The sequence below is a fragment of the Candidozyma pseudohaemuli genome (assembly GCF_003013735.1).
Source record: "Candidozyma pseudohaemuli strain B12108 chromosome Unknown scaffold00020, whole genome shotgun sequence".
Taxonomy (NCBI): Eukaryota; Fungi; Ascomycota; class Pichiomycetes; order Serinales; family Metschnikowiaceae; genus Candidozyma; species Candidozyma pseudohaemuli.
This window is the reverse complement of record NW_020194454.1, coordinates 1-59,615: the sequence shown is the minus strand read 5'-3', so window position 1 is coordinate 59,615 and position 59,615 is coordinate 1. Positions and strand designations below refer to the sequence as shown.

Genomic DNA, 59,615 nt, shown 5'->3' with positions numbered 1-59,615 from the left:
TTCGCTCAACTCCGCTTGCAGTGCTGCTGCACGATGACCCGGGCCAAAAGAAATCTGTAGGAGGCTTTTCATTTCTGGGCTGATATAATGGATGATTAGGTCGTTGGAAGGTTTTGATTTATTGTAGTCGTTTTGTGGGTTCATCAGAAGGTATGGTGATTTGCAGCCATTATCGCTTCACTCTGGTACTTCTATACCACATACTCTTTCGTCTTCCACCAACATTTTAATTCGATATCAATGAAATATTGAAAAGTGAGACATGCTGAGGGCCCCGCAGCCTTTTATACTCTGCCTTGTCAATGCGGGATTTGGTCCAGTATTGCTTGGAGACCCTTGTATGCAAAAGTGACCCGGTGGACTTCCGTCAGGTGTCTCAGATGTATGTCTGTTATTTGCGACAGGGATGAGCTCGACAACAACCAAACACACGAAGGGTCTTCTTTAAAAATATTTACATCGCCGGAAGCCCCGTTTTCTCTTTCCCTTGGCTCCCAATTTTCGCTTTCTTACCTTCTCTGGTGTGTTCAAAATCCCATCTGAGACATCTTGCTCTATAAGCAGCTCTGCGCATTTGGCAAGTCTTCGAATTTAAATGCCGGTAGTGGCGATACTTTTGCCCTGAAAGACCGTCTTGCGTCTGGGCGGGCTTCCGTGATTTCCTCGACCAATCAGAGAGTAGGACGTTTGTAATGTGTATTGCACCTTTGTCATCGGAGAAAGCTAGGATTTCCCGATCCAGGGTACTCGTGGCATTGGTTTTGTGGGATCAATGTAATTGGTTGCTTGCTGCAAAGAGAAACTCTTCTTCCATTCTGTCTTCTTTTTTATGGGTAATTTGACTCCTGAATGTCTTTAGGGCTGAGTTGCAACCGCAGCACGGAATCCCGAAAGTCAATTTCAATCTTTTAGTGCCAGGATCAACTAGGTTCTGGAAACTCGAAGTATGGCTGCAAAGTGCCCTTGCCGTGCCTATTCACGCTTTTAGGCATACAACACGAGGTCATCACTGTGGGGCTTCCGTTCAGGGCAGGAAGAACTTCCAGAAGTATAGTTTTGAAACAAGTTTTTGAAAAGTCTACTGGTAAGAATGCTTTTGGTATAGTTAGGTAATTCCCCTTTGCATTCATTGGCTTCTGTGTGTTGAGGAAATGTTACGATCAGGCCCTACATTCGCTACTACACTTATGAACTAGAGGGTCCACAGTAATTTGAAGTGAATCTTGCTTTACTTTTAGCCCTTCTTATCGGTTTTTCTTACGCAGCTTACTCCAATACCTGACGATCACTTCGATGGTTAAAAGGGAGCTATTTCGGTGCATCCCTGATCCGGTCAGGTTTCAATTCACCTTGTTTGTCGTGGGATGTGCTTTTTAAATGTGGAACAAAATTACGTAAAGAAGAGATTATACTTCAAGCCGAATAAGTCAAAATGGTGCAATGGCAATGAGGCTGGAATTCTTCCTGGGATGAACAATATGAAGCTTCCATTCGCATATTATCTTGTAGAAATGGTCATACTCACAATGGATGTGTTAAAGTATCTTTTTAAGGTTGTTTATTGTCTATCATTCCATTCTAACCTCTACTTGGACCACTATTTTGAGCATTGTAATCGTAGGTTCCCAATCCAACTATGGCTGTGTTGAACTTGTAAAGGAGGATCGGTAGAAACAATGCCTGGCTTTCACTGTTTTACTCCGTCGTATTCAAGTTGGATTTACACTTATTTCAATTATCTATGGTACTTCATTTTGCTGCTTGTCTCACACAATTTATAGTCTCACCATACTACACTCAAGTTCGCAGTAATAACAGAAAAACCAACGGTTAAGCTTTTCGCAGCCATTTTGACACATTCCACCAACACTACAAACAATGGCTCGCTAAATCTACACTTCAAAAATGCCATAGAAGCCTTTCAAGCTTCATGTTTCTCTACCAAGAAAAAGCAATAAATCACCCTCCCCTACTATCACTGGTTGCGCCACTTTCCAAGATCACCCGGTTTCGGTTATCTGATCTAGACCGACCCTGGTCCCGCCGCACGGTGGGACATTTCCAACCAATCAGACAACGAAATACGGAGAAAATTTTTTCAGAGCAGAAATTCCCAAATACAACTTTTGTTCAACGGAATTATGACCCCTTTTATTCCACTCCAGAAGCCAAGGTGAGCTCCGCCTCGGGGTCGATTCGTATTTAAGTACGTGTCCTGCACACGCCACAGGCGCCCCACGTGATGCTCCCACCAATAAACACCAACAAAACAATACCGCCAGACGGGTCTACGGTTTGACGACCCTGGTAGTTCAAAAATCATCCAATTATTAAAAGTTGTACATTTTAATTTTTTTATACTTCTCCATCTCGTGGTCTTCTTCTCTCCAACTCTTATCGGTCATTCGCGGCGTCACTACAGCAACTATCGCTATCTAGCATTATCGCTTAGTGAGCAGTGCAGAAGATCCACCATAACTGGACACGCTCTTTGTCAAACAACGTGAAAAAACACATGTAGCTTCTTCATGACCTCAACTATAGGGCCAGCTGCTTCAAAATCCGAAAAACGGGCGGCTATCTCTTTTTTGCCTCCGCACGACCGTGTTGAGGAACCCCTGACTTTCGATGTTTCGACAACGTCGACAACCATTCTTGCCATAATTAACGACTCTGTGCTCAATCTGCCCACGACTGCTTAAATTTGTTCCCCGGAATTTCCCCAGACCGCTGCTTTTTCTTCAGATTCGCAGACCGATCCCGTCATCTTGCGCAATCGGCGATTTACTCCTCATCAATTTGTGCTCATAGCAGTATTCTTGCTTTCCAAAGAGCTGAGTGAATAGTGGAGATCAAAATAGCTATTGCATTTGCAGACGTTCTAATTGCTGGAGCGAGTTTTTGAATTTACAGTCTATTTCAGCCGCTGCAGACTTTAAAGTCCAGGTTCGGCCTCGGACTTGTGTTGATAACCAAAAAACACCACAGTTTCCCCCACCCAGGGCTCTCTTATCAGCCTAGAGAGACCAAACATAGTTACAGTGTGTGCGATGTCGTTGATATCCAACAGAAAGAGACCCAGAGGGTTTAGTGAGACGTTTGATTCGTCCCGAAAAGCTGCCGCTTCCGATGGAGTACCTAATGCTTCCACAGCTCAGCAAACAAAAGTTTTTGACAATATGTCTCCCCTGTCAGTGTCGACGTTCAACGAGTCGCCTAATTTGAATCTCAATATCACGTTGAACAATTCTGAGACCACCGACAACCACAGTTTTGATAAGCATCACAATGGCGAAGTGTTAGAGGAGGAGGATGAAGACGACTTGTACGGCGAAAATGATGATGCATTTGACTTGAATGACGAAGTTGTGTTCCTTGAAGAACGCAAGATTCAGCCATCATTCGCCCAACGTCGTCAACATAGAAACAACTCCGATTCCATGCTTCTTTTGGATCAAGATGTTCGAGATGCATACAACATGTTCAACGTGAATAACATGAACGTGAATGATACCCCGATGGATAACAAACAGTTTGAGATACCACACCATGCCAACCCAGGCGTCAAGAAGCAAAGAACAAACTCGTTGCCTCAACTACCCCAAGCTAAGTGTTTCTACCAAAAATTGCCAAGCAACTATATCCTTCAACATCCCAAGGTTGGAAACGTCAAGACGCATATCATCCCTCATAAGATGAACCTACCCCCGTGCGATGACGAAGATGGTCACTACATCGTGAGAGAGAACGATATATTTGCTAATCGTTTTGTCATTCAAAAGCTTGTTGGCCAAGGAACTTTCGGTAAGGTTGTGGCTTGCTACGATAAAGTCAACCGTGATACTGTGGCCATCAAGATTATCCGTAATATCCCAAAGTATAGAGATGCTGCCAAGATCGAGCTACGGATTCTCACAACGTTGAAAAAGTTTGACAACGACAACAAGAACCACTGCATTCACCTTCGGGAGTGCTTTGACTACAGAGGCCACATTTGCATTGTGACGGATTTGCTTAAGATATCGCTTTACGATTTCTTGGAGAACAACAAGTTTAAACCATACCCTGGCTCACACATACAAGCCATCTCCAAGCAGCTCATAAGGTCGGTGACTTTCTTCCACGACCTCAACCTAATTCACACTGACCTTAAACCTGAGAATATCTTGTTGCATGACGACACTTATCTGCGCAAGCAGCTTAAGAGCTCCACCATCATTTCCAGTTACTTCAATCTTAATTCAAGCAGCGAAAAGCGCAGGCTTGATAAACCACCGAAGTTTCTGAGAATATTAAACAACCCACTCATACAAATCATTGATTTTGGTTCGGCCATCTTCGATGATGAATACCATTCCTCGATTGTTTCCACGCGACACTATAGAGCACCAGAAATCGTCTTGGGCGTTGGGTGGTCGTTCCCCTGTGATGTGTGGTCGGTGGGATGTATTCTAGTGGAGTTGGTGATTGGTGAGCCGGTGTTCAGGACTCACGATAACCTCGAACACTTGGCAATGATAGAAAAGATATGCGGCACGAAAATCAGCAAAGAGATGGTGAGGTACCTGAAGCAGAAAGAGAATGAGTGTGGTTTGAAATACTTCACCAACGACTACCGTCGTCTGTACGGCGAGCACTTTAGTGATGACGAAGACGACGACGATGTGATAATAGATGACGAGTCCACGGAGGACAACTCGCTACTGTTGATTTTCCCCACGCCAAGCACACCAGAAAAGTTTATCAAAAACGTCAAGCAGCTTCTGCGCATTGATTTGTTCATCAGTGAGAGAATCGGGTTGAACATCAACTTTGACCAGTCGTTGAGCGAGAATTACCAGAGCAACTGGCACTTGATCAACTTTGGCAATTTTACGTTCTGGTGGTTTTTCATTGACTTGTTGCGCAAGATCTTTGTGATTGACCCGAACGAGCGAATCACAGCGCTCGAGGCGCTTGAACATCCGTGGTTCAACTTGGGAATTGAGGATGAGGGTACCATTTAGTTCTAGACAGGCCATTTAGGGGACAGGGCTTCCGATGGCCGCAGGCAGGCGATGAAACCTGTGTGCGAATTTCAGAGATAATGTTAGGGTTAGCATGGGTTGTTGGTGGTGATCGTGTGAAATTAAAGAATTTCTACGGGAAACCATAAGAGACGACACAGCAACCATATGGAAATTGTTTTAAGGAAACGGCCGATTTGGCCAATGATGTGAAAAGGAACACAAAAGTAAAATCGTCGGGCATCGAAGGGCAAAAAAATTTCTCGACGTCCGGCTCATGTAGACGCATGTGGATAATATGACTTCCCAAACGAGCCGCCTGCGGCGCGGCGCTGCCGATAATTATGGGTTTGCTGTGATTGGGTGGAATTAGGGGAATAGGGGAATTTCTACGATTTTCTGAAAATAGGGGATCTGTTGATCCAGGGTTGATTAATGGGGAATTAGTAAACAGTGCGGTGAGTAAGAGGCTTTGCGTAGCAAAAAACAGTGCGAAATAGCAAAAAACATTGGAACCAAAGAGGCATCTGCGAACCGAAAAAAAAAAAAAAAAAAAATCTCCCTATTCTGACTAAAGCACCTGTTAAACCACCGCCTGCCGGGCAACCTGGAATGTATGTGCTCGAGGTGGCAACGGAATGGTTTCAGGACTTCCTGCAGATTCAGGCTTATACGACGTTTATGGTGATTGGCTATTGAAGGAAAAAAGTTGCCATTCATGAAAAGTCTGACAAAGACGTAGGGTTTGGTGAGGGAAGTTAGGAGGGTTTTTTTTGAGTCTGGGGTGGCTTTGCGAGTGTTTGATTTACACCCTCGCGAATCGGCACCGTGAATCAGGCTTAGGTGAAAGTCGAGGGATCACTTTGTTACACGTTTTTACAGTTTATGGTTCAAGGGGTGAAGGGATGGATTTTGTAGAGTTGATTTTCTTTGGTGGGTTTGTGGCACCTTCGGAATTCTGGTATTGTTGAGCGGCATTCTTTGAGGCATTCTGTGTGGACCTAGGCATCTGGCGATCTTTTACATATTGTTTTTGTATTTTTTTTTTTTTTTTTACGTTTTTTTAAGGTTTGCAAATTTGGCCCAGACCAAGGCCAAGATAACGCATCGAAGTCGGAGGAAACGCCGCCTATAGCCCAGGACCACTCATGGCTCTTGCAAAAGAAACAAAAGTTGCATAAGCGACCCACAGAAGGTAGCCTTATGGTCTGGAGAAGATACGGGGAGAGCCGAATGAACAGAATTTGAGAATAAGGCGAAATGAAGCAAGGGAATTTGTAGTTACCGGTAAAAGCACGTTACTCGCCTCACGGACGATCTTGACGCTGTCGTCTAGACCTGGATCGACATAGTAGATAGGCGCCTTGGTGGTAGCACAATACCACAGTGTTGAGGCGAACCAGAGAAAAGAAAAGGGACTCCGAGAGGCGGCATGGTATGTTGAATTTTCTTGATTGCAAGCCGTGCCATTCTCTGCAATCTACCCTTTCTCAGATCTCCATTCATGGTATCCATAGTTCACCATTCCTGGATCTTCATCCACCAAATCTCTACCAATTTACGTTGACCCCTATCGTCATTTATCGGCCAAATAGTAGCTTCTACCGACGTTGGCGGAGCGTTGCATCGCCACTCAGCCCGAGATCAAACGGCTCTTCCAGCAGATAAAGGACGGCCTCCGAGTGGCTCTCTGCTGGAGACGACGTTTAACCGCCGAGCCAAGTCTGCCGTCTGCGACCCCTTTTTCCCAGTTGCTCCATAATCATAATTTCTAAAAAACAAACTTCTGACAGATTTCGACCGCCCCACCAGGAATCTCGTATTATCCCACCTTGGTCACTTAAGCCTAGCGTTGATGGCTGCGAAATTTGTCGTGAGAACGCCGATACGTAGCTCCTGCACACAGCGCATGTCCCGCGACAATTAAGCCTAGTTTGGCGTTAATTAGCCCGTCAAAGTCTAGACCCCTGGCTTTATGCGCCTTGGCTCAGTTGTTGTCATATACTGCACACAGGCCGCACAAAAAAAGGCAGCAAAAAAAGAAAAACACTCACCTGTGCCTTCTCGCTGCCCGCTGAGCCTATATATTTACACGCCATCCTCGCACCTTAAGCCTACTCCTTTTTTTTTGTTTAGATCCACGGTCCCAAACATTCTTGACGTAAAAGGCTCAGCACTCCTTTGAGTTTTTTAACTTCCAACTACTTTCTTTCTTTCCTGTCAATTCTGGACATCCACTCTTTGTGATCCAGATCCAACTACCGTCTTTCCTTAGATCCAAGTCCAAGAATGAGAACTTTCATCGTGTCCACTCTTTTGGCCTCCGCCATGGCCGCTCCATCCGGCTTCCACAAGCACCACCACCACCAGAACGAGGCTAGAGCCGTCGTGACTACTTTCAGAACCGTCACTGTTGGTGGTAACGGTGAGGTGAAGGGTGCTATCGAGACCTCCTCGGCCTCCTCTGACTCCGTCACCACCTCCGCTTCCACCGTCACCACTTCCTCCTCGTCGTCTTCCTCGTCTTCCCCATCTTCCTCGAGCGCTTCTTCTGCCTCGTCTTCCTCGTCGTCCTCGAAGACCAGCTCCACCGCTTCCTCCAGCCCATCTTCCGGTGGCTCTGGCGGTATCAACGGTGACCTTTCCCTCTTCTCCGACCCAACTGAGAAGTTCGAGGACGGTGTCCACGACTGTGACTCCTTGCCAACCGGTCAGGGTGTCATTGAGGTTGACTGGCTTTCCGAGCTCAAGGGTGGTTTCACCACCATCATGAACCTGAACGGTGACACCTCCTTCACCTGTAAGGACGGCTACTACTGTTCTTACGCTTGTCAGGCTGGTATGTCCAAGACCCAGTGGCCTTCTGAGCAGCCATCTAACGGTATCTCCGTTGGTGGTTTGTACTGTAAGAACGGCAAGTTGTACAGATCCAACAAGGACAAGGACTACTTGTGTGAATGGGGTTACAAGGGTACCAACTTTGTCTCCAAGATTGACAAGGACGTCGCCATCTGCAGAACTGACTACCCTGGTTCCGAGAACATGAACATCCCAACCTTGTTGGAGGCTGGTAAGTCTGCTCCTGTCTCCGTTGTCGACTCCGACAAGTACTACATGTGGAAGGGTGGCAGATCCTCTACTCAGTACTACGTCAACAACGCTGGTGTTTCTGTTGAGAAGGGTTGTATCTGGGGTACCGCCGGCTCTGGTGTCGGTAACTGGGCTCCTGTTGTCTTGGGTGCTGGTAACACTGGCGGCAAGACCTACTTGTCTTTGATTCCTAACCCTAACAACAAGGATGCTCCTAACTACAGCATCAAGATCCAGGGTGCCAACGGTGCCAGCACTGTCGGCTCTTGTTCCTACGAAGACGGCAACTACAAGGGCGGTCACGGCTCTGACGGTTGTACGCTCACCGTTGACGAAGGTGACGCCGAGTTTGTCTTCTACTAAGCAGTTTGCATTTCGATACCCTTCGCTATTGTCGCGGATGTGTCAAAAGTTTGAATTTCGTTCGCCATAGTATTGTTCTTGTATACCTGAGTCCTTGGGCTCAAATTTGTTAGATTGTAAATGAGTTATTTCCTATTTGACATGTAAGACTAGCCGAATGCTATGGTTTCACAGTACCCTAGTACCAACTCTCCTTTACTCAGGAAAAGCTTATGCAAATCTCCCAACTTCTCGTCCGGCGTTGGTTGGAATGTACTCAGCACATACAAATGGATATGCTTTAGTCGAAGCCTCTTCATTAGATAATTCAGTACAGTAGCCACCGTCTGAGACCCTGAAATCTTGAAAATGCTAGGATTGATGGCTGGTGCCGAGCCAATTGGATGAAAACGCAAGGTGACTTTTTCACTGCTGGTTTCCAATAGCTCCTTGAGAGGATCCTCTTCCATTTTCGGTAGCACCATCAGCGTGGACAATGGCACTTTCTGGTCTGCTGTCTCAGCCTCGAATTCTGCCAGCAGCACCAGGTCCAGCACATCCAGCGCATCCAGGTTCATTGTGGTGAGTTCGTTGATGTTTTATGGAAGAGTGCTTAATAGAAATTAGATGATGCAAAAGCGGCTGACTTATTTCTTTGCTTCCTCGAAATTCAAGTACTGAGTTTAATCCTCAATTTTGACAGCTCTTTGACAGCCTTTGATACACTATCTGCGTGGTATGTCGATTGGGGCTGTGGTGAGAATGCTCAAAAGGCAGCAAGCATTCAATACCACCAAATGCTGGAGAAACTCAAAAATAAAAGGATGAAACGAAAAGGGCTGTGAACGATTTGCCCAATTGATGGATTTTCAATTTCGTTTATGGCCTCGGGTTTATCAAGTAGGCTGTGTACCCTGGTTGTGCTTCAATCGGGTTGTGCTTCAATCCCAGTGTAGCCACGTTAGCAGAACGAAACAAGAGTCAAAGGAACAAACACTGTTCAATAAACTCTCTGACTGCTAAATTTCAGGTAGGCAATTGCAAGTTACCTGTTTGATACCTTTATCAGTGTATACCCCTGACTGGTCGTATAACGGACTTATCAACGGTCCAGCTTCACAATCAATGCCCTCAAAGTAAACAAACTCAAAAAATCTCTTTAAAAGACCTCTTCAATCAACCCTAGAGTACCTTCCCCTCCCGTTCAGCCGTTTACAACTGTATTGACGATGGAGACCCGTACATTGTCTAGTAGCGCGGCTAGAAACGAGAAAGAGACTCAAAGGAACAACTATGTCTGATACCGAACACGAGCTGGGGCTGGATGCCACCATTGAGGCTCAGGAATTGGAGAAGATTTTTGAAGTTTTCACCCAGGCCGCCGCCGAGGCCAAGGAGCTGGGCGATTTTTTGTCCTACTCCACCATCTTGGATATGTACTTGAGCGAGCCAGAGAGATATCGTGTGGAGGAGAGAGACCAGATCTTGAGCCATCTTTTGAAGATTTTGGATCTGGACCACGACTTGGTGTATGAGATTGGCTGGGATTTGCCTGCCTTGTTGCTTCCTTTTGTGGAATCCGACTACGCCTTCGATGGAGCCCTCCGCAATGCTCCATGTGTCTTCAACGTGTGCAAGATCTTTGAGCTTTTGGCCCACCATGGCAATTCGAAAGAGTTGTTTTTGAAGAGCACTGAGCTTTTGAGCTCCTTGCTGGAAAACGACGCCGTGACGGAGAATACCTACTTCAGACACAAGTTCTACGACGTCAAGCTCTACTGTATCTTTGAATTGATCGACAGCTGCTTGAGACGCATCCACACGCTTTACCCCTCGCGTTTCCTTGCCATGACAGTGGCCAGTTTCATCAATTCGCTTCATGGCAACCCTGTGGCTGATCTAGGCGAAGCCGATTTCCGCTGGAAGAGAGTCTACAGCTTCGCCAGAAACTACCAGAGACCACCGCTCCCAGAAAAAATTGAGGTTTCGCCCCAGGAACTTGAGAAGATCAACAGCGACGAGGACTACTTGCAGCGGAAGTTGTTGACTGGGTTTGTCACTGAGGCTGTGAACTTGGTCACCAAACGTACGGTGGTGGGTTTTGCCACAGACTTCCTCAATTACCTCCAATGCGTGGCAAAGAATAAGGAAAGTGAGCACAACGTCTACCTACCGGTCCTTGACCGTCTTGTGGAGCTCGCCCTCTCTTTCGATGTGGACTTGACAACCAACTTCAAGGACTTCATCGAAGAAAGCAATGATTTGGTCGACACGCAGGAGCTAGAGGGTGAAGATGACGACGAAAAGCATGGGCATTTGTTTGAGAAGTTGGTGGTAAGTTACCAAAAGACTATTGTCAGCTCCTTGATAAGCAGCGAGGCCAAGGCTGTTCATGACTCTGCAGCTGGTGTGTTGGTTCTCTTTACAAACTCCGTGGGCCCCAACAAGGACATGAAAAAAGTCACAGTCACTATCAATGACGCTGTATCGCTCACACTTCGATTGGTGATTCCAGGCATGATTCACACCACGTTTTTCAACAGAGGTTTCACAGACATAGCCGTGTTCTGGTCATGGTACGCCATTCATCAAGCAAACCTCGAGAAGCGCAACCTCTCGTTGGAGCTTTCCAAAACTCCATCCCTTCTTCTCCTGGCATACCTCCAAGCGTTGCTTTTCATGTTGATCTCCAACCGTGAATACCCCAACTTGAGATATGTCGTGCTCACACTCTTGACGAAGGTTCTTGCTCATGCCCCTGAAGATACAAGTTATGCATTTTTGATTGACTCATTGAACGACTGCCCCTATGAGAACCTCAAGACTGCTTTGGTGGGTGTCTTCAAGGAGTTGGTTACCAAAGAGAAGAGCGATCTTTGCGAGTTGACAAATACCCTACAAGATTCCAGCATCTCGGAGTCTAAGCCCGACAACTCACGCCCACCTCCACTCCCAAAGAGAAACAGCTCCCGCAGCACGAGGTTCATCACTTTGACAGACAGCAGAGTCAAGGAGCTACAGGGTGTCTTACAAAATGCTGTTGACCGCACTTTTGTCACTGAAGATGGCTCTACTACTATCGACAGGGACTCTTGTGGAACCTTGGTGGCGCTTTTGAGTCTCCAGCATGTGCTCCAAAAGCCTGGTCTTATCAAGGATGAAAGCAGCGAGGTTGTGTCTTCCTTGAAAGGCAAGCTCCAAAAGTTGGAGGAAGCTAAGAGTGAGGATCCTACAACTGCCAACATGGCCGGTATTTTGAACATCTCTCTTGAGCGTCTCTCTAGCTAGATACATAGACAATTTACTTCTTGCCCTTTGCAGCACCCTTCTTGGTGGTCGATGTAGTAGCTCTGTCCTCCACCAAGGGTCCCCAGTAAACGAAGAAACCTTCCTTGGTTGTTGTGATTTCTTCTTCCCACTGAAGCTCCTCATCATCAATGAAGGGATCTTCGTAATCGTACTTACCCACTTTCCTGTTCATACGAGTCTCATGCTGTCTGGCTCTTTGCTCCTCTGTTAACTCGTCATTGTTCTTCTTCTTGCTTGTAGCATTGCTCTTCTCATTCTGAGCGTTCTTTTCGTTCTGAGCTAGCGTATTGCCCTTTTCATCTACAACCTGTAGCTCGTCATCGTCATCTTCGTCGGCACCTTCGTCTTCGTCGTCAAGCATCTCATCCATGAGGTCAATTGCTGACTTTGCATTGGGGTGTATCGTGTTCCAGCCGTACTTCTCCTCTGCAAGTTTGAGCACATTAACAACTACCTCAGCTTGACCGGGCATGGGTGCCTTAGGATCAAGGAGAGGAATATTTAATGCAATGATAGGTGGAGGTGCCGCCAGCTTATCCTTCTTGTCTTCGTGGGGTGAGTTCTTCGAATCATCCAGCTGGTCCTCCTTCTTGAGCGACATGACAGCAGGCTTTTCTAGCTTGACAGGCTGACTTTTCGTCTTGGCTTTATCGGCTGTGGCCGTAGGATGTATGGATGGTTTATCAGCAGGTGCAATGGCAATTTCAGGAGTCTTCTTTTTGCTTTTGGGGCCTGGCTTCTTGGGCTCTGCCTTGACGTCACCTTTTGCTGTCTTCTTCTCTGTCTTGGCCTTTTTAGCAGCAGATTCCGTCTTTGCGGATGATGCTCTCTTCTTCTTCTCGGGAGCTGGCGCCAGCAGTGCGTTGCTTTCCTCGGAGTTGATGATGGAATTAATGCTTGTTTTGCTTGGGCCACCTGCCCTCCACTGAATGGTAGAACTGTCGATTGGCTCCGTGGAGCCCACTTTGAAGTTGCTTTGGAAATTCTTGATATAGTCCAGCACTGCACCAGGATTATCGCCCATCGTGTTGAGCTTATACGCCAACGGCGACGGCCTGCGATACGATGGTGCTAAAGGCACGGGCAGCCGCAGAGCTCTTTCGTTATCGTCCACCACAACAATCTCTGGTGGTGAAGAACGCTCGTCGTCTATCACTATGGGTTTCTGCGCCAGATTGGGCCTTAGTTCGCCCTGCGCTTGGAAGTCAGAAACAAGACTCAGGATTGGGTTCGGTCTGTATGGCGAAGCCGAGTTAAGCGGCTGTGGACTTTGGGATCCCATGTGTGGAGCTGGGGTCTGACTCTGGTTGGCATACTGATATTCCTGTTTGGCATTCTCCTCGCCACCGCCTAGAAGCAGCGATATAGGCACGTTTCTTTGACTCATGTGCTTGATCTATTGATGAAAATGCCCTGGGTGGACGTGTTGGTGTATCAGAAGAGTTGGAGAGGATGTAGATGTTGGATGTATTTGAGGTGCGCATTGTGTGTAGACTATGCTCTGTCCAACTGGATCACATTGGAGTGGAATCCGAGCTTACTCAATTCTAGGCAGGTGTCGCTGCCGTAGCCTTCAATTGAATTCATGCTGAGGTTTCCGTTCCAGTAGTCGGCATAAACCTTGCACATGGGCAACCCAAGCCCCAACTTGAACTTGTAGTGTCTGTTGATCAACCTGTCTAGGGTTGACTTTTTCGTCTCTGGCAGTGTTTCTGCCATGGAGGTTCCCAGAAGCTGGTCTTGCAGTTGAATAATGGAGGAACCAGCTGGAGTGACTTGGAGATTGGAGTACATTTGCAAGTCTGGGATGGAGTGGAAGTTGGCAAGACTCTGTCTGGCATGGTCAGGCAGTTTTCCGAAGGACCAGATCGACTTGAGCTTTTCGTGGCTCATGCCGCCGCCCTGGTCAGATATGCGGAAAGTCACCAGCTTTTTCGAGTCAATCAACGTGACCTTGATTGGTGGAAGTTTCTTGCCGCTGTCTCCGTGGGTGGTGATGGTGGCTTCCATGGAGTTTCTCAAGATCTCACCAAACAAGTAATGCAAATGGGGTACCATGAACGGGAAGCTCAAGGAGGTATCGCCGTCAATCTCTAAATCAGGCATGAGGTCTCTATTGGGGAATGCCTCCAATGAGGAGTCTTTCACCAACTCGTGAACCATCTTGAAGTGCTCTGCAGCGTTGCATCGATGGAAGATCTCGCCAATGTAATCTGGCGACTGCCTCTGGTATGGATGTTTTTTGTAGATCTCTGTAAGCGACAAATGCTCCTCTACAATGACTCTTCTACTGATTCTGGAGCGGAGCATTGAGCTCATGAAGTTGTCTAGAGCATCCTGTGGAAGACTCTCCAAAATGGACACCTCCAACGCACCCATCATGAGATGAGACAAGTTGAAGACGTGTTGATCCAAGAGATTGCTGATGTCCTCACAAAAGCGTTCGTTTTCAGATGCCGTGGTGATATTGGGGATCTTCCGGAACGCATTGAACAGATGGTAGTAGCTTTCGTAGATCTGAGCGAGATGGAAGTTGTTGACGACTCCAAAGGGAAGCGTTTGGAGGTCACGGATTCTCATGGCAAGTCGGATAGGCAATTCTAGTCTGACAAAGTTGGCAGAAGCTAGGATCTTCTGTTTGGTCAAGGCCTTGCCGTACCCTGCCAATTGTCTCAACGACACCGGATGGGGCAGTTTCTGGGAGTATTTCATCAACACCTCATTCTGGAAAAAGTGCTGGGGCGTCAAAATCAGCGAGTACAGCGGATACGGCCCGAGATCTTCCAAGTGGTTAGCGATCTTCTGCTTGCTCACCAAGGAAAGGATATCGTCATCAATGTAGGAGTGGGATGAAATTGGAGATGATGAAGCTGTCTCCTGAGGCTTTGAGTAGGCTCTGCTTAGTCTAAGTATGGAGGGCAGGCGGGTTTTGGTTTGTAGACGGAACATGGGGGAGGTGTTGCAGATGATCTTGAGAGTGAGATAAGAGTGAGCATCTGGGGTAGGAGAAAAGCAGGATGGAGAGAGATACGAGGTGTAGCGATTAGTGAGTTTTTGGTTTCTCCTTTTGATTAAATTGAATATTTTCGGGATCGGACTTTTTCTTTGTGGAACTTTTGTGGTTTTCCATCGGTGACTAATTCGCAGCCAAAGTGGAGGTCTTGTGAGAAGTTGAGGAAGAAGTGGAAAACCCAAGATGGACTTGGAATCAAAATTCAAATAAATAGATGATCTTTCAAGTGGCTTTCACCAGAAAACAACGTCCTCTTTTACAGATGAACTGAACAAGAAAAGACTATGTTTGCTAATTCACCCAATGGGTATAGCAGATGCACTTTGATGTGCTTCCACATTCTCTGCCATTGGTACCCTCCGATCACGACAGATCAATAGAAATACAAAAGTTGCAAGTCTGGGTCCCACAAAACTTCCCCACCCACATATTCGTCTCCGGTCATCATTTCGGAGTTTTTGTTATTGTTTGCTTTTCGTGGTGCTTATCAAGAAGGCACTGTCAAAATGGCTGCGAAACCACCACAACAAGCAACCCACATAACAACCACAAACCTACAAAAATTGGATTTCAAAAACCGCTCCACCTAACTGATCAGAAGGTATTTCCCAAAAAACGGAACCAACTGTTTGGCTGGATCAACGGGTGGTGGACCCTGCAGGACTGTTTACCTTCCCCAGATCAGCCAGCCACCCAGATCAGGCCTCTTCAGATCGTAGCTTTAGCCTTCACACTTCTTCACCACTTTCTTCATGAACGTTTCTCGAACTGGCTACTTCACCTCCGATTATCTAGACAGGCGAAGAAACCAGAGTCTGTCGACGCTTCCGTCCAGACTGATGTCACCGGTTTCTACGCCGTCAACTCCTAGACGAGACAATCCAGATGAACTAGACGAAGCAATTACACCCGCTCACTTGAACTATCTCTACAAAAAGCAGAGAACGGTCGATTACCTGGACTACTACAAGCCCAAACGGAAAATGGACGATTCTTCGTCGTTCCACACCCAGGACCTTGACCTGGTTCAAGACCAACCCAGGCTGATACCAGCCGGATACGAAGGTTACTACATCGACCAGAAAAAACGTTACGAGGATGCCGAGGAAGTCAAGCCAAGAATGTTTACGCATAAAACGTTTATGGACGTATTTGACAGAGACCAGGACGAGCGGTTCAACCCTATAGACGTTGTCTTTGACGATCCCGAGAAAACCAGAGAACAGGAGAAGAAACAGAAATTATCGAGAGCAATGAAGTCGGTTCAAAAGAAGGTGGGCATCAATGACTACAATTCGTACGACTACTACACCCAGAATGAGCTAGACGAGAAGAGGGCCCAGAAGGAAAGGGAGAAGGCCAAACAGAAGCTGGAGAAGAAGTTCAAACTTGCATGGAAGAAAAAGAAGCAAGAGAAGGATCCGGAGCTTTTCGTTCAGCATGTCAGTGATAATTCAGACGATGAGGAGATGGAGGGATACGAGAATGATCCACAGAACGAGAATATCAAGAAAGCATGGAAAAGAAAGTGGAAGAACGCCAAAAAGGCTTTGGGTGACGACTACTTCGATAACTACAACAGGGAGAAGGAAGCTCGTTTAAATCAGAAAGTGAAGAGCATCGAAGAGCCTGAACAAGAGATTGAAGCTAGACTGGGCAGCATAGGCCCAAACGACAACTTCCACCCACTCTGGAACTACATGCTTTCCTGGTTGGTGTACAATTCAGCTACCACGCAGGCTTCGGCCTCTACGACTCCTGCTGCTCCTGTCGGGAAAATAGTCGAGATCGATAGAGGAGAGTCAATCACACCTTCTAAGAAGAAACGAAACAAGCTCAAAGACTACAAGACCAAGATGAAGCGGTGGAACGAGCCTGCGCTGGCTTATTTTGGTAACAAGGCCGTGCCTGAGACTCGAGCAGTCCAGAAGTTTGACCAAGCATCTACCATTTACACGGAATCCGAATTTCCAGAAGAAATCGAGCTCAGTGACGATGGAAACTTGAGTGACGAAATAGCATTGGGCAACGAGGTTGATCTGTACCAGTACCCACCTACACTGGCGCAGGCTATGATGACTAGAGAGAGCAGGTTCAGTAAGCTTCACGAGGGCGGACCTGTCAAGATTGTGTCGAACATCAACCTGTTGATCAAGAGCATCAAGATCATGAAGATCATTTTTGCGCCAATCGACATTATCGCCGTGCACTTTCCATCACTTCAGACGGTGGTTATTCTTATTGAGTTGGTGATCTTCATGTGGATTCTCTACGAGCTTTCGCTACTCATTGATGCTCTTTGCATGGCTGTCAAGGCCATCTGTGCACCGATGATTGCCATTGGGAAGTTCATGAATCGTATCGTCTAGGCATTGGGAATGGGTATATAGAAATGGAATTGAGAACAGAAAGCTAGGAATGAGCGGTGGTCAGTATGTGCGATAGAGTGAAGTTGATGTGTGCTACTATAAACATCAAACTACAGTGACGCAATGTATTACGAGAAAGCCTCAAATCACAGACGGGGTCTAGCATTCCCTGAAACATTAATTCAATGATTGAAAAATATAAAGTTCCCTGGACCCACTTTGGTGATACTGCGCTCCATATAGTGGGTGCAAATCGTCGCATTTTTCTCTTCACCAACATGCTTCGCTTGAATACCGTGGCACCATTGACCCGCTGTGGGTTGCCATATACGGCCAGATGCTCCCTCCGTCTTCTCCTGACCGCTCCAGAACCAGAACAAAACTCAAAAAGCACCACCCCTCCAGCACGGAAACTTTCACCAGAGGAAGCCAAAGCCGAGGCTGCCAAAGTCCACGTTCAAACACTCAAAGACATGGGATCGCTCTTTTCCTCTGGCAGTGACGATGGAACTCAGCCTATAGACACTGCTCCAATCTTCAAAAACCCCCAAATTTTCGGCACATTGAGTCTTTTGCATCAAGGCCAGGTTCTTCAAGAGCTTCAAGAGAAGTACGACAAAAAGTGGCACAAGCTCACCGAAGCCGACAAGAAACTCGGCTATTACATTGCATACGGTGACTGGGGTGTCAGAGAGAAGTTTTCCAACTGGAAGTCCATGGAACCTCCGCTCGATCTTCCGTTTACTCTTCCTTCCAAAATACGAACTACACAACCAAAAAACAATGACAAGATTAATAAATTAGAGCCTGTTATACTTGCCGAGACGCCCGTCAGAAAGGAACAGTTTGACATTAAAAAAATGGACCCTGTGACCAAGACGTTCATCTATATTACCATCCTCGTGGTGATGTTGGCGATTGCTCGTGACAAAAAGATCGGCGAGGAGGGCAAGCCCAAGGAAGTCGTCATCGAAGACTCATTCCAAAAGAAGGAACCCGAGCCCGTGCCTGAACCTCCAAAGCCAAGCAAGAAATGGTACTACCTCTGGCTCAAGTAGCACTACGACAGCCCCCCAAAAGGCACCTGAATCCGCCCTGTATATACATAGTCTAAAGAAGCCACTATTCATCATCATCATCGTCATCCTCGTCGTCGTCGTCATCATCGTCTTCGTTCCAGCTTGTTTCCACAGTTTCTCTCACTCTCTTGATGTACTGCGACCGGTGGTCCTTGTATAAATTAGCTGCTTCCACGTTGGCTGGCGACAGAATGTTGGGGTCGTTAAGTAATGATTGGATTGACGTCAAAATGCTCGAAACGTCGTAGGTAGGAGACCACCTGTTCTGCAAAATATCTAGACACAATTCGCCACTGGCGTAAACGTTGGGATGGAACATTTCACTCATGAATTTAACGGAAGGAGGTTTGTTGGGGTATTGTTCATCAAACTGTAGCACAAGCTTGAAGGTTCCGTCTTCAAATGGTGTATCAGCTGGGCCTATGATTACGGCATTCCAGGACATGACGTTATCAGGGAGAGGAGAGGCAGAGACACCCGAGGGGGCGTCCAGCTGCATCCTCTTGAAATCACGCATAAGCCTTCTTTTTGCGGGAGTCGACATTCTATAAAAAAAAGGTGTAAGTTGGTGAAATTTACCATTGAGTATGGCGCTTCTAATCATGGTAGACCTCAAACACACCCGTACACCGCGCCACTACCACCGCTATACCTTCTCCAGACTTCCCTCGCGGTTAAATCGCGCCTACACTTGCTTAATAATATCGTATATCAATAACTAACGGAAGCTCTACTCTATAGAACCCTTACTGCTTCTGGTAGATGTCGTTGACCAAGGCCTTGACGTCGTCGATGATGTGGGAAGAGTCCTTCTCCACCTTGGCGAGCAACTCGTCAATCTTGGAGCCCAAAGTGGCCTGCTTCACATCGACAGCCTCGGACTCCTCGGTGGCCTCACCACCCCAGAAGCTAGTCAAGTTGTGTCCAGCACCGTTGAAAGCCAAGAGGTTTGGAGTACCGTCATCTGGAATGTCGGACAACTTGTTCTTGGTGGCGTAGTTAACCAAGTTCTTCTTCAACTGACCTGGGGAAACACCCTTCTCAGAGACAAAGAACTCAGAGTCAGCACCAGGCTGCAAGGACACAAAGTAGGCCAACAAACCGGCAATGTGAGGAGAGGCCATGGAAGTACCACTCAAAGTGGCGGTGGCGGTCTCGGAGCCAATGTAGGTACTCAAAATGTTGAGACCTGGGGCAAAGATGTCAACAACGTCACCGTAGTTAGAGAAGTATGCTCTGGCGTCGGAGATGGTGGAGGCACCGACAGTGACGGCCAACTCAGCGGAAGCTGGCGAGGTGTTGGAGGCGTCCTGGTTCTCGTTACCAGCAGCCACGGCAAAGTGGAGACCAGCCTTGACAGCGGCATTGACAGCCAAGTCCAAAGCTGGGGACTTGCCACCACCCAAAGACATGTTGGCGGTGGAACCCTTGAAGCCCTTCTTGCCCTCCTTGGCCTGCTCCTGGTGAGACTTGGCGGCGAACTCAACACCCTTGAGAACGTCGGACATGGAACCAGAACCGTTGGAGCCCAAGACCTTGACGGCAACAACATGGGCGTTCTTGGCAACACCAAAGTCCTTGGAGGCAATTGTACCGGCACAGTGGGTACCGTGACCGTTGGCGTCGTTGTCGGTGTCACCAGTAGGGATGGTCTTACCCCACTTGGCTCTACCCTCGAACTGGGAGTGGTCAACGAAAACACCAGTGTCAATGACGTAGGAGGTAACACCATGGCCACCCTCAGTGTCGTGGAGGTACTGGTTGAAAGAGCTCAAGGAGAGAGGAGCTCTGTGAGAGATTCTGGCCAAACCCCATGGAGCACCCTTCTGGACGTCAAACTCGTTGGCGTAAACCATTGAGTCCTTCTCAACGTGGGCGACAGCTGGGTCACGGCGAATCAACTCAACCATGGAGTCCAAGAAGTAACCGGTGTAACCAGTAAGGAGGCTGGCCACGTCGAACTGGTCGGTGATACCGCCCTCGGTCTGAGCAGCCTCAACGGCAGCAAAGTATGGGTCGGCCTTGTCGGCAGAGCCAACAGCCTGGGCGTGAGCCTCGGCGACCCACTGCGAGTGGAAGCTAGCGTAGTCCTTCGACACGCCCTCCTTGAACACCACAATGTACTTGTGGGGAATCACGTCACGGAGACCCTCCTTAGACAACAAAGGAGCAGCCTCGGAAGGAGCAACCAACACAGGGCGCTTGGCGTGCTTCAAGTCGGCAACAAGCTCACCAGCCTTGTGGGTGAGGTCTTCCTTCAAGGTAGCCAAGTCGGATGACTTGAAGACGTCGATAACGTCACCAATGTGGGGGATAACGAGACCGTTAACGCCCAAGGTGGCAAGGATGGAGAGGGCCACGGAGCGGGAGAACAACATGGCTAAAAAGTGGAGATTGTGTGTAGTTTGGGTTCTTTTTCTGGAATCAGATAAGAAGAGGGAGTAACAGTGGCGATAAGAGGGTCGGCTTTTATAGCGAGAGGGCGGTGTGTGTAGGAAAGGGGGCCAGCCACCACGGGAGGTACGGGTGCACAGATAATCCGGGCGGTCCAGGGCTTCAGGAAAGTGCAATTGCGAGGATGAGGTGTTTTTTGAAGAATTGGGGAAGTTTGAAACCTCCTGGTCGAGTTTGATTTTGGAGTTTCTCGTACATGTGGTGGCTGTGGCGGCCCTACTGCGGTTGCTCGCGTGCTGATAAGCCTTCCGAGATGCGGACTAGTGATAAGAGGCAGAAGGGAGGAAGAGGAGAAGCTGATTTTGTGGTATCTTTTAAAAAGCATTGAGTGGTTAGATTCATGAATAGATTCCGTTTTGTATCGGTTTTTGTGTAGGTGATGGTGGTGGGTTGCTGTGGACTGTGGAGCTGAGGCTTTCGCAGCCACTCATGACTCAGACCGGTCTGGTCCGGGGACGAGAAGAACCAAAGAGATGAATTATTTTGACATTTTCTTCATTAGTCGAATTGATCGATTTCGTGTTTTAGGCCACTTTTTGTTTCACGTGGGCTGGTGAAATAACGGTCGGCCCCGGAGACATCCACACTATCCCGCACCGCACAATGGCAGAATGTGAAAGTTGGTCGGGTCGTGGATTTGCATTATCGGTGGCAAGATAAGTAATTTTGCACCCTAGCGGTTGAAGACGGTTTTGGGGTTTCCGTTTTGTAATTGAAGGAAGTGACCGTTTTCGGTCGAAAGGATCTCGGAGTTGCTGATAAGGTCCCAATTCCGTGCCCTGGTGGTCCTCTAATAGTGGTTCTTTGGATGGAGCATTCAGTAGGATCCACTATACTGAATTCTCTGGGAGTGGATTTGGAATTTTCTGGTAGATCTTTATGTTTTTGATATTTCTTCAACCTTGGGATTCCTTCAACCTCGTGCTATCTCTTGTAGTTTGGCCATGGACTTGGCACCAAAATCACATTCATATCTACAATTTGAAGAGATCCGCTGACATCAAAAGCTCCCATTTTCTGTTTTATGTTAACTGCCTGACTATTAGCTCTATTTAGACCAGCCATTGCACGAAATGCATGTGTTACAGGACCACACTTGTCGGCTATCTTTGAGACACCCGAGGATAACGTTGCTATTGCTTAGTTTGGTCCTGGGTGATATCTGACAATAGGATGAACATCTACATTGGATTTGCGCTTTAATAGAATCGTTCTCCTGTAATAAAAAGGGCCAGCCGTTTGGCTCAAATGCTATTGGTCTATATGCTAATGGCTGCAACTCTAACTGACGGAGATTGCGTTTCGTGCAAGCCATTCCCTGGCACTATCCTCGTTACGCAGTTTGTGAACCGCCTTGAGTGCCATGTTTCTGGAGTAGTGGCCCTCCTCAGCTAGGTGCTCCACGAGTGCCTTCTTGTTATGTACACTTTCGGAAATGCAAAAGTACAACTCGTTACGAGAGCTCTTCGCGCCGTTTTTCTTCGTAATTGGAAGCTCGGGCTTGACTATAAGCGGCAAAAGCTCTTGTTGGATGAGATTGAGCAGGTCTTTGATGGGGAGTGGCTTGGAAGCTGTAGCACAATGCGAGTTTTGACACCAGCTGTTTCCACAGCCTTTGGTGAGCTGTAGCATGTAGCGACGCTCGATCCTGTTCTGCAACTTGATGTGCGTTGGATCAAGGACTGTTGCAAACAATGGTCCGTAACAGATATCACAGAGGCCGAGCTCGTTGGTGGCGTCTTCGACAATGTTCACACAATTAACATTTGCACATAAACCAACAGATTCCGTGTTGAGCTCGACCTTGTCCATGTAATGCATCCGCATGTGGCTCTTGAGATCCTTGCGCTTGAACACCCGATGGCACTCGAAGCATTCCGTTGTTTTGTTGCCACACTGGTTTTCATGGTGAGTGAGGTTGGTGAACCTATCTTCGTATGTCTCCTCCTCTTGTGGCAAAATTAAATGACAGAACATACATTCGTGGAGTTTTGCAGGGCAGCTTGTCAGCTTATGGTCTCTCACCAACAGCACAAAGTCAGAGTACTCTGGTGAGTTGTCACACTCTTCACACTTGTATGGACCGCTGTGCTGAAGACGGTCATGCTTGAATTTGAACAAGGTGCTGTTTCCAGCTACTGGAGGCACACAAACATCGCAATGCCAATGGTTGGCAGGCACTTCCTTATTGAACACCAGACCACAAGAGCACTTGACGTTGTTTCTGATGCAAAAAGCTTCGTGGAGAGGCAACTTTGCTTTTTCAATTCTTTTCCCACAGTGGCTGCATGGAGCTTCCATAGTTGAATTCTTCACCTCTTCAGCCTTTTGCACGATAGGCTTCTTCTCAAGCCTGACTTTGGCATTGTGGTCCCATGCAAACACCACGGCGTACAAGTAGCATGAATCCTCCTCCTTATACTTCTCCAAGTGGTTGACGATCATATCGCTCCTGACGTCGATCTCCACAGCCTTATCGGTATTGGCCACAACCGAATCCTGAGACATAGTTTCAAATGCAAAATTATCCAACTTGACAAACTTATCAAGTGCCACTAGAAGGTCCACGTTGTAGGCTTCATCTTCGTTTTCGGACCTGAGGACCAAGGAGAAGCTGCTTTGTGCTTTCCGTAGATCAATCTTAAAGATCTTTGGCACAGCACTTTGGTTGAAAGGAACAAGCTCGAGTACCTCAGAGTTTGAGAGCTCTGGAATGTTCTCCAAAGCTGACGTGGCATCATTTTGGCTGAGCTGCTGGGCAGCCATTATATCGTTCAACGGAAGCACATCCAAGATGGTATCTGTATCCACAACGATGACAGTAGGTGCATTGGCATCCTCGACGTTCACCTCCACCAAGGTCTTTGCAACTCTATCGTCTATAAAAAATGGCTTTCCCTTAGTGAGGGTTGTGTAGTTCTGGCTGAGCTGGGACTCTAGATAGTACTTCCAGTTGGTGATGTGGGGGTAGAACTGAGCAGGCTTAAGCTGAAGAAAGGTAGCCTTCGGTAGGTCAGCTAGTTCGATAGAAACTATTTCATTCTTGATGCTATCGAAGATGTATTGTGGAACTTCGATTGTGCCCTCCTCTGCTGTAAACTCTTTCACTCCCACAGCTGTGATCGATACACCATCAGATAGATTGAACACCAAAGGGTGCGGTAGATCGGTGACGTTATCTATGGTTGACTGTAGTAGGGAAGGTGGAAATAGGCATTTATCCGAATTCTTCGGAAGACCTTCCAGGAGCTGGACCGAGAGCTGGACGGACATTTGTGGTTTGTAAGCAATGAGTAGATATAGTTGCAAATGATGGCAAGTCCTCGAGACCGGCTGCACGTGACACCATAACAAACAAGGAATAATTAATAAGTGGTCGATTTAAGCAGAAGGGGAGATGTTGTAGTTATTGAAAATATCAGAGTCACCTTGGATGTATTTGGATATTAGTTTGGGGTGTGGTCCAGTTGGGATCTCAGTTCTCACCATATTGAGAGGGCCCATACACACATTTAGTTAGCCACAAAATAAATGAAAGGCAAGTTTTAATGAAAAGTAAAATATTGTCTTGAATTATAAGGAAATCCCATTTTTTCTAAAATGAAAGGTTGTATCAACTTGGTCCCATGAAAGCACATCCTCAGTCACCATTATCAACATAAGCGAATAATCACGACAATCGGAACCTCTCCACCACCGTCTCCACCGCCGAAACCCCCGTCCCATTCCAAAACAACGCCAAACCGTTCCAAAATGCAGAAACCTCTTCCTCCATCCCAACCCCCTATCCACATTCACGGCATGTCGGTCTCTGGTTCGCAGCCATAACGCACCTCTTCCTAAATTCACCCATCACAGCCTTCGTCTGCTTGTGTCACACGATCAATGTCCTTGCCGCTCCAAACAAAGGCTTTTGTTCCAATGTCGAATTGTCGCTGAAAATCCGACTTAGCTCCTACGCCTCTCTTCCTCCCCGACACCACCACCGTTTGCAGAAACCCACTTTCCAAACTAGTCCACCACAATCCTGGCTCGGCGTCACAAACACAAATTGCTACCATTTGGACGCACTTTTCCTTATTCTTTTGGGACGGTTCCCCTGAAAGATGCACAATGGCACGGCGTGGTGGCACACTCCTGGAGAATTCTCCTAAGCCAACCAAAGCGATAAGGGGCGGAGCACAAGCAAACAAACGAGTCCTTCTCTACATATTCGTCTTCTACAAAATGGTATTTTCCCGTTTCCTCGATGCACCGATCCGTCGCATTGCATTGGTCAAAGATAATACGCATTTTGAACCAGTGGAATCTCAGCGCCAAAACGCCAACGCCGTGCATGCTACGCTTATACGGATTCTCTCCTGAGGCACTTTGGTCAATAAGCTTCAAGGCGTTACATTTATGGTTTTCGAGCCGCAGCCATACGAGATCTGCACCTCTGGAAAATCACCGTGGCACACACCGCAAACGACGTAGTAGACACGCCTGACTATGTTTCAACGGCATTTTCCCTAGGACCCTGAAAACCCTTAGGGGGTGGGTTTTCTGGAAATGCTGGCAAAAGCCCTCATCTGATGCCCGTCACGTGACACCCACGAGGCGAAGGCGAAGTATGCGTGGTTACGTGCCCGCGATGTCTAATTAGCACGGCATATACTCCCACAGCCAACCTAGCAATAGCAGAAACGCAAATAACCTTCTATGCTTCTCAGGTACAAAGCTTTTCCCACGGTGCACTGGCCTTTTGCCACAACCCTCCCCCAACCTTAGAAAACCGGGCTTCACAATTTCAAAAACCACATTCACCCAAATCCTCCATACGCCGTCGGCTGCCACGTTTTGAGGCTTATATGACGGTGCAGCACGTCAAGGGTGTGCGGTTTCTGGGTGCAAAATCCACACTGTTTCTGCAAAAGCACCCAGGAATTCTGCGAAAAGGTCCACGTCTGGACAATAACAAAAAGATTATTTTTGCTACGGTGCGTGTGCGACACCGGCGGCTGGCTTTGTTGATCAAATTGTTCTTTTTTCTCTTTTGTTTTTCTTCTTTTTCTTCTTGATCCCTCTTTTCTTATCTTCGGAAGAACCCACTTTTAAGCTGCTTGCCAGCACTCCGTTCGCTATCTTATCTAAAGTTTTTTTCATCCATCCGCTGTATATCATCCAGCCGCCTCGCGCTCCTTAGACAGCCTTTTTTAACTTTCTTCCCAGGCTCCATCCCAAACCTTCGCTTTTTCCATGCTGTTAAGCAAATTCGCCGGTCTGAGAGCCGGCATCGTCACAATTCTTGCTGTGGTGCTTCTAATAAATGTCGCCGTCTTCAGCAGATCCGAACCTGACTACTACACTAACGCCTCGGATGGAGGTCTCGAGAAAAGCTTGGATGCCTTGACTTCCACAGAATACACCGAGCTGCTTCGTAAGGGCTTGCTAGAAGCCAACAAGGAGATGGTGCTAGATCTGATCAAGCAGGACTTGTACAGAGCACACCGGGAGCAGTTCATTGCGGACTTGCGTAAGGAGGTCAAGGGCCAGTATGAAGAGAACTTCATCGAGGAGCTCCAGAAGAAGCTCAACGACCAGTTCACAAACTCGTTTTATACCTTGAAAGAAAAGGACTACGGTCTTCTCCAGGGCATGGAGAGAAAGTTCTACGAGGAGCACAAGGAGAGTCTAAAGAACTTTGAGATCTTCTCGGCTGTCGACCAGGTCCTTGCCTCGGATGCTTCTCCCAATCTCAAGGAGAAGGTCCGTGAGCAGTTGGACAAGACCATGTCTCGGAAAGACTACTTCCGGTTTGTTTTGGAGGACTTGATTGTGCAGAACGGGCCCTCCATGGCTCCCTTGACCAGAGCTGAAAGAGGCAGCGACTTGAAGGGCTGTGCTTTCGTCGTCAACCCCGTCATCTACGACGAAAAGAAGTTGGACATTGTCCAGTTCAGCAAAGAGCGTTTCCTGGACTTCCAGAAGAACCACGACAATATCGTTCTGCAGCTCCGCTTGATGAATACTCCTCCCCACCAGATCTTCAGCGGCGACGGTATTGTTCTTAGTGCCGGTGGAGCATATTTCGCTGGTGCCATGGTCGCCATTGCCCAAATCAGAGAAACCGGATCCAAGCTCCCGATTGAGGTGATGATCAACACCGAGGACGAGTACGACGAGAACCTCTGCAACACCTTGCAATCCACCTTCAACGCACGCTGTGTAATTATAGAGAAGGAGATTGGAAAGGACTTGTTGACCAAGCTCAATCTCTCCAAATTCCAGCTCAAGATTCTTGGTCTTTTGGTTACTTCTTTTGAAAATGTCATTGCCTTGGACGCAGACAACATGCCTTTGATCAACCCCGACAAATTGATCCTGTCGCCAGAATACCTCAAAACGAAGTTTCTTCTTTGGCCTGATCTCTGGCAGCGTACTGTCTCACCAACATATTACGACATTGCCAGACTAGACCCTGGCATGCCTGTCAGAAGACATGGTATTCCAAATAGCGAGGACGCCAGGGACTACTTCGCTAGAGATCCTACCATTGTGCATCTCCACGATCGTGAAGGCATTCCTAATGCCGTTTCCACCGAAACGGGCCAGATGGTCTTCAACAAGAGAGAGCATTTCAGATCCCTTTACTTGTCTCTTTATTACAACGTCTATGGCGCTACCCACTACTGGAGAATGTTCTACCAGGGAAGCCCCGGTGACGGTGACAGAGACACATTTGTCCCTGCCCTCCACGTCTTTGACGAGCCCTACCATGTTGTGGAAAGAGCCACCTGGTTGGCTGGCTTCCATGAAAAAAGCGGTCGTTTCCAGGAAACCACTATCGTTCAATACGACCCCACCACATCTGCTGGCTTCGTCCGCCAATGGAAGAGATTCTTGGCCGGCCGTGGGATCGATACCAGACTTGCGTTTGATCAGAATAATGATCACACAAAGAATCTTCTTAAGCAGTTCCAAAAGGAACTAGGAGAAGCAATGCCCGCTTTGCCTGAAGTGATGTTCCTCCATGTCCACAGACCAAAGATCAACCCTATTTTGGAAACCGATCCAAAGGGTTATTTCAACTGTTTTGAGCAGAGAAATTTGGGCAAGCCCGGTGTCTACAGTGATCACTATGGAGCTACAGATTGGGAACTCCGGTTCAATCTTATTTCTCGCTGGGCCGCCTGCAAGGGTCTAGGAAGTCCAGATTGGTGGAAATCGGTCCACCGTGACCAGACTGAGGTTTGTCAAAAAGTGTCCGATTACGTGAAGTTCTTGGAGAAAGATTCCAAGGATCCCAAGGCTCACAAGTTCGAGCATATCGAGATTGATTTCTAGATCAATTGGTTGCATATTTTAGCATGGCTCTTATACCTATAAATATTTATATCTATTATGCCTGTGACCTATTCCTCCTCCGATTCAGATCCCAGAGATCCATCAGAATCTTCGGATCCGTCAGACTCTTCTCCTGATTGCTGTGCAGCTTCATCAGCTGTAGCATTGATCTCCTCTAAAGAGACTTCATATCCTTGTTTTTGCAAGAACTCCTGGAAGCCTGGTGCAGTTGTGGTTGGAAGACAGGAGAATAAAAGCGAATGCTTTGGCTCGAAGAGCGGAACAAAGTACTTCTTCAAAACCTCCAACAAGTCCTCTTTTGTAACAGAGCCAAGACTCTTCAAGAAGTCTCTGGCGTAATTTGGACCTCTCTTCTTGAAAATATTGTCCAACACCTTGTTCACGGCGGCATCGTGATTGTTGGATTCGGCCTTCACAAGTGAATTCACAATACCAGCCACAGCGTTGTCAATAGCAATTTGGTCAATCTCAGCTTCTCCAGAGGCATGTTCGTGCACGATCTTCTTGGTTGTTTCCCATGCCTGTTGAGCGTCAGCACCTCTATAAATGACAAACGTAAGGAATCCAGACTCCACCATTCTTCTGATTGCTGCGTCATAAGCAAGACCTGAACCTCTAACTCCTCTCCACAAAGGACCCTCCATGGCAGTCAAGATTTCACTGGCCAAGGCTATTCTGGCAATATCGATATCGGAATAGTCTGTAGGAATTGGTGTCATGGCAATCAAGTGAGTTGTTTCACTTGCTGGGGTGGTGACCAAAAATGCCTGGCCTGAACAACGCTGGCCAATTTCAGATTTAAACTGGAACGATCTGGGCACCTTTTGGAGATCCAAGTTAGCCTCAGACTTGGCACCATTGAACTCCTTAACAAACTTAGACCACGAAGAGATGGGTTTCTCGAGGCTGGAGCAGCCACCAGTCAAGAAAAGCTTCATGTTGTTGACATTGAAGAGTTTCTCCTTGATTGCATCGATATCGGCAACAATCTCGGCAAATTTACCGTCCTCAATTTTTTGCATCAACTCTCTGTAGAATCCCTCAGTGTGGATGGAATCCTGGGCCTTTCTCAAAGAGGTTTCCTTGTAAACTGTTCTATATTGCGACGAGTACATCATCAACTCGTCGTTTCTCTTTTTGTCTGGAAGAGAATTTATGAGCTTCTCGATAATCACCCTCACTCTGGATTCCTCAAAGACAGAGTACTTGAGGACGTTTATCAACCAGTCGATAGCCTTCTCATACTTTCCAACTTCGAATTTGATAGTCACCGTAATGAGCTCAACAAACTGGCTGTCAAATCCATTGTCCAAGTCAAAATCAAGCAAGTCGTTATTGAGCTCAGTGATGACCTCTTCGTAAGGCAAATATGTGCCATCAGGCTTTTTGATGGAAACAGAAAAGATATCCTCGACGAGTGAAAAGTATCTCAAGAGCTCAGGAGGAACAACAGCTGACGAAAAGACCAACTGAGCGGTGACAAATTGAGATTTGTAGTCTTCCAAGTGGACATACAATGGGAAGTCTTCGGGTGTATCCTTTTGAATGCGCTCGTGCAATGGACCATCATTCTTGTAAAATGTAAGCTTGGAGTCGTTCTGACCTGCTTTATATGAGTCGGTCTCAATGAAGTCAATCTTTGAAGCATCGGGTTTGCCAAACTGGGTGAGAACATCGTCTGGAATTGGTGCATCATTCTTTGCTTGAGCGTCGTCAAGTGTTTTTTGCAACTTCGTGAGGCCTTCTTCGCCATATTCTTCCCTTATGGTTTTGTTACGCTTTCTGTTGTCAGCCTTGTTGTCCTTGATAGCCTGGGGAGAAGGCTTTCCAATAATCGTAACGGGCTTGCTTTCGATAAAATTGGTTTTGATGAAGTCACACCACTGCTTGGCAGTCCACGTAGCCAACTCGTCCTGCTCCTTCAAACTCTTGGACCATTTGCTCAAATCGGATCCATCATGATTACCGTAAATCACTTCCAGTATAGCCAAGTTGGACAAGGTGAGCGGGGATCCTTCAGTCTTGGAGATGAACTTGATCTTCTGCTGCGCCACAAGCTGTCTCATATACGTAAGGTCAAAATTCTCCTCGTGTGTGATACTCTCCAAGAGCTCCTTGATCTTCTTGTCCACATTGTACAATTCACCAACAGGGACACCACCGACATAGAAGTTCACGCCAATACGGAGGAAGTCATCGGTAATGATATCAATATCCGTAGCTGACGGGTTTTCAACCTCGACCAAGTGCTTGTTCAACAATGAAATAGGCAGCTCTGCCAAGTAGCACCCGACCATATCGAGAGCCAAAACAGCCAAAGTGTCCTCTGCATTTGGCCCAATCCAGCCAATAAGGAGCTCACCCATAGACTCATCGTCATCTGGAAACAGCACCTCTTTGATCACTTCCTTTGTAAGTGGAAGGTCGACCTTGGAATCGAGCCATGGTCTCTTGTGCGGCGTCTCTGGCAAAGAAGGAAGACCAGCATCGAAGGCTTCCATGGTTTCAAGAAGCTCTTTCTCGTCAACGGATCCTGTGATAATCACACCCACGTTGTCTGGACGATACATGGCCTTGTGGAAGTCTCTGATCTGGTCCCAGGTCAAGTGACGCAATTCAGACATAAGTCCGCCTGTTTCCGACGAGTAGCCCGAGTCCTTCGAGTATAATGCCCTGTAATATTCAAGATAAAGCACAAACCACGACTGACTTTCGATACCTTGCATCTCACTGAAGACCACACCCTTCTCTTTACCCTTACCGTCAATGTGGTACACTTCCGTAAGGCAGGCTTCGTCGTTGATGATAGGATTGAATACATGGTCCAAATAAATAGGCAAAAGTTTCTGGAAACCCTCCCAGCCGGCGGTTGTAAGCGTGTACACCGTTCTATCTATGGCTGTCCAGGCATTGGTGTATGAGAAGAACCTCTGTCCCAAACTGTCTAGCAAGCCCTTGTACGGGTACTTCTTGGATCCCATGAACACAAGATGCTCCAAAGTATGCGGACAACCCGAATCATCAGGGATCTCCGTCGCCACAGCGAAATAACCGTTCACCATCGGCGTCGGCTGGTTCACATATGTAAGCAGCAAGCCTGTTCTGCGAGAACGCCATTTCTTTATGCTGGCAGGCGCATACTCCACATCGAAGCTTGTCTGGAGAGCAAACTGGGAGCTCATTCTGCGTGCTAGGTGGGAAAAAGACCGGATATTGGTGCTGAGATCTTCGCTGATGGCTGTTTTTCACTTCGCACTGTGGTGGTTAACAATCGAAGGGTCCACTGTGTGAGTTTTATTTTTTTCAGCGGGAGGAGATTTGCAGTTGGATTAAAAGAGGTTTAGATAGAGGCGATTATAGTTGTTTTTTTACTTTTTTACTTTAACAGACTTGGCTTGCCACCTGGGTTTTCGTGGGTATGCAGCATAGTTGAAATGGTTGCAAAACGCGGTACGAACTGAAGTACCTGAGCGATGTCCAATCTTATGACACTGAGTTGCTTGATAAAGTCTAACAAGAGATATTCCTTAGGTAGACCTGCTTAAACTCAACAGCTCCATCAAGTAATGGTCCTCTTTGGTGCTTCGTTTTGTTTGATGATATGTAGTCACCCTCCATTAAGCGGTACCCAATCTAAAAGCAATGCTGTCCTTCTCATCCTTTGAATAAACTTCTGACTCTTGATTTCCAATAGATATATAAACTAATTCAAGGAATCCTTGATGGTGGGTCGGTCCAAAACCTGGGGCCGATGACACACCCGTACACCTCACCAACTACACAAACAGCGCGCCTACAACAACAAACACTAGTGAAGCTTTATCCATAACAACAATAGCATACTCGCCGTCGTCGGTCTGAGCAATACAATGTCGCTAAACTATGCACCTTTATCGGTCAAGCGGCGAATGCAAGACGACGACACCTTCCTCCCGCCCCCTCTAAGCGCATACGGTCTTGCACTGCTCAATGAGGGTTCCGAAAAGAGAAGCTTGAGCTCAATGCAGATCGAGGAAAACCCAGCTCTACGAGCGAATTTGAAAAACAACTTGCTGGTGCATTTCAAAGAGGCGCCACGTGAAAGTGAGTCTCAAAACAAGAGCCTGAACTTCGATATCAGTGGGACCAATATCAGCACAAACATGAGCCATAACAATCTCAGCGGTCACAACATGAGTACCAATATGAGCGGAAATATAAGCGGTCACTCTTTCAGCTCCAACATGCACACTGAAGAAAACGAGGACCTCATAGATGCTTCCAATGATCCCAGCGCCAAACTGCTGCATACACATGCCACCACTCCTGGAGGATCACAGGCCACAGGCAGCTTAAGTAGGCTGAACTCAATTGGCTTGACCAAAAGGTCCAGATTCTCTCGCCGGTTTGCCAGACTAGGTCCCCCAAAACGTGCTTCGGACGTACCAGAAGATTCCCTAACGCCTGATCGTGACGATAAACCGGACCTACTAAAGCCTCAGCCCAAGAGCGAGCTACTCAATGCATTCAAAACACCACCCCTGTTACAAAATCAGAACCTGAACGGACGAAGCTCTCCCAGACGGCTCATCTCCAACGAGTCTACTTTCTTTAAATCCCTCGAAAAGCTTCGCAGTCACAGCAACGAAAACAGCCGTCTCAGTCCACCCCTCATTAGCGACGCAGGCAAAAACCATAATATACCCCAGCAAAAGCCCTCACGGTTCCTGGTCTACGTTGACAAGCATCCTCCCAGGCCATCTTCCCGTGGGCCTTCGCACAGGCCATGGAGCCGTCCTCCCCTCATGAGCATTTCACCAGGTAAAATCAATGCTGAGCCAGATGCTGACGTCTTCAGAAAACCAAAATTACCAAAACTCTCTGTTCCAACGCAGCCTCCTCCTCCTCCATCGAAATCATCATTCGCTACACCACCACAGCCGACTCCAGCATCGTTTCCACATCCGAACCCTCCCGAGCCGGTGCATGATCATATTCGTTCGAGTAGTGGTTCTGGTGGCATCATGGAAAACGGAAAGCGGAAGAAAATCATATTTGTTAACAACGCCCAATACGAGAAGCTCGAACTTATAGGCAGAGGCGGGACCTCTAAAGTCTATAAGGTCAGATCGCTTTCGAGCAAAAAAACCTACGCAATTAAAAAAGTTACCTTTGATCAATTCGATGACGCTTGCGTCAAGGGCTTCAAGGGTGAAATTGACTTGCTTGCCAAACTCAGAAACGAACCCAGAGTGGTGCAACTACATGATTACGCCATCAATGACGGCAATATATTCTTGACAATGGAGTGTGGTGAGCTAGACCTTGCTCATGTGTTGCAGCAAAGACAAGCCATCGGCAGTGCCCTCGATTTGAGTTTTGTTCGCTTCCATGCTATGGAGGTTCTCAGGTGCGTGGAGGCCGTTCACAGAGCTGGCATTGTTCACAGTGACTTGAAGCCTGCAAACTTCTTGTTTGTCCGTGGCATCATGAAGATCATTGATTTTGGTATAGCCAATGCCGTGCCAGATCACACTGCAAACATTTACAGAGAATCTCAGATTGGCACTCCCAATTATATGGCACCTGAGGCTCTTGTCGAGGTGAATCACACACTCAATTTAACCAAGGGCGCTAAAGCCAATACGTGGAAAGTTGGTAAGCCATCTGATATTTGGTCCTGTGGCTGTATCATTTACCAAATGATTTACGGTCGTCCACCTTATGCATCATACGCTGGCCAGCAGAGAATTATGGCCATCATGAACCCACAAGTGAAAGTCCACTTTCCAGCTCATGGCCTCGGGGAAGTGCCAGTACCCCGTAGCGCAATCGAATTGATGCAAATGTGCCTTGTGAGGAACCCCCATGAACGGTGGACTGTGCTGGAGTGCCTTACATCGGACTTTTTAAGACCCAAGGCTGTGAGCAATGACTTTGTCAAGGATGTCGTCAAATCCGCTGTGAACTACGGCTACCACAAGCGTCAACAGGGAGACTTGTCTGACGAGAAACTCAATAAGCTCGTGGACAGCATCATTGGCCAGATTGAATCTCTTAATTACGCTTAAAGACTATCGTGAAAACACGACCTAATTACATATAGCATTAGCATAATACATCGCATGAAAGACGTTTTATTGTATTTAAAACCATTGAGTCGTGATTTTGTGGCGGCTGCTCTAGAGTTTGTTAACGTGGTCCCAACTTCTCCAACACCCTTGGGCCCTGCTCCTCCCATTCCTGTTTCGAGATCCACATGTGGTCCTTGTCGGACATGATGTTGGCCAAAACGGCACCTCCAATGAACACCATGTGTCTTCTTCTTGGAGGATCCTCCACTCTGATCTTGAACTTGTCAAATCTGGAAGGATCGCCCTTCAACACTCTCGTCAACCACAACTGCTTCAATTCTCTCTCTAATCTGGATGGCAAACCAGGGTACATAGAAGAACCACCAGACAAGACGATAGCCTTGAAAAGAGACGATCTGATATCGACATCAGCGGCCTGGATGGTGTTGAACAATGTTTCTCCAACACCCGGCTGCTCGACATCGACCAAGCTGGGCTGGAACAAACACTCTGGAGCCTCGAATCTCTCGGAACCCACCTTGATGACACGGCCATCTGGCAACTCGTAGGTCTCGACCAACGTAGTGGTCTCGGTGGCCAACTTGGTGTCCAAAGCCAAATCGCAAGACACGTAACACAATTTCTCTTTTATCTGGCGCACGGTCTCAAAGTCGGCTGTTCTGTTGAAAGCGTAACCTCTACGCAACAACAAGTTGATGAGGTTTCTGGTCACATCTCTACCGGCGACATCCAATCTTCTGGTCAAGTGGTTCAACACGACAGACTCGTAGACTGGGACAATATGGGTCACACCGTCACCGGAGTCAACCACGACACCAGAACTCAAACCCTGGGCGTACAAGGCCAACACGGCTTGAATAGCGACGTAGACACCGCCAAACTGGTACTTTTCGAACATGACATCACACATGGTTTCTCTGTTCTTCAAAGGGTTCATGGGAGGCTCCGTCAAAAGAATCTTCTTGCCTTCCGTGGGCGTCCTCATCTTTTCGTAGAATGCGTAATCCCACAAGTGCTCCATATCCTCCCAATTCTTGATGATACCATTCTCCATGGGGTAGCTGATCTGCAATAGCGAACGGACCTCACTGGCCTCCGAGCCGCACATTATATCTTTTATCTCGATGTTGTCGGGCACCAAGGCATTTCTTTCTTCTGCTCTCAAAATGGGCCTTCCCACAAGCGAAGGGAATGTGTGGTCTGGGAAGTTCGTTCCGGCCCGGCCGATCTTGACGAAACCGGTACCTTGGTCAAGGACTAACGTTAGTAGAAGCCTAGGATAGTTATATTATTGTTGTACATACCAATTGGGGTGCCTTCCATGTTGTGGGTCTAAATGGTGTAGTGTCCGCAATTTCTGGTGATAGTGCCGGCACTGTGTGCAGGTCGCCTTGGCCAAAGCGTTCTCGGACATAGTTTGCAGCCATCGAGAAGAGCCACTATGCGGATGGATTTTGCGGCACGAGGAAGGCAAACGTGAGGTAGGATGTATGGGTTTTGATTTCGGGTTCGATCTTGGTCACCTGTTTCCACTTGAACTGCTCGTCTCCTTCCTTGATTCTGATACCCTTTCCGAATGGGTTGAAGCTCTTCGGCTTGGGTTCAGGCAGGGCAGTATCTTCGCTTTCCACCTCCCTGATATCTCTCTTGATGCCTTGATTTTCCTTCTTTTTGTCTCCCACCCGTGCAAGTCTCCTGCTTTCGATGCCCAGGGTTTTTCTGCCCTGGATGTCCTTGAGTCTCTTTACAACGTCCTGGAGATCCTTCACCATCTCCTTTCTGGCCTCGTAACGACGGCCCTGGATCTCCACCATCTCAATGCTAGTCCATCCGTTTGCTTCAAGCGCTTCAATCGTCTTGTCCACTTGCTCTATGCACGGACTGAAGCAGCAGATACCCACTCTGGAGGTCTGTGATACAACTTTGGGAAGATGCGGAATGGCCGTCCAGGGAGACGGCAAATCAAGAAACACTGAATCGGCGTTGATGCTTCCGTTGAGAGAAAACTTCTCTGGAAGGTCGGAGATTTCAAATCCTCCATTGCACACATCGCGATGAGTAGCTATAGTGTTCACCTGGAGTAGGCCATGCTCGTTCAATTCCTTCTGTGCTTCTAGAAAACGGGGTTCGTGGAACTCGTATGTGAAAAGACGTCCATCTTGAGCCACAGTTCTTGCAAAAGAATGGGTAAAACTTGCCGACCCAGTGCCTGCTTCAATCACCCTAGATCCACTGGTGATGCCGAGTCTCTGGATAATATACGACGAATCCGGCGTGTACACGATCTGGGTTCTATGCGGTAAGGATATCGTCCAGAGCTCGGGACTGGGTTGGAGAAGATGCACGAATCCTTTATCGTTGGCTCCTGCCATCTGAGATCCATATTTCATGCCCACCATTCTGTCGTGCTCAAAGCTGCCAAAACGGGTATTGAGGTACTCGCCCTTGGTCACGTAGAAGGGCTTGATGAGGCCTCGGCTGACAAAGGCAAGCACGAGGTCCCCCTCTTCGATTATGTCCTTGCATTCGTAGAAAGACATGGTCGGTTGCAAGAAATTCTCATCGCAGACTGCACAGGTAGATGTGGAGGTCAATGGAGCCCGATGGGTGCAAGCTAGGAATGTGGGGGAAAAATATTGAGGGAGGGAATTTTAGATAGTTGATTTGATTGAAGAAAGTTCTGCATTTTGTAGGGAAATGCTTCGAAATGAGCGTTTTTGATGTTATTGTTGTGAGGTAAATGGTTGCGAAATGTGAGGCATCGAACGCTGCCCACGAAATAAACAACTGTAAGTGGGAGCTTCTGAATCTTCAAAAGAAGAAAATGGTCAAATAGATAGCTTAAGGAAAAGGGCTTGAACGTATACGTCAACACCATTGTAGATTAGGTATGCGGATAGAGGTACAGAATGAAGTGTGATGTGGATCAAGTTCCCTTTCAATTGCGTAGCTTCGCCTTCATTGACAGGATGAAGTATATTTAGTGTAACTCCGACAAAATCGAAGATGAGAGTCCAACCTATACTTTTGTACGCTATTGCCTCTACGGTGTTTCCTCAGAATGGTTGCAAAATCTCAGTGCGATAGTCACTATGACTGACCCACTACAAGACAAGTAACAACAACAAAGAAACAAAGTTTGCCTCAGCACCTTCATTCCAAAAAGCCATTGACTCACTTAGCCAGTCCACAAACCCCTAAACTTCGGTGAATCTCCAAATCCTACGAGTGGTCGTGTGCGGCCCAACATCAAAGGTCGAAAAAACCGAGCCTAAACTAACAACCTACAGCGTCCAAAGCCAGACTCATAGACCAAGAAAAAAATAATACTGTCATGGCATCGGTTCCCCTGCTGCAGGCTCTGACGCAATCGCAGGAAACGCAGCCTTCCAACGAAGAAGGCTTGTACCTTGAGTCTTATGCATTCACTACAGCTGCTGCCATTGTGGGCTCTGTGGACAGAAAGATCTTTGTTTTGTTGAGAGACGGCAGAAACGTATTTGGCATCTTGAGAACCTTTGACCAATTTGCTAACTTGGTTTTGCAGGACACCCTCGAAAGAATCTACTTGCCTCAGGAAAACGAACAGGCTCCAGCCAGATTCGGAGAGGTCCCAAGAGGTGTTTTCATGGTGAGAGGTGAGAATGTGGTCATGCTCGGAGAGCTAGATATTGATAGAGAGGACGAGCATTTGATGCAGATGCAGCAAATTCCATTTGAAGCTGCTGAGGCTGAGATGAAGGTGAGAAACACCGCTAGGGTGAAGGAGGAGGCCAAGAAGGCCAAGAACTACTTGAGCAGGGGTCTCATCCACGACTTCCTGAAAACAGACTTGTACTAGGTCCGTATCGGACACCAAAAAGAAGCATGAACGGGTTCATTTCTGCTTATGTATTTGACGACGAATATCCTCAATCACGAACATTTCATAACACTTTTTCGTAGCCTACAACTTGGCCACTCTGGCAACGTTGGTCTCAAAGCTCTGGTAGAGCTTCTCGAGAGCAGGGAACTTCTTGACCTCAGCTCTGCCCAATTGACCCAAGTGAGCCTCATCGGGACCATCGGCAATTCTGAGAGTTCTGCTCATGGCATACATACGAGCCAATTCAGTGTCCTGGGAAACACCCTCAGCACCGTACATCTGAATACACCAGTCTAAAATCTGGAGAACTGTTCTGGGTGTGTCGATCTTGGCCATGGCGATCTCCCGCTGAGCCAGCTTAGCGTTTCCAAGGTCGATCTTGTGAGCAGCATTGAGGACCATCAATCTGCATCTCTCAATGGCAATCTTCCATTCAGCAAACGCCACTTGGAACGACTCACGATCCTTCATAGGCTTGCCAAAGATGAGTCTGTTACTGGCACGTTGAGCGACTCTTCCAAGAGCGAACTCTCCGACACCAATGCTTCTCATACAGTGGTGGATTCTGCCGGGTCCAAGTCTTGATTGAATAATTTCAAAACCCATGCCGTCCTTGGCAAGATAGACGTTTTGCATGTCCTCCGCCTGAACCTCGTAGTTATCGAAGAACACCTCACAATGTCCATGTGGGGCGTCATCGTAACCAAACACGTTCAATGGCCTCAAAACCTTTGCCTTTCCAGTAGCAATGGCCTTTTTTGCGTCAATGACCAAAACAGAGTGGTTGTTGTATGGTGTCTTCTTGTCTTCCGAGGTTTTACACATCACAAGCCACACAGCACATCTGGGGTCACCGGCGCCGGATGCAAACCACTTGAAACCGTTCAAAACGAGGTTTCCTCTGGCATTCTTCTTGGCAGAGGTGGCGATGTTCAATGCATTGGACGACGAGGTACCCTTCTCGGTCATCAAGAAAGCCGATCTGATGTCACCATTGAGCAAGGGCTTCAACCACTTCTCCTTCTGGTAAGGCGTGCCGTACCTGGCCAAAATCTCCATGTTTCCTGTGTCAGGAGCATTAGTGTTGGTGGCTTCTGGGGCAACATGAGCTCTACCCAAGTACATAGCCATCAAGCCATACTCCAAGTTCGTGTAGCCACCGCCCTCGGCGTAGTGCTTCGAAAGGAACATGTTCCAAAGTCCGAGCTCCTTGGCCTTCTTCTTCAATTTCTCCGTGATCTCAGGAGTCAGAGCCCATCTCTTAGCAGGATCCTCGGAAAGCTGTTCGTAGTAGATCTTGTCTGCGGGAATGCAGTAGTCGTTGACAAAGTCCTTGGTTTTCTGAATGGCCTCCAAGCCACGAGGGCTCAATTGAGCGAGAAAGATGGCGGGGATGTCTTCTTTGATGGACATTGAAAAATAGGATGGTTTCTGAAATCTGGAGATCCCGACCTATAAGTACTACCCCACCGTTATGGAGATGCAGGCACAGCGAGAGTCCGGGGATTACTCTGGAGATAAAGGCGGGGGCTTACATGTAGTTAGTGAAAATGGCCCGATTGGAAGCCAATTTCGGTAGACGTCGTCTGTGAGACGGGTAATCCGAGATCTTACATGTTGAATCTAGGTTTAGCAGGGACGATCTCGGGGAATCGCCGGAAAATTGGCGGGAAGATACCCGAGGAGGCATTAGCAGGAACGGTATGTGAGGTTTTGTCAAGATGGTTTTGAAGAAATGAGAAAAGTGTTTTGATTTGGGTGGTAGAGTTGCGTCTTGGTTTATTGTGAGTGGTATCGCTCACAAGGGAAATGAGGGTAATCAGTGATTAGTGATACTCTAAGTGAGTGCTCTGAGAAAGATGGAGTGTGTGATTCCATTACATTGCAGGCTCAGGAATACAGCTTAACGTCACCGAGGAGAAATGACTTCAAGTTGCCGAGCTCCTTTGGGCACCTTGACTGCAAGATGGGGAATTGCGATATAATGGGATGATGTCAAGCGTAACGCATGGGAACTCCATCGACTCCTCCCCGCTGAGCTTCAAATGTCCTTTAAGCGAAAGTTAACCACTGCTTATGTCGTGGATTTTTGAAATCTAATGTCATTCACTGTAACACCGCGTTTTGCAACCATTCGATCTGGTGCCATTTGGTATAGGGTCCGTGCACTCTCAAGATAACGAATCGAATCTCAGCAGAGACATCTTACTACTTTATTAATTCAAGTTGATTTATGTCAGATCAAATCAATCTAGTGTTGTCCCTAGGTCGTCGTTGTCTTCATACTGTGAGCTTCTTTCAGTACTGTGAGCAAACATGCGGTCACCCCAACCACCCAAGGCCAACCACGGAGAAGTAAACCATTAATCCATAAACTCACATCACAAAGAAAAATCAATAACCCTTTATTTCAATGCCGTGTCTCTCACTAACTCCAAATACCAGCTCCTCTTGCAACCTTCCCTGTGTCTGACCTGCACACGCAACAACAGTCTTTCTCAACTTTGGCCACTGTCTACTACACCACCATCATGGCTGAATTCGAATCTGACGTCCCCAAAATCCCAGACTATACGCTTCTGGAAAAGCAATTCCTAATCTCCAATGGCGCTAGTAACGCCTCCACCCTTGTGGACGAGATCCTCGCCGCCGTCAAGGAAAACAACATGGCCCCATACTACAAGTACTTGACGACAGAGTTGCCACAGCATTTCAAATTGGACAAGCTGCTTCTTGCCTCCATTAAATCCGTGAATGAGGAAAAGATCCTGGCTCTCAAGAAAGACGTTCAGGAAGCGGAGAGCGAGGAAGAGACTGAAATCGACCTTGTGGGTAGCTACACCAAGCTCGCTGAGTATTACACAGAAATCATCGACAGACAAAACGCCACCACGACATACAACAAGTTGCTTGGGTTCACGCAAAGCACCGGCTCCAAGATTGACATTTTGTTGACGTTGGCCCGTTTGGACTTCTTCTTCAACGACTTTGTCGCTGTGTCCAAGACGTTGAACGAAGTCGAGACCTGGATCGAGAAGGGCGGTGACTGGGAGCGCAGAAACAGAACGAAAACATACAGAGGTATTTACCACTTGGCCACAAGAAACTTCTCCGAGGCCGCAAAGTTGTTGATCGACTCCTTAGCAACCTTCACCTCCACTGAGTTGTGCTCGTACGACCAGATCGCTCAGTACGCCATCATTGCCGGTGTCTTCTCCTTGGACAGAGTGGACTTGAAGTCCAAGATTGTCGACTCGCCCGAGATCTTGTCGATCTACTCCAGCGCCAAGCACTTGGAGCCTCTCGTGAGCTTGACCAACTCCTTGTACACCTGCCAGTACAACTACTTCTTCCAGTACCTCTTGGAAACCTACGACGAGTTGTTGTTGACCAACAAGTATCTCAAGATCCACGCCAACTACTTCATGAGAGAAATGCGCTGCAAGGCGTACGCACAGCTATTGGAGTCGTACAAGTCGTTATCATTGAAGTCCATGGCCCGCAACTTCAGCGTGAGCGAGGAGTTCTTGGACGCCGACTTGTGCAAATTCATCCCCAACAACAAGTTGAACTGTTACATTGACAAAGTGAACGGTATCATCGAAACGAACAGACCTGACAACAAGAATAGTCAGTATCACCAGTTGATCAAGCAGGGCGATGGCTTGTTGACGAAGTTGCAGAAGTACGGTGCTGCTGTCAAGTTGAGTGGAGCAGAGAGAGTAGCATAATGATATAGAACGAGAGCAATATTGGAATTGGCGTAGAGAACTTTCACAGTGCCAAGGCTGTCTTCGGAGGTACACTCCGAAATTCATATGAGGGTGGAACATTCTCCAGTAAAACGGTGCAAATTCAAGGGATTTTGAGTAGGCAAGCAAAATCTGAGGTTTCGGTGATTCTACTATGAGTCAATCCCACTGACTCATACCAAAAGGATCAGTCATTTGAAAACGGAAGTGCATGTGGCAGCCAGACCCTGGAGCACGTCAATTCGCAGCCAACAAAAGCCCCAGGGTGTTTGAATCCACAGTTTTGATCAGCATGATTTTGCTTAAAGCGTAGTATTAATAGCTTCCGTTTCACAAAACAAGGTATATTTAACTCTTTTTTCGACCAAATCACCCCTCTTTAAGTATCACGTTCTGCGCTAAAACCTGCTCCTGGTACCCCGGTTTTCGCAACCACCGTCCACTAGGAACCTACACCCCATTGCTAACGCCACCGAATTTCAAAAACCAACCCAAAAGTGAGTCACTTTTTGCCACCTCGATCTTGACGAATTATTTAAACAACCCATTTCACCCAAACCAGGTGGTCACGTTACTCTCTTGTGCGCCACCATCTGTCTGCGACTCCCACTTCGTCTCACCTTATCTCACTACCACACCCCCAAGAATGAGTTCTAGAAGACGCATGGAAAAAGACGTAATGGACCTCATGATGTCCGACCACGAAGTCAACCTCATCGAGGACCTGATGCAGCAGTTTTTTGTCATCTTCAAGGGCCCCAAGGATACCCCATACGCTGGTGGTACATGGAAGGTCAGGGTGGAGTTGCCTGACCAGTATCCGTTGAAACTGCCTTCGATCGGCTTCGTCAACCGTATCTACCATCCTAACATCGACGAATGTTCAGGATCGGTGTGTCTTGACGTGATAAACCAGACGTGGTCGCCGATGTTCGGGCTCTTGAACATCTTTGAGAACTTCTTGCCCCACTTGTTGCGGTACGCCAACCCCAGCGACCCGCTCAACCTGGAGGCGTCGAACTTGATGAACAAGGATGAGTCTCGTTACACAGACATGGTGAAAAAGTACGTGCAGCAGTATGCCCTGGAGGATCTTCTGACCAAGGAGGGGGAGAACTCCGAGGAGGAGAACGAAGACGACGAGTTGAGCGATGTTGGCAGCTTGTCGGACGACGACGACTGAGGTCGGTGACGACTCAGGCGTCCGCCGTGACCTACGGTATGCATAGGACTGGTTCCACATAGAATTTGCACTTTATAGCAATCATACGCATGAGGATTTGTAGGGTTTGGAGGAGAAGTGTTGGGGAAGGGGTGAGGATGAATAGAGTACTGGTAGGCTGGAGCGAAGGGATGTGAGAGCTGGAGGTTGATTTAAGGACTGGGCTACAGTGGATGATATTTAGGCCTTTGATGAAGGAGCCTGAAGGAAAGGCACACCATATTGGGTCAACAGCTATACTTCTGGCCTTTAGGTGATGAATGTGAATCTGATCACGGATTCGACAGAGAAATGGTTGTGAGGACAGGCTCTTTTGCAAGGGCCCCAGATAGTACTCTAGCTGTGGGTTTCTGACAAGTTCCGATTACATTGAAACGCATGTGACGACCTTTGCTGGCTTTGGAAGAAATCTGAATACTACCACTGAAATTTCATGGCTCTGTGAATTACACCGAGAATACATCTATCCTGCTGGTCTGTATCAGCCTACCCATACCAGCGCAAGAAGTACTATCGTCTTTAGGTCTCGAAGATAGCAAAAAGAGGGAAACGGTAATGTCTATTTAGTCACGAAATGATTGCAATCACAAACTTGAGACCACCAGACTTTTGATCCATTTTACTAGCTGCTAGTCTACGTTACCGGCTGCTGGGTACCGCTAACGAATGGCTGCGAAAAGACTCAGCCGCACCCAATAGCGCTAATTCCCAGAATACTCCAGGTATACTTCAAGGAATTTCATCAACTTTGCCGTTTACCATTTCCCTCTAAGCTTTTAGTGCCATCTAGTGGCTCGCTACGTAGATAGTCGGACAATAGGCACGAGTGAATGTGCACAGCCCAAACTGCACCATCCCCCACCGTATCACCAGTAGAATCACCGTCTGAACTCTTTGATGTCTGGAGTCAACCAACAGACAACAAGTAGTCCTTAAATTCTTTTCAAAGTCACATTCTCCTCTACACTTTCACCCATTCTTGATCTTGCTTCTTGATTTAGCGCCCAGGCTGCGTTTCGTACATGCCTGTCAGATCACACGGAAAGCAGTGAACTCACAGCACAGTCTACCCCAGAAAAACCCACTCCACTGAAAAATCACAATTCATCTCCACCCTACCTTCCCACCGTTTGCACCCAACACCGCCACCTACCCCAAAATAACAAACAACCTCAATAACACTAAAAGTGCTTCCATCGCTCATCCACCACTTCAACCCAGCCAACAATGGCTGTCTATCTCCGTCCGAGGTGGTTATACCCGTTTTGTGGAGAGTGCGCTAGCACCCGCTAGGCTCGAAATACCGAAAAGGCTCGGCTACGCAGGCCTCGCAGGCATTGCAGGCGGGGTGCACTCCTTTGCTACTTAACCACAAGAAGCCCATTCTTTAGCCATGGCCCTGATCAGACGCTTTTCCTCCATGATCCAGGACACCTTGAAAAACAAAAACTTGTTCCGCACCCAGGGCTACATCAATGGCCAGTGGGTGCTGCTGGACTCGACAATTGACGTCTACGACCCCGGTTTGGTTCCTAAGCCTGAGGCCAAGATCGCACAGGTGAGCTCTTTTGCAACCAGCGACTACGAAAAAGCCATTGAGGCCGCCCATGAGTCGTTCAAGTCTTTCAGAAAGACCAGCGGCAGAGAGAGGGCCGGCTTGCTTGCGAAAATGCACAAGTTGATGATGGACAACCAGGACGACTTGGCTAAGCTTATCGTGGTGGAAAACGGCAAGCCATACGCCGATGCCTTTGGCGAGGTGGCCTACGCTGCTTCTTTCTTCCAGTGGTTCAGTGAAGAGGCTGCCCACGTCACGGGCGACATTATCCCGCTGGCCAACGCGTCCAACAGAATCTTGTCTATCCGTCAGCCTATCGGTGTGTGCGGCATCATCACTCCATGGAACTTCCCAGCCGCCATGATCACCAGAAAATTGGCTGCGGCCGCCTGCGTGGGCTGTACTACCGTGATCAAGCCTGCTTCTGAAACACCATTGACCGCTTTGGCGTTGGCCCACTTGCTGGAGGAAGCTGGCTTCCCTAAAGGTGTGGTTAATGTGCTCACCTCCAAGAGCTCTTCTGCTGCTGGAAAGGCCATTTGTGAGCACCCCTTGGTGAAGAAGGTGACCTTCACGGGTTCTACTGGTGTTGGTAAGGTGTTGATGCAGCAGGCGGCTTCCACGTTGAAGAAGTGCTCGTTTGAGTTGGGCGGAAACGCTCCATTTATTGTATTCGACGATGTCGATCTCGACAAGGCCATCCAGGGCGTTCTTGCCTCCAAGTTCAGAAGCTCCGGCCAGACGTGTATCTGCGCCAACCGTGTCTTTGTTCACGAGAACATCTACGATGAGTTTGCCAAGCGTCTTATTGCCAAGTTGAAGGAGGTTGTCACCTTGGGTTACGGTTTGGACAAGGGCGTCACCCACGGACCCGTCATTAACCCCAAGTCCTTGGAGAAGGTACAGGAGCACATCAAGAACGCCACCGACCATGGTGCCAAGCTTTTGCACGGTGGTGAGGTCAGACCTGACCTTGGTGACTACTACCATGAGCTCACAGTTTTGGGCGATGTCACCAAGGAAATGGAGATTTTCAACGACGAGACGTTCGGTCCTGTTTGTCCCTTGATTAAGTTCAAGACCGACGAGGAGGTGCTCGAATTGGCAAACGACACTGAGGTTGGTTTGTCTGGATACTTCTACACCAACGACGTGAGCCGTGTGTTCAGAATCGGTGAAGGTTTGGAGGTTGGCATGATTGGTGTCAACACAGGTGCCATCTCAGAAGCTGCTCTTCCTTTCGGTGGTATCAAGGAGTCTGGTTTCGGCAGAGAAGGCTCCAAGTACGGTATTGAGGATTACACCATCGTGAAGTCGATGGTTGTCGGAGGTATTTAGATACATCTATGCATAGACCTTAACAGATGTAATGAGTCTACACTTTGGTACTTTTTCCTTCTTATACTATACATCTAAGCACTGGCCGGAGCTAGTACTGGGGACCCATTGAATCACCGTAACCAGGTGTACCGTTGTAGCCTGGGCTCTGGCTGTAGGTCTGGTCGTTAAAGCCGGGGCTGCCACTGGCAGCACTCATGTTGAGAGAAACGTTGCCGAATCCATCGTTACCCAAGGGGATATCCATAGCGACATCTGCGGGTAGTTCTCCTCCAAGAGAGGTGGAAAGGTCTGGGGGAAGGTCGTCCACGTATGCTTCCGAGAAGTCGTCAAGAGGTTCTTCGGCATCAACTTCCATGGCTGCTTCGTTTGCACTCTCCTCCAACACACGCTGCTCTTCTTCTTTACGGCGCTGTTCCTCCTCCTCTCTTTTTCTTTCCTCTGCTTTAACAGCGTAGATGGAGCTATCGAAGCCTGGAACATCCTGCATTTTCTTTACATCCACAGGCAACTTGACACTTCTAGAAATCCTGTACAGCTCGTTGTTGAAGCTGATGTTCGTGTCTGGGAACAAAACTGTGTAGTATTGCTTTAATTCTTCGCTGTATTGCGACGTCACTTCCTTCTTCTGATTAAGTTCATCATCTAGCCTGAGGTTGAACAGCGAGATCTTTTCATCATTGTCTTCGTTTCTGGTACCCTTTTGGCTATTCAATTCGTCGACCTCTTTGCGAAGTCTGTTTATCGTCTCATCATTGATCCAGTCTTTCTCTGATATACGCAGAAGGTCTCTATCCTCACCAACTATACAGCCTTTCATTGTGGAGTAGTTATCCACAAGTTGCAGGGCAAAGATGGATTTATATGTCAACGAACGAAGTCCTCCTTCGACGGTATTACCATTTATGACAGATGAAGCAAAGCCCAAAGGAGCCACCTTTTCATTTGGTTCCTTATATCTTGGAGGCTTGATCACCGATATAGCGGGATTTTGCGCGCTCATGGCCGCCTTTGGTGCAGTTCTTTTGACCATTTTGGATTGAATATTAAGTAGCGCTGTTTTGAAAAAGAGTAGGTATTCTCACGCATCCTATATGCACAATTCTCACCATGATTCTCTAGGCTATTTTGCAGCCACTACAATTAACGTGTAAGTGTCCGTATAATCTCATTACATTGTTCCCTCCATCAACGATTTCTCAATACCATCGATGAGACCGTCGATATCTTCCACACGAAGACCACAGCTGAGGCTGATAAGCTTTCTGTACTTGTTCATCTTCGAGTTGATAGCCCACTCCTTCACTCCCTGGGCAACCTGATTCACCAAGTCATTACGCCTGAGCTGTTCTTGGGTAAGCTCCAATGCAAGTTGCCAACGATCGCTGGAAGCATCATCGTCTGACGTTGGTGTGTTCATTCCCTTCTCTTTCTCTTCCACGGTGTTTGCCAATTCATAGGCCTGTACTTTCTCAAACAGACACAAGAGCTGCTGCTCTTTATTCAGAAGTTCCGTTTTGAAACCATCAACCTCTTGGTCGACGAGTTGCTTGGCTTCTTCATAGTCCGTGATATCGTCGAAACCATTTCTCGACAAAACGGCCTTGACTTTCTTGAGGCCGGCAGAATCCGCTTCTTTCTTTGCGATAAGCTGTTCTTCAATGTCCTGTTCGTTTTTGCTTAACCCGCTAAGCTCCTTACGATACGAATCTGTGAGAAGTGTCACCATGCCATGCATCATTGTTGATGCGTCACTAACGGGAAGCTTCACGTCAAGGTCACCCTCCTCGTTAGCGTTTTGCTCAGACTTGCCATCAAACATGGCAGAGCGTGGCACAAAAGATTTGCCAGGAGTGCCCCTCGCGAGAGGAGAGTTCTCAACAGTTGCTTCCGAAATCACACCTAGAACATTCTGCTTACCAGCAGAGTTCGGGCTAATACCGGTCTGCTTAGGTGTGGAAATCGCCTCATAGTTAACTTTCGTTGGGTCGTCGGTGAATACGTTCTCTTTGTTGTCGTCGACAGTACCAGCCTGTCCCTCCATGAGCATTCTCAACTGTTCTTTGCTCACGCGATCATTGAGTTCGTCTTCTTCATCGTCTTGAATAGTAGTTCTTTGAGTGTCTGGAGTCTCGATGCGTCTGTTGTTAAACGATTGAATAGGGGTACCAAGCCCTGGTTGTTGGCTGCCTCTCTTGTCATTGACATCCAATCCAGTGGATGAAAAAAATTGTTGCATACCTGGTTGATCCTGATGGACGCCAACATTGTAGATAACAAGGCCCAGCTGCATGATAATTCCTTTTGCAGCTTCATTGTTGACGTTCACTAAGTCATCTCTGGCACCGTTACTCAACAAAAATTTTACGAATTGTGAGCAGCTTGCCCAAGCAGCAAGATGAAGACATGTGTCGCCATTCACATCTTGGTGATCAATGACATTCTTCAACAAGTTGACACCAGAGGAGCCGTTCTTCGTTGTCATTATCGAGAGTTTCGAAAAGATATGTTCAAGGTAATGCGTAAGGGACGCGAGTTTCGAAGTCATCTTGGAAAATTGACACAAGTAGTGTAATGGTGTACGTCCGTTAATGTCTGTGTGGATGAGACAGACCTCAAGTGCATCCAAAATCTGTGGGAAGTTTCTGAGTTCATGACAGTTGTTGAACGAAATGCACTTGGACAAGGGGTTGAGGCCGTGGTTATTCACCACCAACGCGTTAGCACCTTTGGAAAGAAGTAAGTGGACGAGGCTAGCATTACCAATGGAAGCAGCCCAGTGCAAAGCGGTATGGCCCTCATCGTCAATCGCCTCATTCATGTTAAACTCTGGAGGAGGGTTATAGAGGAATTGAGGAATAGGGGAATTGTCATCGCTAAAAAAACGCAATAGCTGCGCAGCGAAAGTGTCTTCCTCGGCAACCTTCTGATGGTTGCCGTCCAGGGAGGAGATAGATGTGTCTGAATCCCTGTGGTGCTCTTCCTGTGACCAATTGGCATCGTTCGTTGATTGCGACAGTGTTCCTTTCTGGTGTTGCTGATAGAGCATTTGCTGCTGGTTCTGGGGTTGCGGGAGACCCTCTTCCTGGTAAGCGCTCATCTGACGAGCAGGATACTGTGAGTAGCCCAGTAGCTGGTTGGGGAAGTTGCCGAAGGAAGCTTGCTGTGAGTTGAAACCGTTCATGTTGACCCTTTGAGAGTTAGCAAAATTGCCGTTGCCAACAAATTCCTGTGATTGGAACGTGGGAGGCATTGATTGCACTGGAAGCTGCATCTGGCCGTTATAGCTATGTTGAGATGCCATTGGCGACTGGCTCATTGGGATATTGTCTCTGGGAAGCGAATGTTGGTAGCCGTCTTGTGTGAACAAAGCTTGTGGCGGGAGGTTGTTGTCGAGGCGCATCTTCTTTGGAGTCTCTTCCTTCTTGTTCTTCTTGACGTACTTACGCTTGACAGGCGTGCCGTCCTTGTTAACGCCCGACGACGAAGAGACAGGGGGTTTGGATTTCTTCGGAATCACCACCGAGGTATCTGAAGGGTCAACATATAAGACGGGCACCATCTCGGAAGAGATTGCATACTCATTGGCGAGGTTCCGAGCGTCCGGCAAGGGAATCCAAGTTCCCTGAAATCTGCCGTATCCACCCTGAACTTTTTCATGCTGGCCCTGCTGCACGCCCTTTTCGAGGATCTTTGTCCGCTTGGCTTTGGGGAAATTGCACAACTTGAGGATCTGGGTAGCATTGACCCAGTCATCCTTGCAGCGTCTCATGATGGGCATATCATTGACCAAGCACTCGTAGACCTCTATCTGACGGGTTAGTTATGGGAGGAATTGGGGGGGAAACTTTTGGAGAATTTGAAAATGACATACGTTCGAGTACGTGGCTATGTACACGGAGGGATGTTCGTAAGACATGATGGGCCTTCGAGGGAGGGAGAAAGCAGGAAATGCTGAACCAAGAAGGAAAAAGGACCTGATGCGAACAATTTACAAAATCGGTGTTAATTAAACGCGTTATCTGGCCTGCGTGGTGCACGGGTGTGCTGGTTAGGCCTCGCTCGAGGTGAACGCGTTAGATAGCTCTTTCTTAGAGAGGAAATGGGGAACAAAGTCGATCCGGGCAAAAAACTAAGCTTCTTTTATAAGTTAGATTTTTAGGACTAAGGGGCTCAGGCGGAATGTTTCCGACTCATGCGGTGGGCTTGGTCTTTTTTTTTTTTTTCTTTCTTTCTTCTTTGCTGATTGTCCGCGGAGGCTGGCTTTTAGTTGCCCTTTTTTTGCAACCATCCCGCCAAGATGCCAAGGGCTGAGTTTCTCGAGCACCCTCATCGAGATGATCTGGAAGATGGAGTTTTCAGTGAGGGTCCCCTAAAATTTAGAAATCTCCCCTCCTGCAAGATCTGATTATCTTGCACTTTGCGCTGCTTTGTTGCACTAGAGCCCGGAGATTCGCAGCCAATCGAATGCCCAATGTCCCAGAAAACCAGAGAAAGCATCCTCCATCATGCCTCCCAGATCGACGTAACATTCAAAGCCGACAATAGCGCCGTGCCTGTTTGGCGTAGTTTACGGTTTGTTAAGCCTGGGAGGGGGTGTCAGGCAGTTGTAAGGTGACGCAGAGAAGCCCGCGGGGAGTGGTTGCAAAATGCCCGAACAGTAGCGAAGAGCCTCCTCTGGCCAATGACAGCACAGTCAGAGTCAGTGACCAGGCGTACCTTCCAGTACTTTATTCGGCCTCGTTGACCGGCACCAGTTTCCGCAAATCCGGCGCCACTGTGGCTTCCGTGTTGCAACATTGAGCATTGTGCCAAAGTTCAATTAGACTTTCCTTGCTGCGGTGCAGATCAGGCCCGTGGCCAAATCGGGATCGGACTTTTGATTGCCGGTCTTCCAAGATAACAGTAAATCTGGCATTCTGGAAGATCCCAGCCGTGCTGGATTCGATCAATGTGAATTTTCACGCAGGCAGGAAGACAGGCTCAGAAAGCAAGCCAACCGCTGAGTCCCCACCTCCAAATCAACCCCCATCTCCTCGAAATCTATTTTAAACTTCGTTCGCTATTCACTTTCCTTTTCGTCACATCGCCAGCAACTCCTCCCGTGTGACCGGTTCCAGTGCTGTTCCTGCGCTGAGGTCCCCAGTTGGACTCGGTGAAAAGTGACCTCCGACTGCCTTGGCAGGTGCCACCGATGACACCCAGCCAGCTTTAAATTCCTCCGTAGATCCCAGCCACCCTGCCCCAGCCAGTCATGTTGTGGATTCAGCTCAAGAAGAATACGATCAAGCCCAATGTGGTGTTCACGCTTACCATGCTCTGGAAAGGCCCCCGTCCCCGCCCACCTGACCACGTTCCGTTCTGGAGCAGAATCAAAATCGGAACGTTCAGCTTGTTTCAGTGGAACAGAGCTACGGTGGTGAAACCGCCGATATCGTATGGAAACCAGGGTCCGGTTTCGCTGCATCCTGCGGCAGAATTAGGAGGGCCTCCAGTGACATCATCGGCACGGAATGTGGAGAAGCCAGGCGAAGCTCATCGGTCGAGGATTCTCCCATAAAACGCCTTTTGATGAGGAACTTTATTTTTTAAAGATCGCAAGATCAAAAAATCACAAATTCTAGAAACCCTGGTGGTCAGCCGTGTAGAGCCCAGCAATGCTGCTTCCTCTGTGAAACCACCTCGCCTATGTTCAAAACCACAATAGCGAATGTTTACTGCCGTGCATAAGCCCCACCGGTGGCTGCGAAACACGAATCACCCGGACCATTCGGGCACTTCACTTCCCTCCAGATCCCGTATATATACCCATTTGTTTTGTAAAATTAATGCCGCCCACACCCCTCCGAAGCCGCCCCGGCCTTGTCACCTTGACTCGCTGTCATCGAATGTCTTGGCCATTGTCCACCGAAGAAGACGAAGTTTTCGCAACCGATCGGTCACTTCAGAAAAAAAAGGAAGCAAGCTGTAAACACACGGCCTCCCAGCCCCCAATTATAGAATAAAACATAAACGCCATTTTTGCCCCGTCTCCCCTCTCTGTGTTGTGCCCACCAGGAATTTTCGCGTATACATGAACTGTACCATGCTGTCACTCACATAATGCCAAGTCTCCCCACTACATAAGCTGTACATCTGTCTTTTTTTTCTTCTGCCTCGTCAACAAAACATCCACATATGCCTCGTCTAGGGATAATTCCCTGCAACCGCAATGTCACGGGCACCATCGCCATGATGGACGACGATCTGGCTGCTCCTCTGGAGGCCGAAACCGCTTCCTTGAAGCGTACCGATACCGGCATCATTTTGCATCCACAACCCCATGACAACCCAAACGACCCGCTCAACTGGCCCACCATCCGCAAGGATATCTGTTTCTTGATCATCGGGTTTCAGACGTTTATCGGAGGTGGTCAAACGCCCATCTTGGCCGCTGCCTTCTCATCGCTTGCGGAGGAGTTCAATGAACCGCTTTCCGTGATCTCCTATTTGGTGGGTGGCTTCATGTTGGCTCTTGGCGTCGGTTCCGTGTTCGCCAGTCCCACCGCCGTTCTCTACGGAAAACGTTTGGTCTACTTGCTCGGCATCTTGATCTTCTTGATTGGTGCCATCATCGCCGCATCTTCGGAGAACTACGGTGCCCTCATGGCCGGCCGTATTTTAACCGGTTTTGGTGCCTCTCCCACAGAGAGTTTGACCTCTGCCAGCTTGAGTGAGTTGTACTTCCAGCACGAGCGTGCCTACAGAACAGGCCTTTACACTCTTTTGTTACTCGGCGGAAAGAACATCATCCCGTTGCTCTCGTCCTTGATGTTCGAGCACTTGGGCCGCCACTGGATGTACTGGATCTTGGCCATGTTTTTGGGCTTGAACCTCATCCTCACCTTCTTCTTCGTGCCCGAGACTTTCTGGGAAAGATCTCCTACTCCGAGCAAGCGGTCTATTCAAGAGACGGAGGCCGCCCGTCGTGCCCGTAATTACATTCCTCCCGAGCAGAGACCCCACGCTTATGCTCTCCCATCGTCAGCAAACGTGGTGGACGCGGAGAGTTTGTCGTCTTCTCGCTTTGAAAGCACCATCCACGATACCCACGGAGACCCCGTCGGCATCACTGACATTCACCACGAAGACGCTCCTTCCATCTCGTCGACCCCAAAGAGCTTCAAAAATAGATTGGCATTGCTCTCGGGAAGACACACGCCTGACAAGTGGTGGCAGGTTGCATTGAGACCGTTCTTTCTTTACTTGTACCCACCGGTTCTCTACGGCAGTTTGATCTATTCCATGGCCGTCGTCTGGTTGATTGTCATTTCCGAAACCGTTTCCGACATCTTCAAGGGCGAACACTACGGCTACTCGCAACAAACCGTGGGTCTCTTCTACTTGGGTCCCTTCATTGGCGGTGTTCTTGGCTCGCTCACCACCGGTTTCGTTGGGGACCGTCTTGTGAGATATCTTGCCGCCAAGAACCACGGCATCTACGAGCCTGAATTCAGACTATTCATGTTAATACCGGCGACAATTCTTGAGTGCTTTGGGCTTATGGGGTACGGCTGGTCCGCCGCAGACGCCAAACCTTGGATTGCACCGGTTGTGTTCTTTGGATGCTTGAGTTTTGGCTCATCAATGGCCTCCACAACGGCCATCACATACACGGTTGACTGCTACAAGATGTTCGCAGCTGAAGCATTGGTTTCCTTCAACTTTGCCAAGAACTTCTTGGGCTTCATCTTCTCATTGTTCAACACCGATGTCTACTTTGCCAGAGGCGGTAAAAACACTTTTGTCATTTACGGTGTTGTGCAGATGTTCCTCAGTCTTTGTGGTATTGGAGTATACATGTACGGCAAGGTCTTCAGAGCCTGGACCGACGACAAAGAATTGTTGAAGGTTCTCTACGCCCATCCTCCTGCAAAGCCTGAAGCGCATGATGAGAAACAAGATGATGCAGAAGCTCTCGATTCGTCTTCGCCAGACTCTACTGCCGAGTACGTCAAGTCCAACGAGCACCTGCCAAAATCGCATTAAAAAAATTGTTCCATTTATAACCAGTCTATTTCCTTCAATTCTATCGTAAGCGATTGCTTTCTAATATAAGTCTGGAGACGTTCCTTTGTGGATGTCCCGTTCCAAATCTCCGAGCTGGGCTCCCTTGTAGGCATTCCAAGTTTTTCCACAATACAGCCGCTTGCTACATTGCCAAAGATTCCTGCTATGAGCCAATTTTGGTTCGACAAGTAGAATGCCGTCATGAAGGCCCCACAAAATGTGTTTCCACCACCTGTGACATCCTTCACCTTAGCTTGATCGTCGTGGTATGCCTTAAGCATAAACGCCTCTTTGTGGGTTTTAATGTAGCAGCCCCGAGCTCCACATCTTATGACGACTCCTCCATCGTTGGGTGAGAACTTGACAAACTGCTCAGCTAATTGGGCAATCCCCTCCTCGGTGCTAGGTACTGCTTTACCTAGAAAACCAGCAGCTTCCTCGAGGTTGGGGCTGAACACATGTACCTTGGGTAGTAGTTTCGTAAGGTCCTCGTAGTTCTCAGGAACGCATACATCGGGGAATGGCTCGAATATGTGTAGCGGTGGACTACTCCCAGTTCCCTTCAATTCATCGATAAACCGGTCGATTATAGTGCCACAACGGTCAATGGCACAGCACGTATGAAACGTCTTCAGTCGGACCAAATTGCCTGTCTCAACAATATCAAAGTCCTCGATCCTCTTCTTTGGTGATCTGTAAACAAACGAACGAATCCCATTTTCCTGGTACACGTTTGCACCTCTTGTCGTCAAGCGATCTGGATTCTCGCGGAATACAGGGCCAGCACCCCAGCTCTTGATTTCACTTTCAACCTGTGGTGGGAAGTCTGTTCCCTTATCTATGATACCGCTGATTCTGGGACCTAGTTCTGGTCCACAAGCTATTCTTCCTCCCACAATGGCGTACAGCGCCCCGCCTCCAATGATGTCATGTTCAGACTCCCGTTGCCATGATTCAGGATAGATATTGTCGTCGATGATGAAGAGTCCCAAAGTGGTGAGTATGGGGTCTGGAGGAGACATGGCTGCGACTGAAGATTCGGTGCGCAAGGTTCTGAAGAGTGCTGATTATTTGGAAGTTTGGCTAAGTTCGACCACAGGGGCCGTTGATTGTATGGTTTGAGGGAATTGTCTGTCTCTAGAAGCTGTTTTTGGCACTGGATTGGTCCAAAACTCGATTTTTTCAAATGGTTTTTTTACTCTAATAAAGAGATATCAGTTAAAAAAAAAAATGGTGGGAGTAGCGTGGTGCCAGATCTTGAATGATGAAGAGCAGCCAGAAATGCTCCAAAATGGCTTAGATTTGTTTCTCATAAACTTTAGTATACATTCTTGCTGAATCCCAAAGCATTTTTTGCAAAACTTGTTGGTCCTGCATGTACAGGAATTCGCGTTTAAATTTGGCTTTCTTGTTTAAACTGTTGGCATTCGCATCTAATCGCGCCCGCTTGGCCAAGTGGTAAGGCGCCTCACTCGTAATGAGGCGATCGTCGGTTCGAATCCGACAGTGGGCACGTTTTTTTTTTTTAATTCTTCTTTTTTGTACTCTATACTGAAAAAGGGTTTCTTTTTGATTCTTATTGGCTTTATGCTGAGTTCCTATATTATAGTACATGCTTATTCCTTAGTAGCTTTTGATGGGGGTGGAGGTGGCGGTGTGTCTTCAGGCTGCTCGCCGTACTTCACGTCAGAGGCCTTGGACCTATCTAGCTCTTCGTTCATGAAGTTGGTAAGATCAACATTTGCTGATCCGTGGTGTCTTTTCTTCTTGGCTAATTTGGCCGATGGCGGTATGGATGGTGGAGCGATTGGGGCTGCCTGGGGAACGATAGCGGTTCCAGAAAACGAGGCCGTTCTTGGAGGCGGGGCGCTTTGTGGAGGTGGAGCGCTTTGTGGAGGTGGAGCGCTTTGTGGAGGTGCACTAGCTTCTGGTTCTGGTGCTTTCTCGTTCAAATTGTAGCTCAAATCGGTTTTGTTCTCGTAAAGAAGATCGTCGATGGTCTCCATGTTGTCAAATTTGCCAACCACTTCTGGTATACGATGGAGCCAGCCATAACCAACATCGCAGCCTAGAATACCCTTGGCTCCTCCAGTGGACCAACCTCGTGATAGGTTGACAGTCACAGGACGTAAGACATCATGGTCGTGGTTGTAAACGTACAACATGATGGGAATGGTATCCTTTTGTTGAACGGCACTGTGGTGGTTGTAGTAGCTCAAAATAGTTTGAGAAAGCAATCTCTCTCCGCCATTGGACAAAAGACCTTTTCCATGCTCGTCCGTGTCAAAGCACGAGTCACATCCGATAACATAGTCTGAGTGAGGGACAAGCTTAGCGTCAAAAGCTGGAGAGCCAGGATGCGTATTGAGAACACGCCACACGTATGTAGCGTTATTCAAGTGCTCTGACTGTACGGTTAGGCCAATCTGCTGGAAGTTGTTGAGGTATGCCTTTTCGTCAGCACCGGTCTCTGTGGGAAGCTCTTTACGAAACTCGTCAAGAGGAACACGGACCTGACGCACCACGCCGCCCTTGGCACTCCAAACCTCAAATTCGACCTGTCTAGGCCCATTGTGGTGAGCTATGTTTTCAAGTTCCTGAGCCAAAGCGTCCCAGTCTATCATGCCGGCTTCAGCGCCCTGCTGTCCGTAATTAACAGCTCCCTCGTCATTGACACTGTAGGCTGAAGAAGGAGGATTCTTCATGGGCAATTCGTTGTTGTTGATTCTGATAATAAAGTCGAACCAGGCCTCTAGACCGAGCCGGTGAGCACCAGAATGAGGAATCACCTTAAGCACGCGAAGACCGTAGCCATTGTTGTTGATTTTTTGGGTTTCTTTGAAGTATGAGTTGTCTGATTGGTGCTGCAGAAGATTCGAGCCGTCAAGTCGGTCGACTAGCCTCCTTGCAAATGAGAACATGGGTTTCTGTTGAATCAATGTGAGCATCTGGCGTTATGCCTTGGGGCCATGTGCAGGTGGATCCATGTCAACCAAGCACCCACTGGGAAAACGACAATTTTATATTCAATTAGGCCAATTCTAGATTATCAATATGTTGAAAGCTTTTTCAATTTGCTTCTTGAGAGTCATCCGTCGCTGTGGAGACATCACCACAACCAATCATATTGCGCACTGCGATAAGCTCAAGTTGGACCAACTACCATGTCTTCCTCCAAAGTGGTTGTTGTAGGCGCTGGCGTCGTGGGACTTACTGCTGCCCTTCAGCTTAAAAGAGCGTATCCAGATTACGACATCACCGTTGTGGCGGCACACATCCCAGGTGACTTCAGCTTGGGATATGCCTCACCCTATGCTGGAGCGAACTGGCACTCATTTGCCGGTCCAAGGGACAAGAAACTTCAGGAACTTGACGAAGTGGGATATCACGAATTCCAGCGTCTTGCGGATGACCCTCAGTCGGGAGTGTGGCGCCGAGCCAATGCCAATTACTACACTCCTACAGCTGTCGCTAGAGCTAATGGCGACACCTCTGGTTTCAACCATTGGTTCAAGGAGCTTGCCAATGAGAGGGTCATTCCAAAGGAGGAGCTTCTTCCAGGAACGGTATACGGTACCGAGTTTGATACGGTGGTGATTTCCGTGCCGATCTACCTCAACTACCTCTTGCAGCATTGCATCAAACTAGGTGTGACAGTCAAGCGTGTTAGTTTCATCACAAGCATCGATGAAGCTCGTTTACTTCATTCTTCTGGAAAGGAGGCCGACTGGGTGGTCAATTCCGCTGGACTCATGGCCTACAGAATCGACGGAGTCAATGATGCGAGGCGGAATTACCCAGTCAAGGGCCAGGTGCTTTTTGTCAGGAACAATATCAGCAAGTGCATTTGCGTGGAGGGTTTCGACGACCCCAATGAGCTCCTCTACATGTTCCCACGCAAGGAAGGCGGAACTATCATTGGAGGTACTTTTGTCCAAGAGAACTGGGACCCCCAGGAGAACAAGGCGCTTTCCGTCAAGCTCTCACAGCGAGCTGTTGCGTACGCCCCGGAAATCGTGGACGTCAAGTTCTCAAATCCAAGCTTTTTGGACGTTGTTCAAGTAAACGTTGGACTCAGGCCTTTCAGAGATGGTGGCATGCGGATTGAGAGAGATACCAGACGACCATGGCTTATCCACAATTACGGTGCTGGCGGTGGAGGATTCCAAGGAAGCTACGGATTTGCCAAGAAGGTGGTCGAATTGGCAGCACCTTCCCAGCCAAAACTCTGATATGGTTATTTCAATTAAGTATATAGTACAACAATGGGTGCAAACGAGCGTTGGAAATTATCGCCTCAGTGGCAGAGGAAACGGGTAAGCAAGTTGAAGCCTCTCTTAGCACCTTCCTTGGCGTATTTCTTTTGGTGTTCCTTGTCGGTGTGGGTGTTGACGAACTCCTTGGCCTTGCCTTGTCTTCCAGCTAAGGGAGTAGGCTCGTCATCGTACTTTTCCGTGTGGATCTCAATGTCATTGTAACCATGTTGAATGTCAAATGGCCCCGGGTTGGAGGGTTGTTCAGGGATGTTGCCAGCCATTGGAGGAGGTACTATGGAAGTTTCAGCCAAGTCAGTCTGCAAAGCTCTTATATAAGTCTGAGGCTGGTTGCTACTCTTGACAGGCCCGTGCGTTTGTGTACAGGGCAACAGGACGTTTGCTCGATAGATAGCGCTTAATTGCTAATGTTAGTCTTTCTTGGACACTTCCTCGCATTACATGTGACAGATTTTTGCAGCCTCAACGGCCTGTCAGTAAGGGTGCTGGGCTTTGTCGAGAAATTGATGTGCAATTTAAACAGAAGGCTTGGTTATGTGACCGTACGGCTGCTGCATGTTAGGCTCTCCAGCGATTTTAGGTTTAGATAAAGATGCACCTTTGGGTTTAGGTAACACAATTGAGATGGCTTGCTTCTGATTTTTGTCAATTAATTAAGTGTTTTGTGATATTCTGTGTGGCCGTTGTAGGCTTGCTTTCATAATGTATTGCACAATGGATGTTCTGTACCTTCGCCGCAGGCTGCCCTGAGGCTCACTGGTGTCACTTCAATTGCACGCCAAATTTGACAACACCCCATGTTTATGGTTCTACATAATTATTGCTCTTCATTCTCGATTTTTTACCCATCTGACTTGGAGAGATTGTAATTGGTTTTGGGGCATTCGAGAACATGGATTGCGCAGTGCATGTTCTCTGCGGCTATGGAGTAGACGTTCATAAGAGAAACATCAACCATTGAACTATAGAAAATTGATGAAGAGTTCGCCTTTCGTTATATCGCCTTTGAAGCATTTGGAGTCTTTATTTGGGCTGGACAATGGCTGGAGTCGAAGCGTTCTTTGATGTCGATGTAGGATCGAGGACTCGAAAGCCACAAAGGTCAAATGACCCAATTCGATTGGCATAACGAATAGCATTCATTAGAAGGAAGAATTCATGATTTCAAACGTTCGTTCATCGAAATCACGAAGCATCACACCGCAGACATTTATCTCGGAATTCATCGTATAGGTCTTTCGATAAGACACCTCTCTTCCCAGAAGTACGGAAGGACATCAGATGAATAGAATGTGATGTGAATAGATGCTTACGCTTTACATTGTTTTTCAATTATATTTATTTTTTTCTATTTTTTCTAGTTTTTTCTCTTTTTTTTTTTTTTTTTTTTTTTTTTTTTTTTTAATTATATTATGTTTTATTCAGTAAAAGACCAATTCACCAAATTAAATAAAAAACTTCCTTCTTTGGAAAG

General features: G+C 47.8%; 26 protein-coding genes and 1 non-coding gene across 27 annotated transcripts; 14 read left to right on the top strand and 13 right to left on the bottom strand.

Annotated features, from left to right (window-relative positions):
- Window positions 1-3,050: 3,050 nt before the first annotated feature.
- Window positions 3,051-5,006, top strand: KNS1 (serine/threonine protein kinase; the record flags this gene model as incomplete). The annotated part of the gene is made up of 1 exon (XM_024860293.1): window positions 3,051-5,006. The coding sequence occupies one exon, from the start codon at window positions 3,051-3,053 to the stop codon at window positions 5,004-5,006; it is 1,956 nt and encodes a 651-aa protein (XP_024711511.1).
- A 2,289-nt stretch (window positions 5,007-7,295) lies between these two features.
- On the top strand, window positions 7,296-8,459 carry SIM1 (SUN family protein; the record flags this gene model as incomplete). Its single annotated transcript, XM_024860292.1, has 1 exon — window positions 7,296-8,459. One exon carries the CDS (start codon window positions 7,296-7,298, stop codon window positions 8,457-8,459), a length of 1,164 nt encoding a protein of 387 aa, XP_024711510.1.
- Window positions 8,460-8,608: 149 nt separating this feature from the next.
- On the bottom strand, window positions 8,609-9,016 carry C7M61_004979 (uncharacterized protein; the record flags this gene model as incomplete). The annotated part of the gene is made up of 1 exon (XM_024860291.1): window positions 8,609-9,016. One exon carries the CDS (start codon window positions 9,014-9,016, stop codon window positions 8,609-8,611), a length of 408 nt encoding a protein of 135 aa, XP_024711509.1.
- Window positions 9,017-9,731: 715 nt separating this feature from the next.
- On the top strand, window positions 9,732-11,697 carry YBP1 (Ybp1p; the record flags this gene model as incomplete). Its single annotated transcript, XM_024860290.1, has 2 exons — window positions 9,732-11,641; window positions 11,664-11,697. The coding sequence occupies 2 exons, from the start codon at window positions 9,732-9,734 to the stop codon at window positions 11,695-11,697; spliced, it is 1,944 nt and encodes a 647-aa protein (XP_024711508.1).
- Window positions 11,698-11,739: 42 nt separating this feature from the next.
- HPC2 (Hpc2p) lies at window positions 11,740-13,134 on the bottom strand (the record flags this gene model as incomplete). The annotated part of the gene is made up of 1 exon (XM_024860289.1): window positions 11,740-13,134. One exon carries the CDS (start codon window positions 13,132-13,134, stop codon window positions 11,740-11,742), a length of 1,395 nt encoding a protein of 464 aa, XP_024711507.1.
- A 107-nt stretch (window positions 13,135-13,241) lies between these two features.
- C7M61_004976 (alpha-ketoacid dehydrogenase kinase family protein) lies at window positions 13,242-14,696 on the bottom strand (the record flags this gene model as incomplete). Its single annotated transcript, XM_024860288.1, has 1 exon — window positions 13,242-14,696. One exon carries the CDS (start codon window positions 14,694-14,696, stop codon window positions 13,242-13,244), a length of 1,455 nt encoding a protein of 484 aa, XP_024711506.1.
- Window positions 14,697-15,512: 816 nt separating this feature from the next.
- Window positions 15,513-17,129, top strand: C7M61_004975 (uncharacterized protein; the record flags this gene model as incomplete). The annotated part of the gene is made up of 1 exon (XM_024860287.1): window positions 15,513-17,129. The coding sequence occupies one exon, from the start codon at window positions 15,513-15,515 to the stop codon at window positions 17,127-17,129; it is 1,617 nt and encodes a 538-aa protein (XP_024711505.1).
- A 278-nt stretch (window positions 17,130-17,407) lies between these two features.
- On the top strand, window positions 17,408-18,187 carry C7M61_004974 (uncharacterized protein; the record flags this gene model as incomplete). The annotated part of the gene is made up of 1 exon (XM_024860286.1): window positions 17,408-18,187. One exon carries the CDS (start codon window positions 17,408-17,410, stop codon window positions 18,185-18,187), a length of 780 nt encoding a protein of 259 aa, XP_024711504.1.
- Window positions 18,188-18,251: 64 nt separating this feature from the next.
- RAD6 (E2 ubiquitin-conjugating protein) lies at window positions 18,252-18,752 on the bottom strand (the record flags this gene model as incomplete). The annotated part of the gene is made up of 1 exon (XM_024860285.1): window positions 18,252-18,752. One exon carries the CDS (start codon window positions 18,750-18,752, stop codon window positions 18,252-18,254), a length of 501 nt encoding a protein of 166 aa, XP_024711503.1.
- A 202-nt stretch (window positions 18,753-18,954) lies between these two features.
- C7M61_004972 (proteinase B) lies at window positions 18,955-20,586 on the bottom strand (the record flags this gene model as incomplete). The annotated part of the gene is made up of 1 exon (XM_024860284.1): window positions 18,955-20,586. One exon carries the CDS (start codon window positions 20,584-20,586, stop codon window positions 18,955-18,957), a length of 1,632 nt encoding a protein of 543 aa, XP_024711502.1.
- A 1,357-nt stretch (window positions 20,587-21,943) lies between these two features.
- C7M61_004971 (uncharacterized protein) lies at window positions 21,944-23,935 on the bottom strand (the record flags this gene model as incomplete). The annotated part of the gene is made up of 1 exon (XM_024860283.1): window positions 21,944-23,935. One exon carries the CDS (start codon window positions 23,933-23,935, stop codon window positions 21,944-21,946), a length of 1,992 nt encoding a protein of 663 aa, XP_024711501.1.
- A 1,965-nt stretch (window positions 23,936-25,900) lies between these two features.
- MNN26 (Mnn26p) lies at window positions 25,901-27,988 on the top strand (the record flags this gene model as incomplete). Its single annotated transcript, XM_024860282.1, has 1 exon — window positions 25,901-27,988. The coding sequence occupies one exon, from the start codon at window positions 25,901-25,903 to the stop codon at window positions 27,986-27,988; it is 2,088 nt and encodes a 695-aa protein (XP_024711500.1).
- A 68-nt stretch (window positions 27,989-28,056) lies between these two features.
- C7M61_004969 (uncharacterized protein) lies at window positions 28,057-31,191 on the bottom strand (the record flags this gene model as incomplete). The annotated part of the gene is made up of 1 exon (XM_024860281.1): window positions 28,057-31,191. One exon carries the CDS (start codon window positions 31,189-31,191, stop codon window positions 28,057-28,059), a length of 3,135 nt encoding a protein of 1,044 aa, XP_024711499.1.
- Window positions 31,192-31,878: 687 nt separating this feature from the next.
- Window positions 31,879-34,059, top strand: MPS1 (serine/threonine/tyrosine protein kinase; the record flags this gene model as incomplete). The annotated part of the gene is made up of 1 exon (XM_024860280.1): window positions 31,879-34,059. One exon carries the CDS (start codon window positions 31,879-31,881, stop codon window positions 34,057-34,059), a length of 2,181 nt encoding a protein of 726 aa, XP_024711498.1.
- A 121-nt stretch (window positions 34,060-34,180) lies between these two features.
- Window positions 34,181-36,623, bottom strand: C7M61_004967 (uncharacterized protein; the record flags this gene model as incomplete). The annotated part of the gene is made up of 2 exons (XM_024860279.1): window positions 34,181-35,357; window positions 35,560-36,623. The coding sequence occupies 2 exons, from the start codon at window positions 36,621-36,623 to the stop codon at window positions 34,181-34,183; spliced, it is 2,241 nt and encodes a 746-aa protein (XP_024711497.1).
- A 794-nt stretch (window positions 36,624-37,417) lies between these two features.
- C7M61_004966 (uncharacterized protein) lies at window positions 37,418-37,924 on the top strand (the record flags this gene model as incomplete). Its single annotated transcript, XM_024860278.1, has 1 exon — window positions 37,418-37,924. The coding sequence occupies one exon, from the start codon at window positions 37,418-37,420 to the stop codon at window positions 37,922-37,924; it is 507 nt and encodes a 168-aa protein (XP_024711496.1).
- Window positions 37,925-38,029: 105 nt separating this feature from the next.
- On the bottom strand, window positions 38,030-39,361 carry C7M61_004965 (uncharacterized protein; the record flags this gene model as incomplete). The annotated part of the gene is made up of 1 exon (XM_024860277.1): window positions 38,030-39,361. The coding sequence occupies one exon, from the start codon at window positions 39,359-39,361 to the stop codon at window positions 38,030-38,032; it is 1,332 nt and encodes a 443-aa protein (XP_024711495.1).
- A 1,118-nt stretch (window positions 39,362-40,479) lies between these two features.
- Window positions 40,480-41,679, top strand: RPN7 (proteasome regulatory particle lid subunit; the record flags this gene model as incomplete). The annotated part of the gene is made up of 1 exon (XM_024860276.1): window positions 40,480-41,679. The coding sequence occupies one exon, from the start codon at window positions 40,480-40,482 to the stop codon at window positions 41,677-41,679; it is 1,200 nt and encodes a 399-aa protein (XP_024711494.1).
- A 712-nt stretch (window positions 41,680-42,391) lies between these two features.
- Window positions 42,392-42,883, top strand: UBC8 (E2 ubiquitin-conjugating protein; the record flags this gene model as incomplete). Its single annotated transcript, XM_024860275.1, has 1 exon — window positions 42,392-42,883. One exon carries the CDS (start codon window positions 42,392-42,394, stop codon window positions 42,881-42,883), a length of 492 nt encoding a protein of 163 aa, XP_024711493.1.
- Window positions 42,884-44,315: 1,432 nt separating this feature from the next.
- On the top strand, window positions 44,316-45,818 carry UGA2 (Uga2p; the record flags this gene model as incomplete). Its single annotated transcript, XM_024860274.1, has 1 exon — window positions 44,316-45,818. One exon carries the CDS (start codon window positions 44,316-44,318, stop codon window positions 45,816-45,818), a length of 1,503 nt encoding a protein of 500 aa, XP_024711492.1.
- Window positions 45,819-45,909: 91 nt separating this feature from the next.
- Window positions 45,910-46,851, bottom strand: C7M61_004961 (uncharacterized protein; the record flags this gene model as incomplete). The annotated part of the gene is made up of 1 exon (XM_024860273.1): window positions 45,910-46,851. The coding sequence occupies one exon, from the start codon at window positions 46,849-46,851 to the stop codon at window positions 45,910-45,912; it is 942 nt and encodes a 313-aa protein (XP_024711491.1).
- Window positions 46,852-46,989: 138 nt separating this feature from the next.
- SWI4 (SBF complex DNA-binding subunit) lies at window positions 46,990-49,737 on the bottom strand (the record flags this gene model as incomplete). Its single annotated transcript, XM_024860272.1, has 2 exons — window positions 46,990-49,629; window positions 49,693-49,737. 2 exons carry the CDS (start codon window positions 49,735-49,737, stop codon window positions 46,990-46,992), a joined length of 2,685 nt encoding a protein of 894 aa, XP_024711490.1.
- A 2,258-nt stretch (window positions 49,738-51,995) lies between these two features.
- HOL4 (Hol4p) lies at window positions 51,996-53,846 on the top strand (the record flags this gene model as incomplete). Its single annotated transcript, XM_024860271.1, has 1 exon — window positions 51,996-53,846. One exon carries the CDS (start codon window positions 51,996-51,998, stop codon window positions 53,844-53,846), a length of 1,851 nt encoding a protein of 616 aa, XP_024711489.1.
- A 60-nt stretch (window positions 53,847-53,906) lies between these two features.
- MAK32 (Mak32p) lies at window positions 53,907-54,889 on the bottom strand (the record flags this gene model as incomplete). The annotated part of the gene is made up of 2 exons (XM_024860270.1): window positions 53,907-53,969; window positions 54,014-54,889. 2 exons carry the CDS (start codon window positions 54,887-54,889, stop codon window positions 53,907-53,909), a joined length of 939 nt encoding a protein of 312 aa, XP_024711488.1.
- A 419-nt stretch (window positions 54,890-55,308) lies between these two features.
- On the top strand, window positions 55,309-55,380 carry C7M61_004957. The gene has a single exon. It is a non-coding gene; the product is annotated as a tRNA-Thr (tRNA).
- Window positions 55,381-55,483: 103 nt separating this feature from the next.
- On the bottom strand, window positions 55,484-56,815 carry C7M61_004956 (uncharacterized protein; the record flags this gene model as incomplete). Its single annotated transcript, XM_024860269.1, has 1 exon — window positions 55,484-56,815. The coding sequence occupies one exon, from the start codon at window positions 56,813-56,815 to the stop codon at window positions 55,484-55,486; it is 1,332 nt and encodes a 443-aa protein (XP_024711487.1).
- Window positions 56,816-57,031: 216 nt separating this feature from the next.
- Window positions 57,032-58,099, top strand: DAO1 (Dao1p; the record flags this gene model as incomplete). The annotated part of the gene is made up of 1 exon (XM_024860268.1): window positions 57,032-58,099. The coding sequence occupies one exon, from the start codon at window positions 57,032-57,034 to the stop codon at window positions 58,097-58,099; it is 1,068 nt and encodes a 355-aa protein (XP_024711486.1).
- Between the last annotated feature and the right edge of the window lie 1,516 nt (window positions 58,100-59,615).